Raw genomic sequence first — 70,537 nt, 5'->3', positions numbered from 1 at the left:
CTAACATGCAAAGAGCAACTTGGAGGCTGCGTTATCCATCTCAGCTACTGCCAAGCTACAGGGGATGACTATTAAGTATCTGCACTGCAAGTCACTGTGAGCTGATGAATCTGTGCCAAGAGCTGCTGGCACACTGCAGAAAATACTCTTTAGGAAGAGTTTGCCAAAGACAAGAAAGACCCCCACAGGAGCTCTTCACAAAGCAGCCCAGCTTACAGCAGAGCTGCTGGCAGGCCATCACACAGCCAAATGACAATGGTGGCACAAATGAGGGAGAGAGAAGGTTGGGTATGAAAGACAGGGCTCACCACGTATTTATCTGCCTAATTTACATGCTAAATACAAATTCAAGAGTTAAAAAAAGAAAAAAAGTAATATAAATCCAGTCAGAGCATAGCAGAGCTTATTTTTTTTGTTTGTTCTACCTTATTTGCTTGCTTTGAGGAGGAAGGAGTAACATCAGAGAACTGAAAGATCTGCAACATCCTGGATCTCAGCATAGGAGCAATTCTGCCTATTTTATCTGATCTAAAAGAATGCTCACATCCTTTTAATCAAATGGAGTATCAATATTCATAACAGATATAATTTACAAAAACCCTCAAAACCCAAAAAACGTCTAAAAGTTGGAAAGCATTTCATATTCAAAAGTCTTTTGGAAGACTAAGCATGCTTTTTAACTTAAGATGCATTTAGAAAAGAAAGCTGAACAATGAAAACGTTGCTCAAAGAAATGGTCATTATTTGGACAGCAAAAAATAAATTCTGTTGCTATAATGTCCATTCATTTTTCTTAAAAAATTCGTAACACTTTCTCCCAGGTGGGAACACAGGAAGGGACAGAAAAATGATCGGAAAGGCATGCTTACCATCTGGTCTTCACTAATACAAAGCACATGAGTACTGATATCATTTCATGTGTTCCTGGGGCTTTTAATTGTCAATGCAGTTTTACACACGGGCTTCTAAACACTTCTCTCCCCAGGCTGAAGGTAAAGAAAAGCATTTCCAGAAGGGGCAGTTGGGTAATATTTTAAAGGTCTTGCAGGAAAACTCAATTGGACATGTCTTAGCATTGTGCAGATATCCATGCCTTCTAGATTACTTTTTCTAGCAAGGTTACAATGATATTTTACTCACAGAAATGAGCCATTTTTGTAGATAGATATCACCTGTATCTTTAGGACAGAACTTTAGTCAGTTCACTGTTCTAGTGCTTGTAAAGTGTTTTACTGTGGTTTTTTGTTCTTTGTGTGGGGTTTTTTTTTTTGGTGTTTTGTTGGGTTTTTTTTTTAAACTCTGCTTGAAATTTTAACTGGCTTAATGTCATTTGGAATCTAACTTTTGCAATAGCATTTACAGAGTAGGGCACTAACTGCAACCATGCCAAGTTGTTGCTTGGTAGTCACAATACTCCTATACTCACAGAGAGGAGAATGAAACATACAAATATTAAACCCTTGCATTGCAGTAATAAATCAGCACTAAATCAGCAATTGCAGTTTGTAACATTTTAACACTAAGCTGTCCTGCCTTTGCATTTTGACATTTTGTCTCTGTATCTTCCAGTTTGGCTTAAGAACAATATGTTTAAAATCTACACCTGGCAGCAATTTTTAATGGGCATCTACTTCTTTGGGGTAGGGTGACAAGCCCCCTAAAAACAAAGACTGAAAAAAAATGTGTGCTGATACGATCATGGCCATCTTGAGACTCAGCAGTGACGTGTGCGGCTTTCTCAGTGCAGCGGATTTTTTTCCAGTAACTCTGTGTACTGAAGGAATTCATCATGGAATATTTAACAAGTGTTAACATTCACGTGGAGCGGACCAGCTTTTGATGGTGTCCCCTCTCTTCACCATTTGTCCTCACTCCTAACACCATTCATCCCACCAAACACTTATTCTATTGGCCTATTTGTTTCCTGGAAGCAGAGCAAAGTATCTTTAACCAGCACCAAAACCTTGAATAAATAATTCTTCAGCTGAAGGAATGAAACACATTCTTATCACATCATATGAAAACAAAAGATAGGAGTAAGCTGTGATAAAACTGAAGTAACAACATTAAATACTAATATTAATTATCATTAATATTGATTATCATTACTGCTATTATTATTAGGATTGTGGTGCAGCCTCTAGACTGTACCAACACCAGGCACTGCTTTCCCACTGAACAAAAATGTGGGTAATTTCTGCCCTGAGGAGTTTACCTTAGAATTAAATATTTTTCCTGGGGGCCTGAAATGCCATTAGTTACACATTTGGTTAATGGCAAGTGCAGTGGGACCTAATTTAATTGCAGCCTTTTAGATATGTGTAATATAAATTTTAAATAATGTAATAATTGTAATAATAATTCTGACAGGAGACAGTGCAAAACCATTTTTCTGTGTCTATAGGCTAGCAGTCCTTTTGTAAATTAGAGACTTTGGAACATGGAAAATGAGATGAAGTGATAATTGAAGGAAGCAATAAAACATGAATATGCTAAAATAGGGGATGAACCCATAGGCTCTGTCTTTTGTAAAAGGAAAATATAGTTTCTCCAGAGCTTTTTTTTTTTTACCTTGGGAAGAAATGCATATTTTAAACTATTGCTTGAGATGTCCTGAGGAGACAAGGCTACAGTAGTACAAAAGGACTGGAGTGCCAAAAGGACACAGACCTTTCCCAGCTCTGCTGGCTGCTTCTCAGAGGCAGCTCCGGATGGGCAGAGCCACTGTGGCAGCGGCTCAAAGCGGCTTTCACGGATGAGGGACACAAAAAGTTTTTTGAAGTGAGGAGGGCTTGAGAGGGAGCACTGTGGTTACCAGGTATGTGGTATCTGGGGCATGCTCACATTCACAACCTTCCTATTTATATATATATATATATATATATATATATATATATATATTTTTTTTTTTATTTTATTTTTTTTTTTAACCACCTTGCAAAGATGCTGGTGTAAGGTGTCAGAAAGAAAATATGGCCATGGTGGGGTTGACTTCCAGCATGGCCAGGCTCATGCCCACCCTTCACCATGTACTGCTGTGCTGAGATAGCACAGCCACTGAAAACAAAGCAGTGGAGGAGCCTGCTGAGAAAAAGAGACAATCTGTGGGTTGTGCCATTACAGATGCCATTACATGCCCGACTGTGTTTGGATTCACTGTGTGGGGCAGTTTAGATGCATCCCAAATCTAAACTATTGTCTTCCATGACTTCCAGATGACTACATGCCATCTAGAGGAAACACCCGAGTTAAAAGAGCATGTTAAGAATATCCTGAAAGGGGTGACGTGATTCGGCAACAGAATGCACACCGTTATTTAATGTTGCTTACTGTTGAAAAGCCTCAGAGACAGCAAAGGGAAGCCTAACCTAAGGAGCAGAATAAACACCACAGCAGACAAAGGGATTAATGATGGGTTAGCATAACACTGGATGGCATTTTTTGGGTTACTCACACAGCCTACTGGGGCCTTGATTGAGAACAACTACTCTGAAAAAAAAGAAATCCTGGCATTACTGTGGAAAGCTCAGTGGACGTCACTGTTAAACAAAATGCTAGTGGGAAATTAAAAATCAGTCTGGAAATACTGTAATTCCCAAAGGTTGGTTATTTGAGACAGCACGAGTGCTTTGTTCAGTTCTGGGAACTCAGCTGCAAAATAGATACAGAAGACACAGAGATCATCTGGAGACAGGCAATGCAGATGATTAGAGGCTGAGAGAGAAAATTTTGTATCTGGGTGGCATGAAGAAAGAACATGATAGAGATTTATAGAAAATAATGAATGGCACAAAGAAGATAAATCCTGCATTTCTAGGCACCTTTTTTTCATAATTTAAGAACAAGAGTTCATCCAGTGAAATTAAAAAGATATAAATTTGAAAGTGATGAAAGGAAATACCAGCTAATAAAGTGAAAGCATTCACTGTTACATGAGATTAAATTTGGAGAAAGGACTAGATTGTGTAAAACGTGTAAAGGGATAAAAATGTTAATATTTCAATGCATAAGCCTGTCATAAAGCCAGAGGGACAGGGAAAAAAAATCATTAACAGAAACTCATCTTTAGGCAAATTATTGAATTTCTTGAAGCTTCTTGTGAAGCATTTACTGCTGATGGTTAAAGGGAGAAGCTATGACAACAAATGATACTAGTTTTCATTTGAAATGCAGATTCATTTTTTTATCCAGGAAGGACTAATGTCTCACAGCCACAGCCACCCATTTGTGCACGAGTGAACATCCTCTCCAGCTGCACACTTGGGTGTTTCTTTTTCCACAGTTTGCTGAGGACAACATTGCTGGGAAACTGCAAAATTCTCTTTTTTAACTCATTTGCATTAAACTCATTCCCTCCAGGTACTGTGACAAATGTAGATCTGTATTTGTATGATCCACGATCTAACTAATCCTGCAAACCACCCTTCCATTTGAAAATCTCTCGATTATTGGTGCTAGTAGTGTCCTCTGTGGTTCATACTCAGCCCAGCTATGGGATAGATTGAATATGTGACCCATTAGTGTTTCTTCAAATAGATGCAAACTTACTAGGTGAAAACCAACAGAAGCTAGGTTCTTCAGAGGCAGAATGTTTCCATTTTTAAAAATATGTTACAATCCCCAGTCAACGAAATATTCACTTCAAGCCTTGCAGTCATTAGTAACATGAAACTCCCAGCTGGAGACATTGAGGTTTTTTTTCCCCTATAATAATATAGATTCACCCATTTTAGATGTATATTTTTCATATTCAGTACAACAACATGCTAAATGTGCCTGGCAAAAAGAGTAGGGACTTCATATATCTTGGGGAAGATGACAATGTGACAAGAACACTCATATCCCAAGATGTTCAGCCAACTGAAAACTACTTCTACCTCACAGAGATTTACTTATAAATAAATCTGAATTATGCTTAAATTTGATAGTGAATTATGATGCAATACAGAGCTCTACTACACCTGTGACATTCTTAGTTTCAGCCAGGACAGGGTTAATTTTTTTCAGTAGCCTGGAGGGTGGCATGGCCAGACCCTAATATTATTTGGTTCCACCTCACATCATTGCCAGGGCCTGGGGGAAGGGAATCTCTTTTGCTTCCAAGAAGGGTGTCCTTTTCCAGCTGGGTGAGAAAGCTGATCAGGAAGAGCTGGTCAGTATTTACTGTGGTTTTCCATGTAAATAGTTTCATTGTCTCATAACTTTCATTATTAATATTGTTGCTGTTACTGTTTTCTTTTCTCATTGCTGTTTCCGGTAAATTGTTCTTACCTCAATCCATGATCTTTGACTTCTGTGCTTTCATTTGGAGGCAGGGGAAGGGGGAGTGAGAGGCAGCGTGGCTTCAGGGAATACTAAATTGGAGAATACATTCCTAAACCACGACACCTTCTCACTCTTTCATAAGCTACGTCATCCAAACAAATCCTCAGGCTCCATCTCTCTGTTTAGTACATGGGAATCAGTTTTTTCAATGCTTATTTGTGTGTTAGACCGGTCTGTATTGTTCAAGTAGATTCACCAAATTATACTACACTTCAACAGATTCAAAATGTGCCCATCTTTTCTTGCCTCACATAAAAAACCCAATTGCTGTTCACAGATGGAGTCTGTACAGCAATTTGGTACCAGCAATGGCTGTTCCCCTTCACATTGCTCATCCCCGTCACAAAACGATGGCACAGCTGAAGCAAAGGCAGAAAACTGTAACAATTGCATTTCAATAGTCTTTTGCCATCAACACTATCTATATAGTGTTTTGTTCTTTGTAGTCTTTCAGGGTCAGGATGAATGTTCATTAAAATGTTGATGAACCATTTCATACCCCACCCCTGCCCCAAGCAACAATAAGGAAGAAAACAGAAACCTAATGGTAGCTCAGCTTTCTCTGGGGTGTGGTTCTGTGCCTATCAGTGGCATTATTAGTGTGAGTGCTAGCATTCACATGTTAGGTCACAGGTTGGACTCGATGATCTCAAAGCTCCTTTCAATCCTTGTTGATTCTGTGATTTTGTAAAGTTTGAAAAAATCAAACCAAGAAAACCATACTAAGAAAATAAAACCCTGCAGCTTCTTGGTCTAAAGCCCCACAAAATGAAAAGCCAAAGGAAGACACTACAGCTTTTCCTTTCAATTTCCTCTTTACTTTGAATATATTATTTTCTTGTTTGTTGGTTAACTGCACACAAAGGAATTAATGATGCATATAGTAAGAAGGCCACTGCAGGCAGAATAGGTTGAATTAATGTTCCTGCATCACTAAGATCTGTAAGCCTCAATAGTACCTTCAATATCTGAATTAATGATTTACCAGTAATTAATGATTACTGTCCTAAAACCAGTTTTGCGTATAATAAATATAAATCCTATGTCGAATGTTGCTTGCCTTGTAGAAAAAATGCAAAACCCAAACCTTAAATTATTTTATAGTCAAAGTCAATTGGAAAGCCAAAGTGAAAAATTAAAACAGAATAAAATTTTTGAAGAGAAAGTAGCTCCAGGATTTCAAGGGAACTTGAGTGAAAGGGAAACAATTCAGAAAGACTCCAGGATTTCAAGGGAACTTGAGTGAAAGGGAAAGACAATTCAGAAGGCTTTCATCGGGGACAAAAAGATTTCAAATATTATTTATCATTGAAAAAAGTCAACTGGTGCAATCTACATTTAATTTGGAGTTTTGCTTCACTCCAAATTACCTGATACGCAGAAAAGAGAAAATCTGTTATTATTTGTATAATCAAAAGTCTAAGACTGCTTCACTCTTCTACAGGTTATGGTGAGAGTTTAGTACAGATCAGTCATAGAGAAGTTTTACTTTCCAACTCATCTTCAGTAACTAGGGTTGTATTTAGAATATTGTAAATCACAGTGGAGGCATGTAATGTGGAAGGAAGAAGAGAGTAGCTGTTTGAAATAGAACCACATGCAAACAGCCAAATATCTCCTAGAACTTGTGCTATTGCCACTGACAGCTATTCGATTCCATGCTGGTTTTATTGCTGGTGGCAATAAAATTTGGGTAAACCTGGTAGAAGGCAAAGGTGATAACTCTTTTGCCAAACAAAACCTATTTTGAAATTGATACAGCTGTTGACAATAAACAGGGAATGGAGTGCTTCCTTTAGGTTGGTCAAAAATAAGGAATCTACACTTAAGGAACATGTGGACATTTGCTTTTGTTTTGAATCTAGTGTTTTTTCCCCTGCGGAATCTCCGGAACTGCTGGTAGGGAATGACATTCCATATTGCACCCAAACTGTTGCATTGTAAACATGAAACAGTTTAATGTAGAAAATAGAATGCTTTAATCTATACAAAACAATGTCTGAGCCTATTTGAGAAAAAAAAATCCAACAAACTACAACAACAGCAAGTTCGGAAAACTATTTATTGTAGGATGCCTCATCTTAAAACATAATTTGGTATCTGACATTTTACTTATGGGTTTGATGTTTCACTGGTGGGTTGGAGAAACAAGGCTATTTTTTATGACTTCATGCATGGCACTTTCAGTTTAGGTGGATGATAAGCTTTGATTATTTGCACTGCTTTGCAAGTTTGAGGGAACATTTCAATCATCAGTGGGAAGGTTTCACTGATGTGCATGACAACCAAAGTGAAGGGATGCCCATAGGGTAAAGGAATGGTGAAACAGACCCCTGTACAGTTTTATACTGAAGAGTAAAAGAACACATTATTTAATACCTATCAGTTCCTACACTTGAATTCTCCCCGCCTGTAGTCACATTGATTTTGCCTGTATCAATACTGGGTAAAACTGTGGCATATGTCCTACCCAGCTCCAGCTGGAAACACACTGGGCTCTCAGCAAGCAACACATTTCCCCATTTTTGCTCTAGGGATAGTTGGCATTGACAATACACTTCCTAAGCTTCCAAAGAGCCTAGCTGGTGGCAGAAAAACATGTTGGTCCCAATACACCACTCTTATTATTTTGGCCTTATATGCCAGGTGCATCTCAAAAGAGAAAGAAGTAAGAAACAGGAGGGACAATATTCCATAGACATAATCAATTTTTCGAACTGCATTTCCACCACTTTTGCCATCATGTACTCACTTTTTGAAAAATGTATAATCAAATTACTGTTTAATTGAAAGGAATTAAAACTAATAAAAACAGGCATTACATAAAGTACCTTGACATAAAGTACCTAAAAGGCTTAGAGAATTCTATTTTTCCTTTTTAGGGCACTCTTATCCAAGATAGGATAGTCTATATATATATATTCCTAGTAAGAATAAATCCTGATTAATTTATAAATATATATTTTAAAAAATCAGTCTACAGGGTTATAGAGTATTATAAGGATTTAGAATACTGTGAATCTGGAAATATGATTCAGCATTATTTAAAGGGAAATTCCACAGTTCGGTAAGAAAGGAAGAAATTGCTTTCAGGAGATGCATTTTAACATTTTAAAGGACTGTTCCTATCATTGCAAGCAGCTTAGAGGATTGAAATACTGGAAGTAGCTCCAGTGGAGATTAATTGACAGCATGCAGGTGAATGGGTCAATTACACAAACAATCTGATTTAATCACAGGGGTTTGCAGCTTTGTCGCTTTGACAGAGTAATAAAGAAGTTTATCATATCCTGTAGGTGCCATCAGACACTTTGGCCTGCTACAAGTATGTTATAATCACACTTGAAAGATTTTCTATGAGCATATTAGTGTACAGAGGGGTTACAATGACAGGTTTTTTCTGCAAGGGATAATCAAAGCTAATATCTTTTTCTCTGCTTTCTCCCTTTGCCCATGAACACATCAATAACAGATTTAAATATTTCAAGGTCAGTAGAGTTCAGCTGACTTTGGAGAAAAATGTGATAATGCTGCAGGCTGTCATACTTGTAAGAATTTTTATATTGTTCAAGTGTTTGCTTAGTTACTCCTGAGCCCAGGAGGCTGGATATGTAGTGAAGATGGAATGCCATAGGGCATTACAAATCTCTTGGCAGATAATACAGTGTTTTGTGCAGAATTTGTGTCAAGCATTTCATAGGTATCTGTGTGGCTGTTTTCTTGACGAGGTGGTGAAGTGGCATTTCAGGAACATCCTTAGTGAATGCTACTGAACTGCACTTGTACATATCCATCTGTGCACTTTTTACAGGCATCATTGCAAATCAGGATGATACATACGCTTCCTGAAATTGCCCATCCAAGCAAGATAACCAAAAGATAATAATTTGCTAGTTTTCCTCTCCACACCTGCAGTATTATGGCTACAAAATGAAACATACAGCATCTTATTCAAAATACATGTTGAAAACCAAGTCCTCTATTACAATAAAAACTGGCAGAATCTGGAAATGTTTCTAGCAATGAGCAGCTGGTGTGATCAGCTGTAAAATTTTCTAGAAGCAGTACTGAAAATGTTATTTTTTTTTTTCTCTGTAAGCAGCATTAGTCTTTGCCTGACTAGCCTCTAGTAAGGCTACACAGGGTGTTGTTGCCACCTAGAGTCAGTTCATCAAAACAGAAGTTCTGCATGTCTGTTTTTCCTCTCCACTTAAAGAAGAAGCAATCCTCCAACATACCCAGATATTTCCTATCACCCTGCCACTTGGCCCTGTTTTTTTTCCAGAACAAAAAAAAAAGCCACCCAGAAAATCCCCAAATTCAAAACCTAAAAATCATAGAGATGCGTTTCCTACAAGTTGCCTACCTCTATGTGGATTTGTGGAGAATGCAAGGCTGCCTGTAGCCTTACTTTCATCAGGGTCTGCAGAGAGAACACTTGCACCTGTCAGTGATCTTGACCTTTGAAGATGGAAGCACAGCTCTGGCCTCTTCAATTAACCTGGACTAAAACTAAACCAACTAACTCAGGAGTGACAAGTGCATGGGATGGTGTGCCAAGGCTAAATGTGGAGCTGCTGGGCTGCTTTGCTGGTGTACATTCAGGAGCTAGGACCCCCATCCTATCATCCCATCCCTCTCCCCTTCTTTTTCTTCAAACCAAACAGCTCACATATCATTGCTTTTGGTCACACAGAGATACACAGGGTCAGGAATGAAATGAAACGTGGACAGAAAACATGAAAATAAAGTCCAGGTGAAGGTTCAACAACAGGTGCACATTCACAACTCTTATGTACATAGAGTATCCACTTTTACACTGGACAATAAAAATTTTACTTCTGAAACAAAATCAGTTTATTCACTTCTTTATTTTATTCCATTTTATTCCCAGAATAGCTGGAAAACAGAAACTAAATAAAATTTTGATGAAGATCCCAGTATTACTCTCACTGCTCTCTCTTGCTTTAGTCTTCTTATTTTGAATAATCTTTACAAGAAAAAGAGCTCCAAACATGAGCTTTGTGCTTGACCAGACATTTCACAAAGATAACTCCTTGACTCAAAACCTTAGAAAGGTAAAATATCAGGACAGATAAGTAATGAAGGTGAAGTTGTGGTGGAAAAAGTTAGGAAGTCACCTCAGGAGAAATTAGCATTTTCCAAATGTGTGGGAAAAACATTACAGATCTGTATTGAGAAGCTGTAGATAAAAGTAGAAATCCAAGCGCTTATGAAAAATATTAGTTCCATCAATTTCATCAGGCTGAATATGCTTTTCAGAGCAGATTTAGAATTCTGCCAGCTGGGATCACTTTTAATTGACATTTATCACTCAGAGCCATCAAGAATAATTTATAATATAAATATTCTTCTTCCACCACCAGTAAGAAATATCTCAGTCATGGCATATGAAGCTACGTACTGAAATATTTGCGATATTTTTAAATTCATGTAATTCTGCTTTTTTTGCTGAGGGAAGTTGACATTTTCACCAACCACTGTAGACAAACACTTTGTTCTCTCCTGGAAATAGGGCCAGGCTTCCTATGACTTGTAATTCCCCATGTTCATTTAAGAAAACCACTAACACTGACTAGCTAACTATTGCTCAATCTTTCAACGAATAGCAATAAAACTCTTCCTGGAAAAAAAGAAAAAAAAGTATTTAGTTTTCTTTCTCCCTTCATCCCCCCTCAAACTGCCCATTCCCTTTCTGGAAGTAAACAAATTAGAATTTTTAGTCTAGGATACAGTTTATGGAATAATCTGTAAGGAGAGATCATCACAAACAACACATCCATTGCTTGTTAGGGTGGCTTTGTCATTTTGAACGCTTGTGAGACATGGGTTTCTCTTCTGCTTTTGAAACACACAGAGTAAAAAATTGTAACACCCAGACCAGTTCAGAGGGTAAGGAGGGAGCACAAGGAGCTTTTCAGTATTCCTCCTAGGCATACACAATGACAGATCACAACCTTTATTTCACTGATCTGTTTTTACTACTCTGCTCAGGGCCAGCATGGAGCATTACGAAGGGAGGATTTTTTACTGACATAATTGGCACAACTCCCTGAGGTAACCAAGCCTCCCCAGAAAGAAATAGAGTTCTTGTCCTTGTCATGAACACCATAATTTTAAAGTCAATGGCAATGAGATTAGTTAAATGAGGTGTTTTACAATACGAGTGCAGTGACCCACAGATATGACAAAGCCGTTTCAGACTTTAATTGGAAAGAATCTTAAGTCTTGTGAGAAATGTACTTCTTAGAAGGGCAGAACTGTAGGCATGGCTGGTACTGAAAACCACTCAGCTTGTAATTCTGTATTGAAAGCTGCCACACCAATTTATTGGAAGACTTGGAATTTTCCAAATTATAGAGTACTGTATGGAGAAAACCAGCTGCTATCCTCCAGAGACCACCAAAGCAAAATTTTTCAAAACTTGTATTTCAGTAGTTTGTAAAATTTAAATTAAAATAAGTATAATTACTTTACAGTTCATTTTATAAGCCTTCATTACCAAAACTGAGACCTCATGGAGTAGTTTGTTTGGCTGGTTTGCTGAAGAAAATTGACCTTTGGCTCAGGTGTGCTCTCTAGAGTGTGTTTAATCTGCCTCATAGGAAATATTCAAGAAGCATCTGTTCTTTCTCAAAAATGCATGAACAAGTAAACCAAAATTCAAATAAATATAAAGTGTAGATCTCATTACATTTTAAATTGTCCTAAGGAGAAATTACTCACAAATGTTTATATCTATACCTTGAACTTGCCTGAGAAACAAATACTTTCATCAAACAATAAGGCTTTTTTTCTATTGAGAAGCTCAGCATGAATAAGAGCAGCAACCTCTGCATGTTCAAATCTCAAAGTAAAAGAAGGGAAAAAGGGACAGAGTGAGAGGGGATTTAATTTATAAAATGTTGGAGAAGAGAAAGATGATAATTGCAGCTTTGAAAGAGATAGAATTGGATGTGTAAAGCAAACTTAGTCTCCAAAGAATATTTATATAAGTCCTCCTACCAAATCCTGACCCGTCACTCCTTCCCAGAGAAGAGCATCAAGGAATGAAGTCTAAGCAATGGCCACTTCCTTCTGAGCTTCTTTACCTTCTCAGGCTGTTAGTGAGGCAGACTTGTGCAGAAATGAAACATAATCCTCATAATACCCATACCTCATAATAGTACCCATTTCCCTGATTTTAATGTGATTTAAAAATCTGTGTTTTTATAAACTCAAGTGCTTTCTTAATAAGATAATGCTTTGAGTCTGTCTCTGTCAACATTTGTACAACCAACTAGCTATTCCTAATAACTTCTGAATCCACTGGGCAATTTCATCTGAGATTAACAGAGGAAGAGTGGTTTCAAAAACATGGAGTTCCTACCAGTTTTGTGGAAATAAGTGGCTAAGGAGGGGAAAAGAATGTGTTAATGCTCCCTGTGGAAGTGTGAGAGAGAAGCTCACCCTTTATTAAATGGGTGATTATCTCACTAAGCAGCAGACATTAGCTGTGATTCTCATGGGACTATTTGCCATTTATTGGCTGCTCCTCCCAGCAGAGGGATTGCTGTAGTCAGAAGAAAAGCAGATTTTCAGAAGCAGTCCAAAGCTGGCACCAGGTGTAAGGCTGGCACCTTTTTATGCTCTGCAGTGGTCATTTGCTTTGTGGATATTCAGAGAACATGACCATAGTAACAACGAGGAATTTGATTACAGGGAATAAGGCTTAGTTTTGCAACTCATTTGCTGGAGTAGGTTTTTCTCCAGTTCCTTATTGATAATGAGCAGAGATGATCAAAAGTGTCAGACTTGGCCAATGACATTGTCAGGATCCCAAGGGCATCACCAGCCCTGCTTGTGCTCCAACTGCCCTGGGGCTCCCCCAGCTCTGACCAGGGGCCAGAACCCCATTTCAACTCTTCCAGGGCTCTACCCCACCATGACTGGGGACCAGGACCCTGAACTGTGGCTCTCTGCCCCAGAAATGTCGCAGCAGGACCAGTCTCTAGCTCCCCACAGCTTTGTCCTGCCTGGCTACAGGCCCATTTCCATCCCCATGGAGATGCTGGATGCCTGGGGCCAGGGCTGGAGCTGCCTGGGGCTGAGGCTGCCACTCCTCAGGCTACCCTGCTGCTGCCACCCTGGGATTTCTCCCCACCCTCCCCTTGTTGCACTGTGACAGCCACTCTATAAAACTAGCAGTGCTTTTCTCTGAACCATGTCATGGGATCACTTCCCACCTGTACCACTCTGTCTGGCGTTCAGCTCCCTAGAGGAAAGGAGACACCAGAAGAACAACCTTACAGGGTTCCTGAAAGCCTTCTCCAATGCATTCTGCAAGCTAGAGAGCAAGAAAGGAGCCAGTGTAAAGGAGAGAGAAGGAGGTCAAAAGACAAGAAAATTGGATAAATTGGTATCAAGGCTCTCCTGGTGATCTCTTGGCCACTTTTGGTGGGTGTCTGGTTAGGCTGTGGTGTCTCAGGAAGTTTCTGACCTCAGCTGGTCACCTATTCAACTAAAACTGATAGGGATCAAGAAGAAGATGCCTTGGCCACCTCCTAGTAAACTGAATTAGCCACAGACACCTCAGTTATGTGAATATTCAGTCTGGTGCCTATGGTGTGGGCACATCACTATTTCTGACAAGTCAGTGACAGACCAGCCTGTGATAATACGTGAGCAACTTGCACTAGGAGCTCCTTAAATCACCTCAGCATGAACCCCCAGAGCCTGAGAGTCAGGGCTCCCAGGACATAGGCCACTTTAGTATCTTCACATATTTGTCACTCCTTCCTCTTCTAAAAGGCCGTCAAGTTGTCTCTGCCCACTGTGCAATCTAGTTCTATTAGAGGAGTTATATTTGTCACAGTTCTAGTGAAAACTTTCCATTTTTCATTTCTCCATTTCTCACTGCTCATCCTCCCACGACATGTCGTCACCTGTTTCCTCAGCCTCCCCCTCAAGAAACAGTGGTTCCCCTTTCCCTCCCTTATGTACATCAGCAGGGTTGCAATAGTTTTGCTGATGACAGCTTGTGAGCAGAGCCCTAGGCTGAAGGAATTAGGGAGTCTGTAGGAGCTGAGTGTCTGGGAGAGTGTCCTACTATTTTGAAGAAAGAGGTTCCCAGAGACTTTATGGAAACTTTCATGAGTATGAGTGTGCTCCCTTGTCTAGAAGTCCTTGTCCCTCACCTCCAGGCAAGCTAGGCTCCATTCTAGGCTACCTCCCATGAAGCTGCTGTTCCAGTGGCAACTACACACATTGTATATCACAGTCTTCGTTGTCTGCTGTTGCTCTCCATTTTGCCGGGTCTTGTTTTCTTCTATGAGTGTGGACCTCTGAGGCAGAAGAGACTTTTCTTTGAAAGCTGAAACAGGATAAAGGAACAGCTGTCAGTATATAGAATAAATGTAACCAAAAGGAATGAACACACTTCAACCCCAGCAGCGTTTATAGTAAAAGGTCTCTTGTTTCCAAGTCCCCATTTCTGACTCCTGTGGAATGCTTCTGCTCAGGGCGGTTGAATGAAAATGTTTGCAAGAATGACCATCTAAGCTAAAAAGAGAAGATCCAAAAAATCTACCAGAGGGTAAAGCAATGTAGCAATATATTCCAGCATCCCTTGTACTTTTGCCTCTATGGATGTCAATGACAAGGAGTAAGAGAGAAACCAAAGACTCACCATGGGATCACAGCAAGTCCAAACCAGTGGTGCTGGGTGCCATAAAAGGAGATCTGCCAGAGGACGAGTTTTGCCTGTCTCCTTTGCTTAGGCATTTGAATGGCTCCTCACTCATGGATCTGTGCCTAGAGCTGGGTATGGAGCCCATCAAACCCCTTCCAAAGTAAATCAGCAATGGCTGTTTACAGAACGAGAGGGCAAGGAGTTCTCAGTTTGCTCCACTGACCACTGTGGATCTTTTCCGTGCATAGGTAACTGTTGGAGTCTGGAATACAGAGTGTGTGCTCTTGTTTCTGATACTTAGTTATAAGATCCAGAAAAACACTGAATTTCATATAATATGAAATTCATGAGCATGTTTTCATGGTGATACATAAAAACAAATGTTAAAGTTAGATGGAAAAAGCTAAAAGTGTGTGTAGATTAGAAAGTTTTTTTAAATCACTGGATGAAAAAGTTAGAGAACAAGAGACAAGATGGAGGATTTAGGGTGTTGTCTCTTGTCCCTTCTTCTTTCTTCTTCATGTTCTTCTCCTAGAGTTTTTTGGGTAGCAGTAAGTGATTGGACAGAAAATGCCACAGTGCATCACAGAGGTGATGGGTCATTGGGTCATTAAGAAAAATAATATACGTGTCTATTGTTAATTGGGTAAAAATAGGTATAAAGATAAAAGAACTGTGTATTTCGGGGCCATTTTGTGCATCAGACACGAAGTGTGCCACAAGGCCTTGTTTGTACCATCAGAAGAAAGAAATGTACCAGATTGCAAAGATTAACCTTGTGTAGCCAGCCTGGAGAGACCTGTTAAGTTTTGTGATCACCTGTTAATAAACACGAGAAACAAGATTCTAAAGAGCTCTGGAGTTTTCTTCAAATCATAAGAACTGAGATAAGCAGGGCTCCCCACAAGGGAGGATCCCAAAAGAATTCAGTCCAAAGGAGGCTGAGAATCCAAGAATAAAAAGAAAAATACAGAAGAGATGCAGCAGAAACACAGAAACAGAAAAAGGATTTTTTAGAGAAAAGTTACAGTAACGGCAATGCGCATCCAGTGTAATTAGCCCAGCATCCTGGTCCTTTAGGCCATGACACCTGAACCAAAAGATTTCAGGGTAACACACAGATGCACTGACAATCTCTTTAGGATCATCACTCAACAGACCTGTCTCCAGGCCGATCCCAAGCTGCTGAGGTGGGGGAAGGCTCTGTGAGTGGCAGTCTTATCTGGGGGAGGGACAGAAATGATCTCGTATCTTGAGGCCACATTCACTTTTGCAGTGAGTTTTTAGGAAGATACAGTAGTAGAGGTCCCCTGATGCTCTGTCAGGCATACTTTCATGTGATTTTGTGATACCAAAAAGAACTGCATGGTGATTAGACTACTGGGTGCAATATCTGCTTGCTGGATGATGTGGAAAATCTGAGTAGGCTTTTGGAAGAGCCTTGAGAGAGTCTCTAGACACATTGCATGGAGCAAAAACCTCAAGAAGGGAGGAGACAGTTTTGGGGGTGAAATGGGTGCAGTTAGATGGTAATTTGGAGGCCAGGAGCGCCATAGTAGCTTCATCTGAAATTATTCCAATACCATAAGCAGAGTTGAACTGGGAGAAGCAGAGACAAGCTGCCAATGACTGGCTAGGAATTAGCTGAAAACAAACAATTTGAACTTGTCAGAAAAAGGGGAAACTTTCATTATGCATGAGTCAGATTCAGGTAAACTAAAATAAAACCAGTGGTGGCACCAAAAAAGATACTAGGAGATTTTTTTAAGATTGAAGGATGGGAGAATCTGACAAGTGATAAAACATGATTCAGGATGTCTCATATCCAGAGCACGAAGTCAGGAAAACTTTATCCTCCACTGAATAACAGTAATTTGGTGAAACTTTAAAAAGGGAGAATGAAGAATAATCAAACAAGAAGAATCTTGTAGATACAAGAAGTACCTAATAACAAGAGAAAAAGAAAAGATGCATTTTTTATGAAAGCTAGAGGTCTAACAAACAAGATGACTTTAAACAACAGAAACATCATGGGAAGAAGGCAATTGATCAGATGCTTTAGAACTGGGGTACAAAGCATAAAAAAAGAGGCAGAGGAAGCAGAAGCACTAGAGAGGTGGTAACATATATTAGAGAAACCTTTGTGCCAAAGCAAAGTAACATGCTAATTTTGTTTACAAGCAGCTCAAAACCTATATAGCCTGACATTCCTGGCCTAAGTCAGAAATATGCCATATCATATCAGTATTAAATCAAACATCTGTATCTATTACATGCTGAGGAATATCAGAGTTGCTGACAGCAAGAAATGCAACAATAGCAGCAGGTATCAATTTCCTACTTGTATATTGGATAAATGTCACACAGGCGATTGGTGCTGCATAAAATGAAAATATTGTTTCTGTATGAAAGAGCATACAAAAGAAGAAGGTACTCTTACATTAGCCCAGAGCAACATGCAGAACCTGGTTCAAAATGCCCCTGCTCAACATACTTGGGGAACAAAACAAACAAACAAAACAAAAAAAAACAAACAAAAAAAACCCCAAAGCAAAACACCAAAACAAAAAACCCACCAAAAAACCGGACCAAACCAAATAAAAAAGCCCCCAAAAACCCCTAACAAACCAACCAAACAAACCAAACCCTCAAAACACCAAAAAACCCCCACCCAAACTACAATAGAATTATGTAAGAACAAGGAACTTTGTTAAAAATAAACTTAACTGAAAACTATAAAGTTTGCCTGGTGGCTATTTAAACATAGCATGTAGGAGTACATTTTCTCTCTCTTCTGTGTATGGACAAAGACTTTGGAAAAGAAAAGCTGACACAGTTAACAGCAGGATAAAGGAATTTATTAGAAGCAGAAGACTTTCTTCACAAAATAGAAGTTGTGTCCAAGAATGGAAAAATAGGAAGGATCATAAACTCTGGCAAGTTAAATGAAAACCACAACAAGGTTATCCATATAGAAACCCAGCAACAATTTCTGAAGATATAAAGGTCCATCAGTAAGGAGTCTGCAAGAAATTAAGGCACCATGGGACAACAGAAAAAGCCTTCATGTGAATAATCTATTAGAAAAGAAGGGTAAATGGCCATCATCCACATTTGAGGGAGATCTCTAGTGATGTTTGAGGGGGTTTTGTCCTTAGGCTCCTGCATTTAACCTAGTTATACATGAACTGGAAAAGAGGGCATATGGTGAGAAGACAATTTGGTGAAGGCACAAAGTTATTACACATAGGAGGGGCGAGTTGCCTTAACTCTTTGCAGGCCAGAGGAGTATTCTGTCGAGGTGTCAGTGAATGCCTGCACTAGTCCCATGTTCTTGGAAAGGCCTAGAGAAAGTCAAATGATCATGAGAGGCAGCAAAGGAGAGAAGAAAGGAAGGTCAGTGTCAAAAGGTCAGGAATGTGCAGATAGGGAACCAGAGGAGGATGAATCCCACCCTGAAGGCATCTGAGAAGCCAGCTTGTCACTGATGCTGTGCTGGGAGACTTCAGATGAAAAGGGAATGGATATGAGCACTGTGGTCACCAGGATTCTTTACCAGGCTTCCTCTTTCTTCTGCTGGGGATGGTGGGGAAAGTTGATCAGGAAATCCCATGACTCAGTCGGACCATGGATGGGGAAGGTATCCAAGAAAAACCAAACAAGAGGTCTGGAAGGGGCCACAGTTGGTGTGTGTACATGGCTGGGCCCCTGGATGGCACAGGACATCCTGTAAAGCTTGCTGTCAGCACAGGCTGCTCCCAGGAGGAGCTCTTGACTTGCATTCCCCATGGGCCATGGAATCAGCTAGGAGTACAAGGTGACTTACTGGGATCCTTCTTACAGTGTAAGAGGTCCCATAGAATGTGTCTAGGGAAGTCGTACAGGCAAGAGAAAAGAGAGGAGAACCAGGAGGGGTAAATATTTCCACAGCATGATTTGGGGGCAGACATGCTGAACTTCAGACCTCTAGGAAAACAATACCCAGCTGGGTATAGCAAGGAGATGCAAGATTCAAGAAGGACATCTGCAATGAAGGGACTATATGTGGGCTACTGTTGCAGGACTGAGTAGAAATGTCAGAAGCAATAATCTGCTTTTTACCTTCTGTAGAAGGCAGCATGGATGACTCCACATGTAGGGCAAGCAACGTAGAGTACACTGAAATGTAAGAAGATTTCTGTCCAAGATGTCCCCAAGTCTGGTAAGACAAGCACCATCTACAAAACTGATGGAAAAAGAGGATCCAGGGCCCTGTTAAAAATGAGATTTCAGTGTGCATGTCCAGTGATGCTGTTTGAATGCAGCACCTTAGGCTGCTTGGCTACCTGACAGCTCACTGCCTGCTGCTGCAGACAAGATGTTGGACTAGGTGCCGCTTCAGTACAGCCTTATCCCAGTTCTTACAGTCTTGTGTATAGACTTGAGATAATCTCTTGCTTCCTTCTTGCTTAAAGGCAATTCCTAAACTGCCAGGCCAACAGTATCTAAAGAGGTTTCTGATTTTGGATGCCTCCATTTTGGAACTGTTCTTTGGGTCACACTTCAGTTTCTACATGAGTATGCTTAGTTCCTACTTTGACAAACAGGGCTGGCACATCTCAAATGGCTCACTCCAAAGTCCAGGCATTTCAGAGGACTGGCTGTTTGTGTATAATTAATTGGGTGTTATTTATTGAGCTGGCAGCAGCAGACAATCTGTAGTACAAAGCTCTGTGCTCCCCGCCAGGTCACAGTTCCAGTGTTTTGGTTTCTCAGTATTGCTGGATCGTCACTGTTTAAATAGCAAAGGCAGTCCCTGACCCAGCATCTGCCATAAAGGGGCAGAGAAGAGGACTTGTCCTTAAGATTTCATCACTCCAGTTTGTGAGTAATCTACATACCTCTCATTAGCTGCAGCCTGGGAAGTCTCAGTTGCTTTTACCTGCTGGTGTGGGCAGCATCAAGATCAAATCATGACAGAAAAATAAATGCTGTGGCTGCAGCTCTGCTGGGCCCCTAAAGATACATGACTGCTCTGCTTTTGTGGCTGTGGATTCTTCTGTTCCTTCAAATTACATTGCAATGTTACTCACAGTATATTATTTTAAAAACAGTTGTCTGCTAAAACATATAGCAAAAGACTTCCAGTTTTGCTATCTGAAGTAGACAATTTTTATTGCTGCAAGGAGATTAATAATAATAAATAAACAACCCCCTTCACCAGAGGCTTCACAACAAACCTGAAGCACATGGAGCATGTCCCACCCCTTAAATGCAGTGGAACAAATGATATTTGATAATCATATCCCAAATACAGAAAAGTCTGTGCCTTGACAAAAATGCTAAATGTTGTTTTGACACTTTTGTCTTAACCTTTAAACCTTCATTGTGGAGACCTCTGTATTTCTTTTAGAGACTTAAGGTTTTCTTTTCTCTTAAATTCCTGATGAATGCTCACACCTGGGGGAAAACAGGTGTAATAAGCATTCCTATGTATTTTGCAGCCACACATTGGAGTGAGAAACCAGGAAACCAGGAAAACTCTGCTACACAAGTATCTGAGGGATGTAGTACCTACTACCCTGGTTCAAGGAAACAGGATTCAATTCCTTGAACGGCATTTTCAAGGCTCTATCAACACTGAAAAAAAATATACTCTTGACTTTTTAACCTTATCCTATGAATCCATCCCACATCCTTGTGCTTCTAGCCTCATTTCCCATAGAGAATGAAATTTCTGTGAATGTGCCATCTGGCTGTCTATCAGCCAGTATGTTCTGAACCTGCTTTCTATCAAACTGACAGAGGGATCGAGGCTCAAAGAGAATTAAGTGCCTATAAAATTCATGAAAATCAGCAGCTGGGTCAAAGATGAAGATCCAAATGAGTGCCCTTGCTAAGGGAAAGGTAGGCAGAAGGCAGCAGTTTTACGCACTGCTTGCTAACGTCAGTCATCACGTGTGTGGTTCTGGACTCACCAGAGCAGATGCTGCTCCTTCCTCAGTGAGATCAAGGACTCATGATTGCTGCAGAGTGGTGCAGGCAAGGGAAGGAGAGCAAAAGGCAACAGGACTCACTGTACAAAAGCAGGTCTCATTAGGTACACAGAACAACGCATTTCATGATAAACTTCCACTTATTCACATAACTGTGCAGCTCCTGCAGTTGCTGAGGGCCCTCAAAGATGTGGATCTGCTTCTCATGGAGAAAGCTGACAGGCAATCACTACCTCTTCACTCCCACACCCAGACCCGAGCCACAGAGCTCCCATTGCTTCCACTGCTCAGTGAAACTCAAAGCAGGTTCCAGGGCTCTGGAGACAATAGACTTGATCTTTGAAACCATGGAAAGGATATTAAAAGTTAGGATGGAAAGTACAGACCAGTTCAAAGTTTCCCTAAAGAAAAAAATCCCTACCAGGGAAAAATTTAGAAACCAAATTATTTCTCCTTCCCTAGCAAAGGGAGTTTCAGCTTTTGTTTTTTATATCTTGCTCTCCTGCTTCACGCAGTGTGCTGTGGAACAGCAGCTGAGCTTGCAAATACTTCTGGAGGAAAAGGGCTGTTTTGCTTGAAGTTATGCCTGTCCTGGAGGGAAAACCCATGTGTTTTTAAGAGTTCTGTATTTTCACTAACTGAGGAAGAATGTTGTTTAACATCACCTTGGCGAGTGTGTGTGGCATCTACGTTTCCCAGTGCTGAAGCCTGGCCCTTTATGCTTGCCTTTTGGTGCACTTCTGCAAAATTGTGGGCAAAATTGTGACCCCAGCCCCAGGCTTGCCACAGCCCCCCCAGCTGCTGCTGTCCAGGCCACCAGGGGAAGGACTGCTGTGGGCTGACCCACAGCCAGGGCAGGAGCTTGCTGTGGTTTGCTCTTGGGGGTTTCCTCATGATGAGAAGGGAGACAGAGTAAGGTTGTGCCTCTTGATGGGTTTATGGAGGATAAACACGTAGTTCTGCAGGCCCTTGGGTGAAAGCTGAGTGCCCTTCTTGGAGATGGACTTGATGTGTGATTGACTCATGGGGGCAGAAAAGTCATAATTTTAGTGAAGAACAGATGTGGAATACATTAAGTGGAGCCCTCTTCTCTCTAAGACTTCCTTCAGCAGCCCCTTCCTCCCACTTCTATCTTCTCAAGGACTCCATTATTTCACATGAGAAAGAAGTGATTTTCTCTCACTCTCAAGAGATCCACTGGGTTTTATATTTCACTTGTACTTTCTATGTAATAGATTGACGTCCTGGTCCTTGAAACCAGAAAACATAAAGAAAAAAATAAAGCTTAGAACCTGTTATATTTACCATTATGGTCAATGAAAATAGAAGGAAAACCTTTAAAAATAAGTGGGCTACTCCATCAGTGAGGCCCCCAGTGAAATTGCTGTCTGACTTTCTTCACAGAACAGACTGGAGTTTCCAAAAGTGTTACCCACCCACAGCATTTACCCATCTGAGTAGGACTTTTGCATGATGAGGACTTGTCAAACTGACTTCTCATAAAGTGTTCTAGAGGTGATTTGGATTTAGGGTGCCCAGACTGTAGTGGCTTCCAGAACCCTGGTTTTCAAAAGGGGCTGACCATACATTCACCACCCATCAAATCTCAAATCCCTCAGTCCGAAATACGTTCTCTTCATCATGATCTCAGTAGCCCAAAGACAGCAGCCACAAGTGTTTTCCAAAAATAACATCAGCAACTTTCAGTTTCAGGATTTGTAAATGCTTCTGTGATCAACCTCGGACTTCCTCAAAAATTCTCCAGGGGTAAACAGCTCTCACAGATCACAGGGAAAGGATTTCCCCTCCCCCTTCCAGATATCTAGAGGGGATGTCCAAATGGTTCCTCTTCTGGGAGTTTCCTTGACCTTTTTCCATGATGAAACTTTCCAGCATATAATTTGTAAAATTATGTCACTCCAGATGCCTTTGTTTGTCTTGAAAATGACAAAATATGCTAAGAAGAGATGATGTTCTACATCATGTGTGCCTACCTGCAGAGTTAAATGTGTAACTCTACTGAAATACAGTTTGTTTTGCTCAGCCATGCTGACAATTCCTGATTAGCCCTTGGCCCTAAAACAAAATGTTTCTGTGGTACTGTGACCTGAGGTCTTAAATGTGGTTTCAGAAATGTCACATCATAAGGCCAACCTCTGCACAGGCACTGTGCTGTTAGCTGCAGAGAGAAGGTTGAGAGGGGATTTTGAGCTGGCAAGCCCTTTCCCCTGACATTTTGTCACTCGAGAGAGATTCGCTCAGTGCTGATTTTGATGGTCTTCACAGCAACCCACCGTGCCCCTTGGTCAAACTTAACTCTGTTCAGATCAATACAGAGGGGGAGAAAAAGGAAAAAAGGAACATGAGCTGCTACCACTGCAAGGGCTTGCATAAATGGGAATGACCTCACAGGTTTAAGGGGAGGAGCCTTGGTTTATACATGTAGGGATTTTCCCTATGACCAAAACCTCAAGATAAGTCTGGGGGATTCCCCAGTCTGCCTTCAGAAATATCACTCTAGAAGCAGTCACAGCTTCACTCTGCTCTCACAGTCCATCCTGCAGAGAGGCACGCTGTTGCTGCTCTGTGATCTGAGGCAGCAAAAGCCATGTCCTTGGGAGTCTGTGCTCTGCTCATCCTCCTGTGCAATGGTAAGTGGGCAGCTCTGCAATTTTCCTTCTGCTCTTTCATGTTTGTCTTGTGGGGATATGTTTTGGGAAGACAGGAAGGATTGTGTAGGCGATCTTTTTCAAAGGTGATGTGTACCTGTGCTTTGCAGTTTGGTGCCTGATCAGTGGGACTTCCGTGATGATCCCAGATGTTGCTGTGAAGTGTGCTGAGGAAGCTCTGCTGCCCTGTAAAGCTCTTCAGGACTCCTCAGTCTCCTACCAGACAGCGTCTTGGTATAAAGTAAGAAAAAAGCCTAAGTTACTTGAATAGTCTGCTTTGCTTTCCTACTTGGTAATGGCTTGTCTTGTACAAAATGGGTTGTTTTCTGCAGGGGCATCCTCCCAATAGTGCAGCAGAGAGAAAGCAGCACTGCAAACCTTTGAGCTGACCGTGGAGAACAGGCCTTTTCCATGTCATTGGAGATAGGCTATTTGAGAATGATCCCCTGAATTGCTCTTGGCAATCTTTTGTATCTATTTATTGTTGGCTTCTGTGGATCAAAATTCAGGTGATGACCCATGTAAAACTGGCCAAATACTACTCCAAAGAGGAGTCTTCCAGGATTATCTTCAGAGCAAAAAACAGAATTTAAGCCTTGCAAAATCAATCAACATCTCCAAACAGGAGGTGATTTTGTTCTTTGAAATAGAAGACCTAAAAAAGTACATGCTATTCTTCAGGAAGATTTGACTAATGGAGTGGGCATGAGGGCAGGGTGTGAGCAGAAGGCAGATGGAGAGCTAGAAATTCTGAGTTATCTCTTTCCAGTCAAGAAGTAAAAATACATCTTGATTGCTTTGATTCAGTTTCTCTCTCCAGAGCAGGAGAGCCCTGCTGACCACCTGTGTAGAAGGGGTTACAGGAATCATTCAGCTAATGAGCAGAAAAGTCCTGTTCAACATTATCAAGATGAAATTTCTTAGAGAGGTAGAATTGTCCAGCAGCAGAAGAGGTGCCTGTTGACCAGCTGTATGGCACTGTGTATTTGCATCTCAGCACAGAGCTTCAGCTTATGGTGTGAGCCAAATCAATGGGAAAACAATTTTGGTTTTGTTCTCCTCCATTCCCTACTCCCAGCCATGCTCCTGCTGCTTATCATGGGCCAGTCCTGGTGGTTTTGTTACCTGTTAAGTCAACTCTCTGTTGCTTGTTATAATAGTGGAAAATCAATCTGTGAATAAAGATTTTGTGGGTTACAGGGTTGAATTACTTTCCCATGTGATGGTAGAGCAATGGAAGGGAAGAGGAGAAAAATCTCTATTTATGGGTGTTGAAAACTGTTACTTTATCTCTGCCAGAACCTAAAGCCACAGCCTTGGCTTCCTCAGCAGTTTGGTCAGATACAGTTTGAAGCTCATTTCCTACAGTAAACCAACAAACAGTGCTTGTTATTAGATACAGCTTCTGAGGTTGAAACTTGCAATCTGAATTTCATTGCTGATACAACAGTGAGCATCTGTCTACAGACTAGATGACAACTGTACCTCAAAAGAGCTGTTTTGAACATCTGACTGCCAACCCAGCAAGAGCAGCATCTTTTTCCAAACTCTTGAAGAAAGCACAGGTGGTAGACAGAGAGGAGAGAATAATGCTTTTGGTTGAACTTTACTATGGGATATGGAATATGAGTCAACTTATCCTTTTTCGTTTTCTGCCTCAAAAGGTGGATAAGGATCTATGTTTTCCATCCAGACACATGCTAATTATTGAAGGCTCCCTTTCTCCCACAGTGTCCAGGAAGGGCAGAGAGCTCATGGAAGGCAAACCATGTTGTCTGAGTTGAGCAGAAGTGGTAGGGGGTGGGGGAGGAATAAACAGAGGCTGGCTGGATCCCAGAAAAGTCTTCCCCATAGCAGTGTTGGAAGTCAACAAAACCAAAAACAGGCTGAAGTGTGGGAATACTCCAGAAGCATGTGCTTCCCCAAGTTCAGTGGGAGCTGGGAGGGACAAGCAGGAAACAACAGCCAAAACCCATTCTCTGATGGAGAAGTATAAGGAAACCCTATTAAACCAAATTCTGTGTTGCCTCATAACTCTCTGTAGTTCCACCTGGGCACAAAATCTCTGCATGTGTACAGGAGGGTGATATTTGATGATGTCTTTTGTGGGGGCCCTCTCTGGTGCTGCTTCCTCTTGCAGCAGTCATGCTATCACAGTCTAGACTGCCACTGCAGGTTCCCTGCATGTCCCCTGCCCTGTCCCTACAATCTCCACACCCTCCATGGTCTCTGCTCATCCTGCTTCACCTTCACTCGGAAAAAGACTGGTTTTCCAATTTTCAGCATAACAGAACCTCACACTTATTTTCTCTGCTGACACAAAAAGTAACAAAAGTCTAGCTATTGTCAGTTCTTGCCACAGTCCTCAGGGGCTGATGGCACCAACCATGGTACTGCAGTCTTCTGTTTGCTTGTCCCATGAGAGAGGTGGGAAGCAGGGACAGGCAGGCGGTGATGCCAGCCCAAGGCACAGTTGTAGCCATATTTGGAAAAGCAGAGCATCAGGTCTAAAAACCCTGACTCTCCATGGGGAAAAGCAATCTAGGCTCAGTGTTTTATGCTGAACAAGTAATACTTCTACTTGTGGGGCTAGTTTATGGCAACCCCATGAAAATCTTTCTCCTCCCCTCTCTGCCCTTTGGCTCTGTGCTGCTGTCCCCTCTCAACACTGCAAAGGAGGGTGTGGGAATGGTGGAGTGTGACTACCCAACACAGGTAATTACTCTGTTATTTAAAAACAACTACTGAAGGATTAATCAATAAACACCACATATAACCCCAAAGGACTAATTAAAAGGTAATTCCAGCAAATTGTATGAAATTTCAGGCTGTAAAGTTCAAGCAGCTGTTGGGCGAAATCTTTTGTATGAGGTCACTTTGAACTGTGAAGTAAATGCAAACAATTAACCTTTGCTTCTGTTGCTTAAAAAAAATGGTGGTGGCAATGTTATGGTGCTGCTCGTGCAGCTGTTTGCGCAGGGTGAATGTTCTGTGAGCAAACCCCTCCTTCCCACTGGCACCTCTGTGTGCTCAGACCAATTGAGGACCAGTTTGTTACAATCTGTTAAAAAACAGGTTGTAATTTAAAAGTATTTTCTGTATAGGAAAGTGATTGTCTAATGGAGTTAATATTCTGGTGTCAAAATTCAACTGGGTGTAAAAACAATGGTTTGCATTCAATTCCTTTGCTTTTGTTAATGTCTCATACTGCAAAAACAAAACAAAAACCATGGATGTGTTTGACCAGCTGTGCATCCAGGATCATGGGAGCTAATTACTCTCACATAAGTCACCTGTGTAAGTAGTTCTGTGCAGAATCAGGATCACAGTCAGTCAGCTCAGACAAAATGATTTTTACTTAAAAATATATGAAGTAGGCTGGCTGAGAAAAATGGGGAGACAGTAGAGCACCAAGTCCTCTTCCAGCCTGGTACAGCTCTCATTCCATTCACTATTCACTATTCACTATTGAGCTGATGTATTTCTGTTCTCTGGCTGGATGAATTATGAGAAATAGGTAGAATAATTAGACCCCCAAAATTTAGGTGCTCTTTGGGAAATATTTCTTTTTCAGAGAACTGAAAACAAGGTGGAAGAAGGAGGAGGAAGACTTCGCTCAGTTCTAGCTGGCTAGGTTTTAGCTATTTATATTTATAGTTTTTAGGAGTGCTGGGCAGCCTGCATGCCATGAACCCATATATGAGCAGCATGGAAGTTTGCCAGCTGAGAACTGAAAACTGGGTCTTTTTTGCCTAAGCACCCAGGCACTGGGAATTGTCTATGGAAATGCTGGTTTGAATCTCTCCAGCCCACCTACAAGACAAGACTCTGGGTAATGAAACTTTACTTACCTTTCTGCCTCGTAGGGCTATTGAAAACTGAACAGTTTCTCCTTGTGCAGTACATTGAAAATGAGAACCACTTCATAAACCCCCATAATTATCACTTTATATCCAGTTTGAAAATCAAGTTTAAAGAAACACAAATGAAGTCCCAGTGGATATTACACTATTTTCTTCATGTAATAGCCAGAAGAGTCTTAATCTAAAACAAACCTTGAGGAAGAGGAAAGAAGGCTGTGCTTCAGTGGAGAAAAATCTGTTAACTTTACAGCACTTCCCTGAAAAAATAAAAAAAAATTGTGGCAGAATAAGAGGGGGAAGTCATATTACAAAATAAGAATAAATATTTTAGACATATAATATTGACTGCACCTTCCTTCAAAGGAAACTACTGTTTCTAAAAGTGCATAGCTGTGATATATTAGCATAGGTAAATATTTGCTAAATTACTTGAGCCAGATTTCTAACCTAGGCAAAGAAATGCAGTCCAATGCTCCTCAGACATCTATTCATCCCCAAGTAGCTTCATCACATTGATGATATCGATGATTTAGACAGGAAGGGAGCAATGGAAATGATTTCTTGACCAAAACAATTCTTTTGTCTCATATGAGCTAAGGCTGGATGTCCTTAGCTAAAAAAAAAGAAAAAAATCAAGCCAATCCAAACCAACTAAATGATAAAGAGTCTGTGTGAGTTAAAGGGCTTTTCCAGATGGCTCATGTGTCATACATAGCTCCTTCACTATGTTCACTATGTTCACTAGTTGCTTTGGGGTTGGGTTTTGGATTTTCTTTCATCATCTCCCCCCCTGCCCCGCTTTTTACAGCACACTCAGAGTTCACTCACATGTGCCCACAATTTATGACTGTTATTTTCAAATTTAACTTTGGTACTTCTACATGACACTGTATAGGAACCATATGGATGCACCTTTAGCATTAATCAGATGTGGAAGTGTTTTTCTGCTGAAAAATACACCTATTAAGCAGTTTCAGCTCAGTTGTGTTTCATTATATGTTGGCTATTGGGCATTGCCAGAATCCTATATATTTTGCTTCAGAAAATAAATTCCTTCTGGCCATATGTAGATTTTTAGCTCTCTATAACATTCAGAAATTTCAACTTGGCCACTATGCCTGTTATAGTTTTAAACAAAACCATTTTTACAATTATCTTACCTTCACTAGAAAATAATCTGATGTGGATATATTCCACCTTTGAACTGACATCAGTTTTGGACCTCAACCATTTTCACTGAAATAAAAATTTTCTTTTATGGGAAAAGTGGTTTATATTGGCTCTTTGATTTACCTAGAAGACAGTGTGCCACCTTAGTGTGGGAAAAGTTTGATGAGAAAAGGTATTTAATGAGAGCAGAGAACATGAGTTTACATGAGAGCTGCTGACTCTCACATGTTCATGATAAAATTAAACATGAATTGATTATTTGGGTGTACAGCATGGGTGAATTGCCATTTTTTAGGGTACTACCATGTAATGCTGTAGCAGTTTTCAAAACAATAGCTAAAACCTAGCCAGCTAGAACTGAGCAAAGTCTTCCTCCTCCTTTTTCCACCTTGTGTTTAGTTCTCTGAAAAAGAAATATTTGCTGAAGAGCACTTGAATTTTGAGGGCCTAACTATTCTACCTATTTCTCATAATTCATCCAGTCAGCTCAGTGGTATTTTCAATCAAATGTATCCCATTTTAATAGCCACTGTATCACCACCACTATTCTTCTCAAAAAAGCTCTGGGCTAGGAGAAACTTAATAGGAATCAGTCAATTGCTTAGAGATTATACGTGGGAAAATAACAACTTCTTTAGCCCATGTGATTCCAAGATTTTGGGGACTAGAATAACTTTCAATTAAACTCACTAAAAACTGACAACTAGAGCTGGCTCCCCTAGGCTGTGTCCAGTCCTGAATAGTCTAGTTTAGTCTCAAAGGATGGAGATTCCACACCCTCTCTGGGCAGCCCATTCCAGTGTTCAACCACCCCTACAATAAAAAAGGGGTTTCTTCTGCTTAAGCGGAATTACCTGAATTTCAGTCCATGCCCATTGCTTCTTTTCTTGTCCCTGAAGACTGAACACTGAAAAGAGTCTGGCTTCAGCTGGGCTTCTCTATTCCCCTGTTAACCAGGTTGAGTCAATAGTGGTAAGATGATTCTGAGCCTGGTCTCCTCCAGGCTGGAGTATCTCTTCCACCTTCTGCTCATATCAGGTGCTCCAAGATATTATCCATCTTGTGCCACTTACTGGACTCCCTCAGACATGACCGTGTTTGTCTTGCCCTGGGAGCCCAGCACTGAACCCAGAACTCCAGGGTGTCTCAGCAGGGACTCAACAGAGGGGAAGGACCACCTCACTTCAGCACCTGCTGGAGATATTCTGCCAGGCAGGGGATTCCTGAAAGTCTGCCACAGACGTTGCTGAAGGAAAATGGATATGTAACATGAAACATAAACTCACATTTCTTCTGTTTTTTAATTTTCTCATGGGTAGTTTCATGCAGATAGGCAGAATTATGTTGCCAGCAAGTCCCTGTTCCCCAGCAAAATTCTGTGGGAATTAAACCCCAGCAGACTGCATGGTAACAAGGCCCTTTTTATGAAATAGTTTTAGTAGAATTTTCTACCTATCCCCACACAAGCCTTTTGAATTTTGGTAAAGCCATTAGCAGCAAACATGGGAGCAGGAAAAGACCTCCTCCCTTTTCTCCTCCATTTGGAGGTGGGGAGCAGGGGAAGCTGGCACGCTGCAGTTTGCTCAGCAGTGAGATGTAAGGAAAATGAGACACAAATGAAATGTGGGAAGAAAAGATTTTTTTCACTGATTAAAGAAGAGGATGGTCCCTACACAAGTGGATTGATGTCTCTAGCAGCGCTTGCTTTGATCCCTCTAAGCTTGTGTGGAATTAATTAGGTAAAATCCCCAGCATTTACCTTGGGCTGTGGTATCACCTGGAGGACACTTGGCATGAATTAGCACTGGTTTATCATAGAAGCTTGAGCTGGAAAATGATCTGTCCAGTGAGAGTCTGCCAAATAATTCACAGGAGGGAGCAAGCAAAGTGGCATTTTTGTAATTTTAATTAGGTTCAGGGTGGGAAAGAGGTCGTCTTGAATAGAGCAAGAGGCAGAACAATAACCTTGCTGAACATCTCATGGATTTCCTTTTATACAGCTGGGATATGAGGATGCACTCTGCAAATTTGCTCAGATATTTTCTTGCTATGTAGAGAATTTAAAAAGGGAGGGGGTGGGGTTTTTTTATGATTTTTTTTTTTTTTTTAATAAGCTAACAGGAGATAAGATTGCTGTGGAAAAGGCTTGGTTCAGGCATCAGAGAAAAGGTTGCTTTGACCTCTGAGTAGGGGTGGATGCACTGCCTGCAGAGGCTGGAAAAATGCCACCAGATGTCTCTGCAGCCTAAATAATGTTGGGATGCTGCTGGGCACACAGCAGCCCTGCAGACTGCCTTGCCTGCCCTTGCCCTTCGGTAAAGAGGAGATATAATGGAGGAAAGCATACAAACCCCAAATTAAACCCATATTAAACATATGACCCTTTCCTCCTCTCTAGATGCAAGGTTCACAACCCTCATCCAGGTCACCAGTGGTTTCTCTGCAAGTGAGGGAGCCAGATTAGTCCAGAAAGTAACTTTTTCTGCTTATTTTGGGGAAAAGCATGTTGTTAGTGCAATTTCATGACACTGCTTTGCCTTACACAGAGCATGTCTAAGGCAAAATTCTGACAGTATTGTCTGCAGGGTCACCATCATGGTGCTTGCAACAGCAACCAAGCACCTTAAAAAGCTTTGGAGGGAATAATCAATCCTATCCCTGACTGTTCTCATGAAATAGGGAAGTTAAATCATTTACCCAAAATCACACTTGGAATATGTGCATGGTCAGGCATGGGATGAATGGACTTAATTGAGTTCTCCCTTACAGGAGCAGTGCTGATTGCAATTGCATACGGAAAGATCAAAGTGTTTTCTCATTTCCAGATCTCAGCCACAAGAATCACACCACCATTTACCACCCAAGACAGCAATTATTTATGCTGCCAGTAAATGAAAGGCAAAAACAAAGCAAAAAATCCCCAAACAAATCTAATTTTTTTTTTTGTGTGTGTAGCTCAGACCTCCTGTCTACAATTTAGGGCAATGCAAAGGGCAGCCAGGCTGGTTCCTTTTATTGCCCTGCGGGCAGTTTTAAATTTCACTGAGGAAGGGGGTGGTAAGGGAAGGGAGAGTGGCAAAAATTAGATCTGAGGGAGGTCAACTATATCCACTTAACTGCTATTGACCTAGTTGTAACCAGAGCTGAGCCCAGCCTGGGTATTGGAATTCCTCTGGCCACATCTCTGACAATGTGCAAGGCCTGAAAATACCTAAATGCCTGTAGCACAGTGAAGTCCCTACAGCCTGAAAACCACTATACATACTGCTTGCCTTGTAGCTGCTTGGGGCTGAGTGCAGTCAGAAAGAGAAGCTGGGGTAAATTTACTGGGGGATTAAGGGGAAGATTCTTTCCTCTTTCTGGGTAAAGTGTGGAAAGCCCCAGGAAATTACTGCTCTGTGTTTCAGTTGATGCACTAAAATACCCAAAACCTTTCTGAGAAAGAATCTTTACAATTAAGGAAATTTTGCGCTTTAGTCTCACTCCTCAGTTTCTGAAAAGTTCCCCAAATTGCAGCTTGTTTTACACCATTTTAGGCTGCAAAAATAGCGATATATAAGGGAGCAGCAGATCCATATTTCTCTCCAGACTCTTGAGTGTGCTTTTCTCCTGCAAACACATGAAAGGGAAACCAGATACTCCCAGCCTCAGTATGAGAAAGTTGTGTTTTAATAACTTACAGTGTAACTGTTATACCCCAATGCAGTAGCTATGCTGATAGAAAGTAAGCACCAACATATGACCCAAAAATACGTCTATTAAAATAAAATAATAATACTAGAAAAGCCTTGGCTTACATTTGTTATAAGTTTGGCTGAAATGCTGAGACTTGGACTTATGAGCTGGCTCTGGTCTGGCTCTGCTGGTCCACAGAAAGATTGAATTAATTACTTGGGAAACCTTTATGGAGGGCATGCTGCCTCGAATCCCAGGCAGCAACTTCGATGAATAAGAATGGACACAGGCTAATTCAAACCCTTCTTCCATCTTTCAAATCAACTTAGTGATTTCTCTCTTCTTTGTGGTTCCCAGCCAGTTGTCATTTTCAGTGCATCCTATCGCCCCGCAGTATGAACTGTTCTGGGAATACACTTCATTCCTCCAGCAGCCTCTCAGCAATGCCAAGGAATGCAGCTCTTCTGGTTACAATTAAGAAATTCAACACACAAATGCTCCCCAAGTGCACCAGAACCTGCCTGTGACCTTCATGCAACTGAATCTGAAGGAGTCGAAGCAATTTTTTGTTCTTTGGTTCCAGTCATGAGTGGAAAGGAGGGAAGAGGGGTGGGGGGAAGCCTCCATTCCTCTAGAGAGGCAGCATGGTTTCAGGGGTCAACTACACAGAAACTGGCACAGGAAAGTGCATTTTCCAGGGCTGCATTCCCACTGGGAACTCTAGGCTGCAGAGCTGCTGGGAGGATGCCAGCCTGTGCTTGGCAGAGCCCTTGTGCAGTGGCACACTTGCTGGGTTTGCAGGTTTAATTGTCACCACTGCAGAAGGTGTGCTGGCAGGGCAAGCACAAGCAGAACTGGAGCTTTCCTTTCTGCTGCCATGCTCTCCTGGACACCTGTGGTTCCCAGAGCCACCACTAAGCACCTGGGTAGGGCTGCCTCTTGCTGCCTCTGCTCCATCCCCATGGTCTGTCTTTTGGTCTGAACCCTTCTGCATAGGCCCACTGAGAGCAGACTCCACCCCTGCCTTCTGTCATGTTGCTGTTCCAGGTGAGGCAGCTTAAGAAGTTATTACAGAGTAGTTCTATAATTCCTATTTATATATAGAGTCTATTTAAGCAAAACCCCATATACTTTTGGATTGCAACCATGAACACATTAAAAGGATTTGAGGTTGTGCTCCCCCCTGCCTCTCTTTAGCCTCTGCATTTTCAGCCATAAGCTGGCTTTAAAATTTTCTTTACCCTAAAATTGAGGATGACACTGTTGCCCAAGAAGAGAAATATATTTGTGTTTTTCAGATGGCTGGAGACAGCAAAGGAATAGCATGGGAAGTCCTTGATGTGGAACCTCATTATCCACAAGAAGCTGGGGGGTCCTTGGAGCTCTCTAACGACACCTCCTTTTCACTGAGGATCAAAAATGCCACCAGCCAAAACAGCGGGACATACAGGTGCACTTCGGGGGGGCAGAACGGAGAACGCAATCTGAGCAGCACAGTCACATTAAAAGTAACAGGTACAGTGGAGAGCTTTGGCTGTCCCATGCTCTGCGTGGCATGTCAGGAAGGTAACAGTTTTAAAATATTTTACAAACACCGGAGCAATGTAACACTTTGCTTTACATTTTAGGTTGCCCTGGAATAGAAGAGGACAAACTAAGTAAATACAAAGGCGAGCTCTTGATGCTGACTTGCCTTGGGATTTTTTACTTGCTGCTCATCTTCTTTACTTGTGTAAGTAATTCTTTTTCTCATAAGCAAAGTGACAATACCAACAAAAATACCCCCACTCATTTTCTCTGCTAGCACTGCTTTAACACAGCTGGTCTGAGGTTGGTGTCCATACTTAATTTATGATTAAATTCAGGTACATGAGGATGGAGTTCCAGAGAGAAAGAACTGCACCCTAATCTAACTCAAACTATCAGTTATTTTCCTGCACTTTCACTGCTTGTTTCTACTTCCAGTTACTCTGTGTAAAGTACTTATCAGTTTAAGGGCACAGTAACAGGTCCTCTGGTTTAGTACCTGGGAACAGCATTTGTCCAAGATGGAGGCACAGACCCCTGGGAGTCCTTCCCCACCTATGGAATTGCTTCGTGTGGTGGCATGATGGACCTGTGCAAGTCCACCTGGTTTTTGCCTCAGTTTCCACACTGGTAAATTGGTGACAACCTCATTTTAGACAAGCATTTTTGTGAAGTCACATCTTTCCCGTTAAACAGACATTTTAAAATACATGGAAGAAAAACCTCATTGGGGAGTTTATCCATACCTTTACTGATGGCTGGTAATTCTGGGAAAGGAGGGGAGAGGAGGTACTTGGGAAGCTCACTCCACAGAAGAAAAGCTATGCTTTGGGTGCAGTGGCAGTGAAGTTCCCCCTTCATGCAGAGGTCTGTACCTCCTGTCTCAGAAGCAGTGAGAATCTTGGGTGCCAGTTCAGTGCATCACTAACTGCTTTGTAATAAAAACCAAACCAAAACTAGCCCCAGGATTTTGTGAGGTCAGATTTAACTTTTGCTGCCTGTTTCATATTTGCCTTCTTGTTTTGCTCCTCAGCAGATGAATCATAACTGTTGATCAGAGTGTATCTAATTAGCAGTGCTAAATGTAGCTTTCCATGTATCTTCAGGGAGCAATTAAATTTATGCCTGTCTCTTTTTTAGATTGACAATTCTGCCAGTAATTTGTGCCATTCAGACTAAAATTTGACGAGATAAATCTTGTAGGAATTTGTTAGGATGGAAGAATGAAAGCAGGGATATCACTCAGAAGAGACAGATGCCCCATGTTCTTCTCTGTGTCCTGAAAGAATTTCAGATCTCTACAGAAATCTCTCCTCCCCTTACATAAAAAAAGTAACAGTTTTAGTGGTGCAGTTAGAAAAAGCAGAGCTGTGTAGTGAAGATAATCACTCTGGTGGAATTATGCGTATCTTACTTTTGGGTGAGGCCCTGTCTCAGGTATCAACCTAGCTTTCATCAAAATTTAATATCTACCTGATCTCACAAATGAGGTTCATTATTTAAAATGCCTGTTAAGTTCTTACAGGTGCCTTGTCCTGTTCTTTAGTGAAGAATGTGCCTTATCTCCACTAAACTCAACAGTGACATTCGCTTTAGAACTGGTTGGCAGGACTGGGACTTTACATTGACAACTTGATGAAAATATTTCAGGCACTGGCTTGCATTGAAGGCAGGTGGAAGCACACTTGCAATAGTTTGATGCAAGGCCTGTTGAGATGAAAATGTGAATCAAACATAAATTTCCTTTTTTGACTGAGGCTTTTGTCCTAGACAGTTCACTGATTTAGCAAGAAATAGCAGCTTTTATTGGTATTGGGTGCTTCCAGTGACAAAAAAAAAAAATGGGAAAGGTGTAGAGAGCTGTGGTTAGCAAAGAGAAAAAGGAAAACCTTCAAAAGTTTTTTTTAATAAATTACCTTTCACAGGAATTCTCAGTTTCAAGCTTTCCTTTGTGTTTTTTTTTTTAGACATGTCTAAGAAAAGAGAGTATATCTCCCAATTACCAAAAAACCAGACCAGATATGAAGCACATGCTCACCCTCATGAACATACATGAAATAACAACTTTCCAGCATTTAAACACCGACAACACTTGCAAAAATGAGCTTACTTCAAGTTTTGTCTAAGTTGACATTGATGGCACTGTGGACTCATCAGGAAACACAAGCTGGACGGCTGAGTGGTATGGAGAGGAAATAAATTATAATATATTGTCTCTTCAGAGCAGCCTGAAAGTACAGGTACCTTGTCAGTGATCTGCTTGTGCTGAACAAGCCTTCAACAAGCACTGTTATGCACTATGGTAACTTTTGAGAGTTCGTCAGCTAAGAAATACCTTTACAGCTACACAACATGTTACAATGTTGTTATGAGGTCGGTATCAACTTTATTTCACTCTGCTGTGAAGCTCTCTTTTTCTGAGTAAGAATATGCTTCTAACATGAAGACTGAATTATAGGGAGTCCTTGGCTGTGCAAAGCCAGTGGATGAAGCTCTTCCCTGGACTGATATCTGTCCAAAGCAAACACAGCAGGTGCTGTGGTATGAAAAGATAAGTGTGCAGGGCTATCTCTGCTCTAAGCCCGATCCTGGGTGGAGTTCTTTTACTACAAATGAGATGTAACTCATCATGTGATGTTCAAGTAGGCTGAAGATGTAACTTCAGGCTCTGCACTGGATGGATCAAAGCAATATCCACTCTTAAATCTTAGAGTGACCAACAGGCTGAGAAAGATTTTCTCAAAATCTTTCTGGACTGAGTGAACTTTTTATTTCAGCAGGAGAAAAAGGGGTGTATTTTCTGATTAATCTATAGGAACCTTCAATGAGACTGTTAATCTTAAATAAGACGGAAGATTGTGATATTAAGGACATGAAAAGATGACTTTTTGTGTGGTTTACAAATCATGGAGCCAAATATATGTAACACTTATTCAGTCAAGTTACATGAGGGAGGACCAAAGCCATGGCTTGGAAGAAATCAACCAACCTCTTCTTTGGGATGTACTAAGTTAACTATGAGCTACAGGAATGGAAGATGGGACATATGAGCTTTTGGTGTTGGCAGCATACGTATGTGGAAAAAGGACGTGAGAAAAGCTGAACTGAGGCACACAATAAAGGGGAGAGAAGATTAGTCCTTTTGGACCAAAACGATCTTAGGCTCTGAATCCAAGGAACCTCTCTCTCTATTGGATTGCTATTGCAGAAGGTGAAGGAAGAGGCGTCTAGAGTGACTGTGGTTGCTTATGCCATAATGTCAGAATTTGAGCCCAAACATCAGAACTTGCATAACCTGAAGAATACCATCTTAAAAAAATACTTCAAGAACTGACCGGCAACATTAGAATTTTTCATGCAGTTTGGAATTCCAACCTGTTGACAAAACAATCTTTCTGCAATCCTTTAACTAATTTTGAAGAGTTGATGGGAAGAAAGCTGTACATCACTCAGCACTGGCTTTGTGAGCAGGGTAGATGTCTGTATTGCTGGAGTCCAAGAGGCTCCTGACCAGGATGACTTGTAGTTACAAGGGATATGAAAATTACTTAGAACATAGTAAAGAAATGCCACATCAACTTTTTCTTTTCTGTAGTTTTTTAATTTAAATGTGTGTAGGATACTTGAAATAAAAATTCAGAGATAACCTACAGTTTGTTTTTTTTGTGTCACATTATGGCAAATAAACCCAGAAAAATTCCGTATAAATTACATTTTATTTTACAATGAGCATAATTACATCAACTAAGATAGAGATGTGATTCAGCCTCTTCTGCAGGAAAAAGCATGTATGTGTGTATAACTGATTAAGCAATGGATAATTTTATGCACTTCTAAGGACCTAACACCATTTAATTTTCATCAAAATTTCACTTTCTGTCCAAAGTACATTATAAAACACCTGTTCCCTACCAAAAGGCAAGTCATTAGGGAAAACACAAGGGTGTTTCAGTCTGCCCACAATCACTTTTAAACAAGGCCAACCATCCTGGATGACATGTATGTTTAGGAGACAAAAAATATGAACTGAAGGCATATGTATTTCTCCATTTGGTCAGGAAGGCTTAATACTCAACAGTCATAGTTTGTTGAGGTTTATTATCATAGAATGCTAAGATCTTGGAATGGATCTTAAAGATCATCTAGTCCCAGCGCCCCCACCATGGGCAGGAGCAACTCCCCTACACCAGGTTGCCCAAGGCCTTACGCAGCCTGAATACTGAATACTTCCAGGGATGGGGCATCCACAACCTCCCTGGGCAACCCATTCCAGGGTCTCACCATCCTCACAGTAAAATTGTTATTCCTAATCTCTAGCCTAATTTTCCCCTCTTTCAGTTTGTACCCATTAGTCCTGTCTTATCACTACAGTTCCTGATAAAGAGTCTCTCTCTGGCTTCCCTGAAGGCCCCCTTCAGATCAGTATCTGGGTTGCTATGAGGTATCAGCAAAACCTTCTCTTCTCCAGGCTAAACATCCCTAATTTTCTTAGCCCTTGTAGGGGAGGAGCTCCAGTCCTCTTGTCAACTTTGCAGCCCTCCTCTGGACTTGCTCCAGTGGTTCCATGTCCTTCTTGGAACCCCTTAGCTGGGATGCAGCACTCCAGGTCGGGTTTCACCAGAGCAGAGCAGAATAGAGGGGCAGAATCCCCTCTCTCCCTCTGCTGGCCACTTTCTTTTTGATGGAGCCCAGGATTCCATTGGCTCTGAGCACCCACTGTGCTCAGATGTGCAATGGATGGTCAAAAAACCATCTGAGTTTTTTTTTAAGTATCACCCCCAAGTCTTTCTCTGCAGGGCTGCTTTCAATCACTTCTCTTCCCATCCTGTGGGTTCTTCTGAGATTGCCACGATCCGGGTGCAGGGCCTTGCACTTTGCTTTGCTGAACTCGCACGGGCCTACCTCTCAAGCCTGTCCATGTCCTTCTGGATAGTATTCCTTCCCTCCAGCATGTCTAACACACCACATCTCTGGCTGTTGTCAGCAAACTTTCTGAGGGTTCATGCTCTATTCCACTGTCCATATCACCAACTAAGATGTTGAAGAGCATAGGCCCCAGTACTGACCACTGAGGGACACCACTTGTCACTGGACAAGGAACAGTTGACCACAACTCTCTGTGTGTGGCCATCCAGACAGTTTTTTATCCATTGAGTGGTCCATCCATCAAATCCTTGTCTGTCCAATTTGGAGATGAGGATGTTGTGTGGGACAGTGTCAAATACTTTGCATAAGTCCAGGTAGACAATGTCAGTTGCTCTCCCCCTGTCCACCAACACTGTAGCTCCATCACAGAAAATCATCAAATTTGTCAGGCACAATTTTCCCTTTGTAAAGCCATGCTGGCTGTTATCTATCACCTCTTTGTTTTCCATGTGCTTTAGCATCTTTTCTAGGAGAATCTGCTTCATGATCTTGCCTGGCACAGAGGTAAGACCGACTGGTCTGTAGTTCCCTGGTGTTCTGCTTTTCCTTTTGTATTGGTTTTGCACAGTCCAGTTTTTGGTAGCAGGGGGGCCACAGAGATGGTTCCTGTGGGACGGTGCTGGAAGCTTCCATCATGTCCAGCAGAGCCAATCCTTCATGGCTCTGAAAACAGCCATGCTGCTAGCCAAAAGTGGGCCAATGAGAGAGGTTGGTAATGCCTCTGTGATGACATATTTAAGAAAATCAAAACAAAGTAATGAGTTTTGCTTCTAGTCAGAGAAGAGGAGGAGGTCAGAACATGTGAGACACCAAAATCATTGACTAAGGAGGGGCAGGAGGTGCTCCAGGTGCTGGAGCCGAGATTCCTCTGCAGGCCGTGGTGATGACCATGGTGCAGCAGCTGTGCCCCTGCAGCCCATGGGGATCCATGGGGAATGCAGAGATCCACCTGCAGCCCATGGGGATCCACAGGGGATCCAGAGATCCACCCACAGCCCATGGGGATCCACGGGGGATGCAGAGATCCACCTGCAGCCCATGGGGATCCACGGGGGATCCAGAGATCCACCTGCAGCCCATGGGGATCCACGGGGGATCCAGAGATCCACCCGCAGCCCATGGGGATCCACGGGGGATCCAGAGATCCACCCACAGCACATGGGGAGGTGCCCACGCTGGAGCGAGTGGATGCCTGGAGGAGGCTGTGATCCAGTGGAAGACCCAGTGGAGAGAGGAGGCCCCTGCTTCCAGGCTGGAGAAGCCTGTCCTTGGAGGACTGGACCCCGTGGGAAGAGAGACCCACATGGCAGCAGTTTTGGGAGGACTGTGTGCCCGTGGGAGGGACTCACATTTGCAGCAGATGCAGTTTGGCTGCTGCTTGTGAGAGTGGACCCAGGCTGGAGAAGTTCACACAGTTCACAGAAAACTGTCTCCTGTGGGAGGGACCCCACGGCCTCACAGGGGAAGGACTCCTCTCCTGGAGCAGCAGAAGAAAATCTCAGCGAGGAACTGACCAAAATCCCCATGCCTTGTCTCCCTGCACTGTCAGTGGGAAGGAGGGAGGGGCTGGGGGGAAAACGGTGTTTTAAGGGCTTATTTTACTTCTCATTATCCTCTTCTGATTCTGTTAGTAATGAAATTCACTTTGCAATTTAAGGCGAGCCTGTTTTGTCCCCTGAAGTGTTTCTCTCAGTTGTTATCTCACTCATGAAGCCTTTGTTATTGTTTTTTCCCTCTCTGCTGCCTAGGTGTAGCAGGGGAGCATGAGCAAGTGACTCTCATGGGTGCCCGGTGTTAAGCCAGTGTCAAACTCTGACACCTTTTTAAAAATGGGGGTTATATTTCTCTTTTTCCAGTCATTGAGGGTTTTACCTGATTGCCACAATTTCTCAAAAATGTTGGCTTAGAAACTTTGCCAGCTCCCTCAGGACCTGTAGATGATTCTTGTTGAGTCCCATAGACTTGTGCAGTCAAATTCCTTAGATGGCCTCAAACCTGAGAGGGCTCAGGGTCTTCATTTTCCCAGTCCCTGTGTCTGTCTTTCTTGACTTGGGTGGTGTGGGTGGAACACTTGCTGTTAAAAAATAAGGCATAGAAGTCACTGATAACCTCAGCCTTCTCTTTGTCCATGTAGCCAGGTCTCCCGTTTCCTTCTGAAGAGGGCTCACATAATCCCTGGTTTTCTTTTGCTTGCAAAAGAAACTATATCTATAGAAGCCCTTTGTGTTATCCTTGAATGTCTGGCCCAGTTTAATTCTAACTGGGCCTTGCCTTCCCTAGCCTTGTCCCTAGCTTGCTGCAAAATGTCCCTGTATTCCTCCCAGATCACCCATCCTTGTTTCCCCTTCCCGAAAGCTTTGTTCTTCTCCCTGACCTCCATCCGTGAAGGCCTCTAGGCATTTTTTCCTGATTTCCCTCTTGTTGGACTCCATTGATCCTGAGCTTGGAGGAAGTGATCCTTGAAATTCAGCCAGCATTCTTGGGCCCCTCTGCTTTCCAGGACTCTATGGAGTAGGTCCTTGAAGAGGCCAAAGGTCTGCTCTTCTGATGTGCAGGGCAGTGATTTTGCTGCATGTCCTTCTCACTGCCCTGAGGATCTTTATCTCCACCATCTTGTCAGCACTTACAGTGCCTTGGAGCACTGCATTCCCCACCAGCTCCTCCTTGCTGGTGAGCACAGCGTCCAGCATGGCACCTCTCCTTGTTGGTTCTTCAATCACTTGTGTAAGGAAGTTGTCTTTGACACATTTGAGGAACCTCTGAGATTTCTTTTGCCCTGTCATGCTGTCCCTCCAACAAAAACTGAGGAGGTTGAAATCCACCACAAGGAGCAGGTACTAAGAGTGTGCAGGCACCTGTCTGCCTATAGAGGGTTTCATCCTCAGCATTCTCCTGACTGGGTGGTCTGTAGCAGACTCCCATTACAATATCCCCTGTCCCTGCCCTCCCCCTTAATCTTCACCCACCAGCTCTCAGCAAGCTCCTCATCCTTTCCCAGGAAGGGTTTCAGACTCCTCAGCTGGTCACTGACATAAGGGCTACCTTCCCTTCTCGTCTCCCTAGCCTGTCCTTCCCAAAAAGCCTGAAACCCTCCATTCCAAAGCTCTAGTCACTGGAGCCATCCCACCATGATGCTGATGCTGTCATCCCCAAGCAGGTGTGTGCAAATCTTTAGCTCTTCTTGTTTGTTCCCCATACTCCAGGTGTTTGTGTAGAGGCATTTGAGCTAGGCCCTGGATAAAGCCAACTTGCTAGCTGGAGTATCTGGGATGCCTCTGCATTATCTTCTTATATTTTTAAAATATCTTTAAATATTTTTTTTAGGCACACAGAGGAGAGGAAGAATGGGAAAATTCACTTGAAATAAGTTGATAATTAGGCAGCAGCAGAAGTGGAAACAGTTTTAAAATTATTTCTTCAGAAGGATAAATAAGATCAGATAGAATGGAATGAAAAAAATGGGATTTTGTGCAAACAACTATGCCCATTATTTTTTTCCTGAGCCAAACTGTCTGCAATACAGAAGATTGGGCCTGAGGCATCAACACTGTGAGTCAAATTTCAGGCTTAAAAGTTTCAGGCTGGTTGATTCTAAGGATTTTCTGTAGGCCCAGCTGTGTAGTAGAAGTGATCATGTTCAAGGCCACTTGAATGTGTTAAATTGTTTAGAAGAAGTAGAGCAGAGAGAAAGTCTTATGCCAAGATGCTTCACTGAATCACAAAACTGGAGAGAAACAGGCAACTTCCTAAAGCAATGAAGGCTCCTGGACATCTGGGGTGTAAAAGAGAAAGTTTTGTGGCACTTTAGGACAAAAGCAGATTAACTGGAATTATTACGAATTAGAAAGAAGAATTTAAGTTTGTATACTACAATGGCTCCAGCACTAACTGGAACAACATTTTTAAAAAATCATGTATTGCCTGACAATCTTGCAGAATGAGGTACACATGTTCTTTAGCATAGTATCTCCAAAGAGAGTGCTTTCCTTGCAATATGGATCTGTGCAACTAAGTAACCTGATTCAAAAATACTGCCCCAGCTACCCCAGCATAGTGGAGATGAGCACATGCACATGTTCTTTAGACTTTAACAGTCCATTATTGAAAGAAACATGCTTCTGTATTGCACAATCTAAAGCCTGTTTTGATTTCAAAGGATAATTGCTCTGTTGGACAAAAAGATTTGTTTCATTTTCTACAACTCTTCTTATTATCTATGTCCCCAGTTTTGTAAAATAATGTAATAGGTTAATTGTGAGCCTGAACTGCTCTTGACAGTACTTTCCTACAATACTTTTTAGACTGAGCAATCCAATTTATAAATCCATGAGGCGGAAAACCCATACTCTCTGTTTTATGAATAAAAGTTGGACATCTGGAAAACAGAAATCTCCTGCAAAAGTCTAGATCAGAATGAGAGAGATGAGTTTTCCTGACTCTCCTGTGTGTGCCTTAATTACAGGAGCTTTCTTGTTTTTATTTTTTGTGGGTTTTGTACCTTTTCCATTGATTTTTCCCCCCTTGTGGCCTGCATTTTTCCACTGTTTTATCCAACAGTGAACTCATCTGTGTTCAAAGATATCAACAAGCATTGTATATAAAATTACTCGTACAGAGTGGGTTTGTACATTTGTGATTAAGAAATGTACAGGGAAACACTGTGTGTTGGGAAAATTACCCCAAAGAGAAATTGCAGGAGTCACACACTGGAGCTAAATGAATATCCAAAGTGGCAATGAGGGAAAGCTAAAGGACATAATCCACAAAACGCTGAGTGTATGAATTACAGCCCTTAGCTAAGCCTGATTTGTGAGGCTAGCACTTACACAGCAGATAACCCAGGCTGACAGTGACCTTGACAGCACAGCAACAGTAATGTTTTCTGTAAAGGCTGGACAGCTTTCAGCCCGTTTCTCCTGAGTGGGAGCTACAAGCACGCTTGTGTGCAGCAACGTGGACCACAGTAATCCTCTGTATGTGCCCGTCGATGATACAAACAGAATATGCCTCTTTGGGCATGACAAATGCCTCCGTCCCTTCTTTCTTCTGCACTTGATAAGAGCCATTTGAGAAGCATAAAGAGCTTTTCCCTAGAGCATGAGTCCCCTTTCTTCCCTCTTTCAGTGTAGAGCTGAGCAGCGATGCAGTGCAGAGGGGATCTGGTTCCAAGTCTACCGAGCAACTGCAAGTATTTTGTGATCTTCTCAACCAATACATCTGCCTTTTGGGAACTGCAATTGATTTTCTTCATTTCTCCATGTGAAGACAATGCTTCTACACTATGTTACAACTACACAGATAGGTAAATTGTAAGTGCTTTCCCTGCAGCTCTTCTTTAAGTAAATGTTAGTGAAACTCTGGTTGGTAGTCTTTTGTGGAACAAATTGCTGGGTGGACTAAAAAGTTACAAGTAAAAGCAATATGAAAGTTTTTGGTTGATAGTTCTCTCTTCCCTTTGCTGCCAAGACCTGTGTTTGCAGTACTCTGCTTTTCTCTGGCTACAGCTGATATTCTGCATCAAGCTGTGAGGAGTGCTGTTAACTCTCTGGAGCAGTGACGCAAATCCTGAAAAATCCACCGAGGGAACGGGCGGTGTCAAGACCAACAGATTGCTGCAAGGAGTGGAGTGTCCTTTGAAGGCTACATCTTATGTCCCACCCTTTGATGAGCCTTCATTTGACTTTGATGGAAAAAGTGCCCTTGTAGCTGAGTTTCAAGTGCATCTGTTATATTGCCAGCAGACAGTCTGGGCTGACTCTAAAGTGTTTGCTCTGTTACAAAACAAAAACAAAACAAAGCAAACAACTCCAAAAACAAAGCCACAAACCAATCCCATTGACAGATTAAAGTAAAGGGGAAACAACTGAGAGAAGAGACATTCTAGGGGGAACACAGCTTCCACAAGTCCCGCACAAACTTGGGCTTTGCTCCCTGCAGAGTCTTTCAGTTGCTTCTGTGAAGGGAATAAGAACAACCTTAGTAGTTGGGGTTTGCTATGTGTTTGCTTTAAAAAATACTTGCACTGTGAGCCTTAGTTTCCATATCTGTAAATGGGAGCAATTTGGTTCCAGTGTTGCCCTGTGTGAGAGGCAGGGAAATTGACAATGTTTGCAACTTTTCTGCTTGGAGCTGAAAGGAACTTTTTGCCCTAACTGTCCTTCAGGGTAGAGAACAGCAGGCTTGAGCTGGATATTACTGTTAAGGGAAAAAGGCCCTGCTCACAAGAGAAACTGGATTAATAAGAATTAGTAAGAAGAAAAATTCAGAAGTCTCTGTAAATGTTGGGGTCTAGACCAAGCACCTGTAACACAAATGTGTGACTGTTCCCACCCACTCCCTTTTGCTATTTTTGTCCCATCTGAATTCCAGCTCTGCCAATTCATTCTCACATCTGTTCTCAGACTTGGTATCAACACCGACTTAATCACATTCCTTCCATCTACTGAGATGGAAATGTAGGGCTATGTAGAAGCCAGGACAAGTTAACCCCTTCCCTTCATCAGCACCAGATAGCACACCTCTCTTGACATGTACTTGCTGGTGTTTGGATGGGCAGCAGAACTGATGGGGCTGTCAGTTCTCCAAGTGGGAGAGTGTGCTGAGCACATTACTGCCAAAATAGCCTGGCTGGCACACACAGAGAGGTCTGGAGGGGCAGCAGTGTCTGGGGCTCTGTGAACAGGAGCACAGCCAGCAGATCAAGCAGGTTCACCTCCTCAGCTCAGCCTCTCAGACCACACTGAACTCCATCACCCAGTTCCAGACCCCCAGAACTGCCCCCAAGGCAGTCAGGGCTACAGTGTTGGTCCTGCGAGGAGAGGCTGAGCAACTGGGGCTTGCTCAGCCTGGAGAAGAGATGGGTTTGGAGAGGCCTTAAAAGCTGTGCCCCAGTAAATATGAGGCAGGTATCAAGAAGAAGGAGCCAGGCCTTTTACAGTAGTGCATGGTGGGAAGGTGAAAGGGAATGAGCATAAATGTAATGAGAGTAGTTCAGACAGGAATATTATTTTCCCCTTTGAGGACAGCCAAGCAGTGAAACAGGTGTTTCACAGAGGCTGTTGAGTCTGCATCCTTCAAGGTTTTCAAAATTTAACTGAGCAAAGCAACTTGGTCTGATCCCAAAAGTTACCTTGCTTTGAGCAGGAGGTTGGAGTAGAGACTTCCTGAGGTCCCTTCATACCTCAGCTATCCTATAAATCTATACTTTTCATGTCAGAGAACATTTATTTATTACTACTCTTCATTTTCATTACACTATGAATGGACCACCCCAAGACATCTGCTCTCTCCCAGTAATAACCAAAAGTCTCTCAGTCAAAATTTTTAGAACACAGTATGAAAAGTAACTGTGGGATAAAAGAAAAAAAAACAAACTATGGACAATTATGCCTCAAAAATTAGAATTCCAGTAAAAAGGCAACAAACTTGATTATTTAAACTTTACTTCTTCACCCAAGGGCAAACACACAAGATACATGGGATGCTATCAGAGGCATTTCTCTGTGTTCTGGCTTTCCTCAATATGAAATAGATCTGATGGTGGCCCTTGCAGGAATTCACAGTCTCCAGTACATCTTGTATTTGAATTTTCAAAGTGTTCATAAAATGTGAGACATTTAATAAAGACTGTTTTTGTCTTCATCACATCCCTGAGTCACAGAACTCTGTGACAGCACATGCACACTTGGGGGCTCAAGGAAGCAAGCACACGGTCTCATGTTTTTTTGTTCTGTGCAGCACTTAACCATACTGGGTTTTACATGTGGATAAAAACAAACAAAATAAATTCCTAACCTGTGTCACACTGTAGAAAAAGAGCCAGCCTCATGTTTACATCAGCCTTTATCATTGCAGACATCAGGTCTTGGGAACTGCTGCCTTGTGGAGCAGTTCAGAAGGAGGTTCACTGCTCAGGGAGCTGCAAATCCACTTTTCTGGCTGGGGGAAGCATCTTCCCCTTCTCCCTACTCTTTCACTCAGATCCCATCCTTGGGCTTGCAACTGTGCCCTTAAATTGCCAAAAGCTGAGATTCCAAATCAGATGCTGGGACCTTTGTGCTAGGGTGAAAAACACTGGTCCTGAGGCCACATCTTTTAGCTAAACTCTTTTAAACATGCATTTTGCACGACCTGTTACCCAGAAACTCCTTATTGCTGTCTTTTTTCCTAGGGATAGTAGCAGGCCTATATTAAGGACTATGAAGTGCCTTAATATTACAGTAAGTGCCCAGGATAAACAGCTGATCTGTGTGGGACTTTTGGGAGGACACCTGGTGCCCAAGAAGAAATGAGAGATTTGTACACAGTAGGAGTTCTTTTGTTAAGTGCATAGTGCAGTGTCTACAGGCAAATCGGGTTGCCAGGCCCTCTGTCCTACTTACTACATAAATACAGTCAAGTGGATTAAGATCCAGGCCATTGTCACTGGTTGACTGCCTTTTACTTAAAAGGACTAGTTAAAGTGTTCCTTCCCTTGGGAAACAAAAATAAACTACTCTCCCGTGCTACTTCCCCCAAAACGTGTCCAACATCAGTAAAACAAGACAAGCAACTCTCCTACAGCTCCTAAATAACCTAACTTGGCAAAGTTTGTAATGACCCTAGAATAAGAGATTCTCCCCTCAGTTCATGCTTCTTGTCACCTAAGTAGGTGTCAAATCTCCTGGGTTTGTCTTCAGACAGCTTCTTTCTATTTCACTCCATCTTAAGAGCTCTAAGTGTCTCTGGCAAATTGTGCTGGTACATTTCTATTAACATTAGCAAAAGGGGGAAAGAAAAGCCAGCTCGGCTGACAACAACTATCGGTGTATGAAGATTAATCTTTATATAGCATGCAGAACATGGATCTGTTCTACATCTTCCAGAACAGCCTGTACTTTGTTTCTGCTCCTTCTCAACAACAGCCTTCATGCAAAATAGAATTAAAATTAAAATCACTGTATTTTAGCATTGCTATGTTCACACTGCTATTCTCTCAGGCTTCATAATTCATGTTGTAGTTAGCAATCTACTTCTCTTTCTGCTAGCAGCACAGGGGACAAGTGAAGCTACTCACTACAAATTCTAGGAAAGACAAAATACAGCTTTGTTCCACTGTCCTGGGATGACATCCACTTCAAAGAAATAGTCACAGGTTACCTAATTAGCATCTTGTAGTGTAGAAAGAAAAGCTTTTGCCATATTAAATAGCAACACATAACCAAAGACATGGGAGGCCTACCCTGACATAAACACAATGGCATGGCAAGCGTTAAAACTTTGTGTATGGTAAATTAGAGCTTTGAAAAACATCTCAGTTGGGAGCAATTTTGGAAATTTTTGAAACATGAATTACTGACTTTTTTCCTCCTCCCCCCTTTAAACGGTCTGGGAGGATTGGTCGCCTTGGAGAAAAAAAAATAAAGTGCCGACACTTGACATACTCAATCCATCCATAAACGTAAACACTCTTGAACTGCAGTGAGTTTTTCTTATACTAAAGAGCATGTGGAAGCAATTACCTGAATGTAGATGTGATAAAGAATGGATGAAATGCAAACCAAATGATGCCTTATTACTTAATATAAAGAGACTGTTCTGCGAGATCAAAGTTGTGCAGCACAAAATGTAATGGGCTTCACTGGAAGGATAGGCTTCAGAGATTTGTTTAAAACACAGATGCATTTTGATGAAATGCTAAGTAGACAAAATTAGGGTAAGTTTAAAGAGTTTCCCAGTACCTGCTCTATGATCTTCAATAACATCTTTACTCTCCTCCCACTTTTTGCTGCTCTGTGCCATTCCCAGATGCTGTGAGGCTAGCAATGAGAAACTTCCCTGGCTTCATCGTGGCTGGGGATGAGAACTACTCTATCCAGAGATGTGGAAGAAATGTCACCATCAGCATCCCCTGCGGACATGGGAAAGGCTTTCTCTGTACATTTTCATCAACCCCTTGCACTGCAGCCTCCCTGTGCCTCAGCCATCACTCTGTGCCCGGTTGCTACCTCAGCACATATTTCTCCTTTGAGTCAATATGCTCAGGAAGGGCAGTGAGATAACCTTTCCCAGAGACAAAAATACTGAAGCAGAACAGAAGTATCAAAACTAATTTCTAAATGTTTTCCTACCGCAGGCCATATATTAAAATACAATTCCCATCAAGATCCTGCTTTGTACTTCACCATCTTCTCTAGTGTTAGATTTACTTCTCTATTTCTTTTTAATGATTTGTATTTTTAAGAAGCTGCATGCAACAAAGAGAAGGCATGTTGGGAAAGTGGGGTTGTGGTTTCTGTATGATTCCACAATAACATCTGAACTGGTTCTCCTGCCTTGCCTTGTCTTCCCTCCCACGTGCCCCCACACTCCCCCTGCCCAGGAGCTGCTGCTTATTGCTTTTGCCCAAATGTTGCTTCTGATCATGTAGATTTGATCATCTTTGTCTGAAGTCTGTAGAGTAGCTCAATGATTGACAGTGATGGGTCCCCCACAACATAAATCAATGAGCAATAAAGTTAAGTATCCAAGTCAAGGGTAGAGAAAGGGAGCTGACATTGAACTGTAATCATTAATTAAAAAGGAGGAAAAAAACCAGGAGCACATTTAACTAGGAACATTGGGTCTTGAGTTACTGAAAGGAATAAAAAAATAATGCAAGTATGAAAGGGCATGTACAGAGTTAATGCTGCCTATCTCCCACAGCATTAGGTCTTTAAAAGAAATCATATATGTTAAACTCCCAAAGAGACTATTTTCTTTTGTTTTTCAATTACATGTGATAATGGGGAACATTTTGTGAATGACTCTGATGCTTATGCCTCCAATAAAACCCAGGATACTGTACCTCATTCATGCTTATTTAACGACCTCGTAAAGAAAAGACCCAGCAGCACCTTAACAAAATTATGATTGAACGGGACATTTTCCCTTCTCACCAGCTGAAGAATTGTTAAGTATTGCTATTGAAAACTCATTGTTATGCACTATTTTTGCAGTGGCCACAGTGTTCAAAGCAGCTTAGGAAGCAAATATAAAACACACTTGCCACCACAGAGAACACAGGGTTTACAGTGGCTTTGATCATACAAGCACTAATCCTTTCATTTTAGAGGGGTTATTCACAGGCATAAATATTAAAATAATACCAAGTATTGCCACTGTCAGATCATAATTAGATGTGAACATGACACATTGCAAGACAAAAGAAAGGTGAAAAAATGTAATGATTGAGTACAGCTCACCTGGGTGCTGTAGCAGCTTTCCTGGTTTCCCTTTTCCGTCCTTTCCATCTTGCTTGGAGTCAGAAACCAGAGGCCTGGAGACAGCCAGGAAAAACAGGGTGGGGACTGGTATCAGTGTTAAACTGGCAGCAGCATGGAGTAATGGCAGCGTGGCTAAAGCACCCATTGGCTCGGAGAGTCACTTTCTTACAGCAGAAATTCATCTTGCAAAGATGACCTTAATCATCTTACTTACACTGTTTAATCATTCCTTTCCACCACTATTTTTACCCCCCCCCCCAACTAGACAAATAAAGGATTTGAAGCTGCTCCTTTGCTTACACATCAGCAAGTTGTCATCGCTGCAGTGGGAATGGGTTCAGGCCAACATCTCCAGCTCAAGAGCAAGGCTGAGCTGGCAGCACCTCGTTAGCTCATTAGCCTCATTACCTGTGGCTAACAGTCAAGTCACAATAATTTGCTGTTATGTGGATCATATGGTTTGGAGCTCATTTTGTGCCCTGCAGAGCACTGCTGGTCCATCGTTTCAGTCACTGCTCAGTTTTAAAAACAAAACCTGGTGACGATGGGGAGGATGCACCACCACCTCTATTACTGCTGGCACACAGGCTTATTCTGGGAGATCTGCCTCATTCAAAACACACTGCATGGTCTTGTGCTAGTGTAGTCTGGTTTCTTCCTTCCTACAGGGCTGTATGAAAGTGAATCACTGTCCTTAAAGGTTTTTATTTTTTAATTTTTTGAAAATTATTTTTTTTTTAGTTTAGTTTGTTATTTTCTTTAGACTTGAGGGCTTTTTCTGGGTTAATATTTGCACTGTGAGATTTTTGTTACTCTTCTGGGTTTGAGCTGTCAATGATTTTAGTGAAAGGGAAAGGTTTTAGTTGTGGAGATTGGCTTCACTTTAGGATGCTGGTTACAAGCTTAGTGGGTTTGTAACTACAGATACTGCAGGGCAGGACATCTCTGTCATTTAAAAAGCCCAAATACACAGAGTCAGTTTTGTTATGCCATTCCCCTTAAATTTCCAATTAAGTAAATGTGTCTTCCTGTGGGATTAATTCACTGCTCCAAATCCACAGAGCCTGCTCCATGCATGCAGCACCTGGTAACTGCTTTGATTTGACACAGATGTAACCATGAGCAGAACCCATCCTCAGCCTCCAAATCTGTTGTGAAAATAAGGTGTTTAATTACCTGGATGAGAAACTGAAAAGCTTCTAATGACAGCAGCTGAAAGACTTTTCATTTGCATAATGTACCAGGTGACCCTGAGTATGTCCATTTTAGGTGGCTGAATTCATTGACCTGAGAGACAGATTTCAGGTTTTTTCACCTGACAACACCCAGTGCTTCCTGGTAGGGGAGACCCTTGTGGTCTGACAGACAGTTTCCATGTGAGAAGGTAATGGCTGTACTGACAGACTGGCAGGCAAAGGGAGGTCTGTCTGCCCTGGAGAGGAGCACTCTGGCTAGTAGCAGACCCACTCCTCCAGTCCACATTTTACATCAATTAGAAATTAGCTGCCTCAAGCTCTGGAGCCCCCAACACAAGAAGGATGTGGACTTGCAGGAGTGAGTGCAGAGGAGACCATGAAGATTACCGGGGACTGAAGCACCTCTCCTATGAAGACAGGCTGAGACAGTCAAGATTGTTCAGCCTGGAGAAGAGAAGGCTCCAGGGAGGGCTGGCTGGTCAGAGAAGCCTTACAGTGCCTAAAGGGGGACTGCCAAAAGAGCTGGAGAAGGATTTTTATAAGGGCATACAGGGATAGAACAAGAGGATTTTGCTGTAAACTGAACATGGCTGGGTTTATATTACATACTAGGATCAAACTATTTACTGTGAGGGTGGTGAGGCACTGAACAGGTTGTCCAGAGAAGCTGCGGCTGTCCCATCCCTGGAAGTGTTCAAGGCCAGGCTGGATGGGTCTTTGAGTAACCTGGTCTAGTGGAAGGTGTCCCTGCCTAAAGGCAGATGGCTGGAACAGATGATCTTTTAGGCCTGTTCCAACCCAAATCATTCTATGCTTCTCTGTTTCTATGAAATCTGTGTGCTTGCCATGTCCCCTGTGGACTGATGGTGCTTCAAGAACCTCAAGAGTGATCCTGGTGGCCTTGCTGATGTCTGTGCTTAATTACTGGGTTTGGATCTGAGAGGATGCTGGGAGGGATGTGTGAGGATGGGAGGCAACCAGGGCTGGGCATCAGTCCAGAAACCAGATTTGGAGCCTCTGCTCCCCGCTAAATAAAAAGCATCAGGTTGTGAAGGCAGCTGGAGAAGGTGCTCCATCACTCGCTGACATGGGGTGCTTTTTTCTGCTCTCAAGACAACTCTGATGCCTGGCAACTGCTGTCAAGTCAAATATTAGACCCACTTCTGCAAGCAACTGCTTGTCAATCCCACGTGCCCCAAGAGGAGCTGCAGTATCTGTTCTCCACAGCTGTGGATATGCAATTGTATTGTGAAGAGGCAATCTTTTGTCACTCGGAAATTCACCATTTCATTTCCTTTTAAAGCCTTTTCAGGGGTTTTAATTTCCTTTTAAAGCATTTTCAGGGAAGGTTTTTTTTCCCCCTTGTGTATTGAGTGCTTTCCTTAAAGTAAAATAAAACAAAATAGGTTCATATCCAAAGAGATGTGAGAAGCAGTTTTGGGGAAAACTAATGCTGAACAAAAGTCTCAGCTAAAAACATGAATATGTGACAGAAGGCTGTGATGGCACACGTACTGTCTCAACAGTGTGTGGGGTGCCCAGGGGGTACCCGAGGCTCCAGAACCACTCTGTGTGTCCTTTCAGGCCACTTCATTGTTCTCTTCTGCTTTTTATGGCCACATCACAGCTTCAGAGAGCAGACCTCACCCGCTTTTTAACTTGACCTGCGCAGCCTAATTGCGTGAGGACACAGCCCAGTCTGCAACATCACAGCTACTTCCATGGTGAATTGGATTTGTCAGTCTCTGGGCTGTGGTCTTATAATGTGCTATATTATTAAGTTTCTTTGCTTTAAGTTGCCAGCTAATGGAATAACCTCTTTGTCTTTATTAGAAAGAGTCCACAGCTTTATTAAGTTACATAATTCACAACCAATAGTGTAATCAATAAAACATTAACAAACATGTAACCTTAGACAAACCTCACATATTGATTTATTTAAACATTCTCACAAAGCCTGTCTTTGGCTGAAAAAAAATTCAGTCCCAGTGGCAAGCCCCAAAAACATTTAGTGCATTAAGGTGTGGGCACTGGAGGACAAATTGAATTGGCTTCCTTGGAAATAAAGCTGGCTCTCCCCTGGTCTTTGTGCATCTACCTCAGAATCACTATTTTTTGCAATTTGGAAGGAAGCTCCAATCTTCCCTTTTATGCCTCATCTGTGCAAGGAAAATACTGTGTGTTGCAAAATACAGTGATTACTGCATAGTTAAAAATGAACGAAGAGAAATAATCTCTTATTGAATGGACAAAAATGGATACTGCAAATCCTGTATTACCTGATGGTGATTAACCCTGGGGATTCTCAGGTAGACTGTAAGTAGCTGACATAGTATCAAGCTTGACCTAGCGCTGCGTCTGCATTAGGTAGGAAGTTATGTTTAACATCAGGTAAGAGACTCATTTTTCTAGCACAAAACTTAATGTAAATATATTTTACAACTGTAAAAAAAAAGTATCTGACGCCTCTTGAGTGCAGTTGGATGATACTGATATACCTGCAGTTATGCTTTTGATACAATCAGGAGAGGTAGTATTGTATTATCCCTACCTCTCTATTCTCAAGACTATGTGAAAAAAAAAGAACCCAAATCATCAGACACTTTCTTGCAGGGAATCTGTGTGCGTTATCACACTACAGAATTGCACCAATGATAATTTCACAGGTAATTTAGGACTAAGCTGGAGGAAGTAGCAGAAAAAGCATCTCAGGGATGCACCAGCAAGGATATAGAACAGATGTGCATCTGCTCCATCTTTAGTTTCAATGATTCAGTGAAGACTTACATATAGTTTCTGGAACAATTAAGTGCTTAATCTTTTTGTAACCTATATCCTTGGGCGGTACATTTATGTAAGGAAATTTTTTGGACTTTGCTTTCCTTTAAAAACAGAATCATCTACTCATTTTGCAAGACTCTGAAAGGTTTCCTTGTCAAAAGGGATGTAGGTGAGATGGAGGAATAAAGCTTCTCAGCAAATGTTGGGGACTAGTGTGCAGAGTTCCCATGTCCCCTTTGGAGACTTTATCATTTAACAGCCACAACTCTCCTTTATTAGATCACTATAAAACAAGTGCCTGGAGGGAGTTAGAAATGAATTGAATTTTGTAGATTTAAATGATTGTGTGGGACCTTTTTGGCTTAATATATACCCTGGAGAGGTTTGCTACTAGAACTTGGGAACTTTATAATAAGAATAATTCCTTAGCTAGAGATCTTTATCTGGTTACATTAATGATTCACTGGGGGGTTATGCTGGAAAATGAAGGGAAATTTTTTAAAAAGGCTATTAGATCAAATGTTCTTATAGAGACATGCACAGAGATGGTCAACAAAGATTTATAGGCTGGTGAGATAAGGAATTTATTGCCTTTGTGCTACATGCACAGGGCAACAGGCCATTTCAGGAGGTCCCTCCTGCGCTCCTGCTCAGGATTGTCTTCAGCTCACAATCAGCACTAAACAAGGTAAGGTTTTGCAGGCCACACCCTGCTTATGCACTGCAAAACACACACATAGCAAGGGAATTCACGTAAGTAGTGGGTATAGCTTCCTTAGCTTCAAAGATATGCGCCAGACTCTGCATCCAGACCTATATTTTACATCCCTGCCTTTATCCCAGAGGTTTTGCAATGCTATTCCTCATCTCCAGCTCTGCTACATCAGTCCCAGCATGGACTATTTATAGTCACCATAGCTCCTGCTGGATTTAGTGGATGCTCAAGGTCTCTAAATAGCAACTGTGTGGTCTCCAAGGATGTGCCATTTGGAGAATGCAGACTCTGCTTGTTCTTTGCCCATGCAAAACATTTACCGCGTTTCTGCCATTTACAGCTGCCACTGCAATGGGCTTTGAAGACCTGTTTCCTATATCATGTGGTTTTACCTGTGGAGACAACTCACCAGTTTTAATGGTAATATCAGGGAATTGAAGAAACAACTACAATCTCCATGGCTGAAGCTAAGCATCCAAAAATAGCAAGCTATTAGGAACACGCGGAGTGGCATTTTAGGGCTGAGGAGGGTGATTTTTTTAATCCAGCAAGGGTGAATTCCCATTGACAGTCAATGGAAAGGAAAACTGAACAACACTGTAGCCTTTGCAAATCCAGGCAAAAATGGAAACAAATGCAGGTCACAGGGACATGCACTTATATTGTGCTATCAAGTCGCCATCATGATTTGATAAGAAATTGTTGGTAATGGTGAAATATATGATCATAGCCAGTGTCTGGAGCTTGAATGTGACAGTGGGGAAAGAGGAAGCATGCTGGCTTTTGCTTGACAGGAGTTGCAAACAGAGTGGTAGCCACCAGAGATGTCTGAGAAGCCCTGTTTGGCTCATTCACTAACAGCATCTGTTCCTACACTTGTAGAAGAACTTGTAAAAGGTATTGTCCCAAGTGCCATACACCAAGCACCCTTTGGTCCTGTCTTTGCTGTTATTACCTCATCCCCATGTCCATGATAGGTGAATGGTAATTCCATTGGGCACTTTCTCTCTCCTGGGCAAAAATCTTCCAAGACAGCTGTAAAGTTGGATGTAAGAACCCCAGGGAGGCCTGCAGAGGAGAAGAGCCCAAGGCTAAACTCTGCTGAAATAGATATGAGGAAAAGAAAATCTGTACTTCTGCTCTGTAACTCACTAGGAATTGAGGAAATCCCATACCTCTTGGGATCAAGTCTCCTGAGGGTGATTTTGGGATAATCCTGGACAAAGAGCCCTCCACGCTTAACATTTTTATGAAGGCAGAATAAGAGCACGGTGAGGAGCGTAACATGCACTTAGTATAGATCTGAAAAAAAAAAATGTCAAAGGAAATTAATTTAAATTCCTCTAAATGCAATTAGAAGTGACAAGATTTCTCATGGTGAGAGACTGCGTTAAAGCAAAAGCTAAAAGTTCCCATCCAGTTCATAAAGCCTTAGGTAGCTATTGGTAATATGAATTAAATTAATCAAAATGGGTAAAAGCTAATGATCCTCTTGGGAACAAAATTAGCTCCTTAATGAAAGAAATGGAGTTCAGAAATTATAATAGAATATTAGCAGATGTGCCCTTTGGAAATTATAAATTTGCGAAATCCCCTTATGTAGATATTAGTTTGAGTCAAATTATCACTAAATCTGACCCTGGAGATGTGATGAGAATACACACACCAGGATCTGTTCAGGAGGGTCTGGAATCCTCTGTCAGCAGTTCTGCTGGGCTGGGTTGGGTGCCACAAAGCACTTTCTCAAATCAGCAACAGGGAACACTCAAACCCCCAAACTTCTACCTCTTATCTGCCAAGCTCTTGCTAAGGAGTCCTATTGCCTCTTGTGGTCTCTGGGCTGCTGAGAGAATCACTGGGTTGGAAAAGATGTTCAAGATCAATGAGTCCAACACATGCCCTAACACCTCAACAAAACCATGGCACCAAGTGCCACATCCAATCATTTTTTAAACACATCCAGGGATGGTGATTCCACCACCTCCCTGGGCAGACCATTCCAGTATTTATCACTCTTTCAGTGAAAAACTTTTTCCTAATATCCAACCTAAATTTTCCTTGGCACAGCTTGAGACTGTGTCCTCTCTCAGAAAGAGACTTACACCAACCTGCCTACAACCACAGGTCAGGAAGTTGTAGAGAGTGATAAGGTCACCTCTGAGTCTCCTTTTTTCCAAGCTAAACAGCCCCAGCTCCGTCAGCTGTTCCTCACAGGGCTCGTGTTCCAAGCCCCTCACCAGCCTCGTTGCCTCCTCTGGACACGCTCAAGCATCTCAACATCCCCTAACCTGAGGGGCCCAGAACTGGACACAGCACTCCAGGTGCAGCCTAACCAGTGCCAAGTGCAGGGGAAGAATGACCTCCCTGCTCCTGCTGGCCACAACATTCCTGATACAGGCCAGGAGCCATTGGCCGTCTTGGCCACCAGGGCACACTGCTGGCTCATGTCCAGCTGGCTGTCACCAGCACCCCCAGGTCCCTTTCTGCCTGGGCCCTGTCCAGCCACACCAGCCCCAGCCTGTAGCGCTTCAGGGGGTGGTTGTGGCCAAAATGCAGGACTTGGCACTTGGACCTATTAAACTTCACCCCATTGGACTCTGCCCATCCATCCAACCATTGCTGGTCTCTCTGCAGAGCCCTCTTCCCTTCCAGCAGATCAACACACACTCCCAGCTTAGTGTCATCTGCAAATTTACTAATGGAAGACTCAATACCCTCATCCATGTCATCAATAAAAATATTGGACAGAACAGGCCCCAGCACAGACCCCTGAGGGACACCACTGGTGCCTGGCCACCAGCTGGGTGCAGCACTGTTCACCACCACTCTCTGGGCCCAGCCATCCAGCCAGCTCCTAACCCAGCACAGAGTGCTCCTGTCCAAGCCGTGGGCTGCCAGCAGTTCCAGGAGTGTGCTGTGGGATACAGTGTCAAAGGCCTTGCTGAAGTCCAAATACACAACATCCACAGCCTTTCCTGCATCCACCAGGTGGGTCACCTGGTCATAAAAGGAGATCAGGTTGGTCAGAAGCAACCTTCCCCTCCTAAACCCACCCATGCTGGCTGGGTCTGATACCCTGGCCATCCTGTAAGTGCTGCATGATGTCACTCAGTATAAACTGCTGCATTACCTTACCAGGTACTGAGGTCAGGCTAACTGGCCTGTAATTATCAGGATCCTCCTTCCTACCCTTTTTGTGAATGGGCATCACACTGGCCAGCTTCCAGTCATCTGGAACCTCCCCAGTGAGCCAGGACTGTTGGTAAATGATGGAGAGTGACTTCTCAAGCTCATCTTCTGGCTCCCTCATCACCCTGGGATGGATCCCATCTGGTCCCATAGATTTATGATCATCCAAGCAGCTCAGCAGGTCTCTGACTGCCTCCTCCTGGATAACAGGGGGATCATTCTGTTCCCTGACACCATCTACCAGCCCAGGAGGACAGTTGTCCCGAGGACAAGCCATCTTCCCACTAAAGACTGAGCACAGAAGGCATTAAGTACTTCCACTTCCTCCTCGTCTGCAGTTACTAAGTTCCCTCCTGCATCCAATAGAGAACAAAAGCTGGTCTTACCCTTCCTTTTACCATTAATATATTTGTAAAAATATATTTGTATTATCCTTTACAAAAATTGCCAAATTAAGTTCAAATTGAACTTTGGCCTCCCTAATTTTTTTCTTACATGCCCTAGCAACCCCCTTAAATACTTCCTGAGAGACCTGACCCCCCTTCCAAAGATGATACATCCTCTTTTTTTTTCTAAGTTCCTTTGAAACCTTGTTGCACATTCAGGCTGGACATTTGCCTCATCAACTCATCTTTCAGCACACAGGGGCAGTCTGTTCTTGTGCCCTCAAGATCAATGTTTTGAAGCACACCCACCATTCCTGGACTCCTTTGTCTTAAGGGCTGCTTCCCAAGGAAATCTCTGAATAAGTCTCCTAAATAGGCCCTCCAGAAATCCAGTGTAAAAGTCTTATTGATGTTCCTCCTGATTTCACCAAATATCGAGAAGTCTATAATTTCATGATCACTGTGCCCCAAGAGGCCTCCAGCCACATCTCGCACCAGCCCATCCCTATTTGCAAACAACAGGTCTAACATAGCTCCTCCCCTGGTGGGCTCACTCACCTCCACACACTCTAAGAACTTCCTGGACTGCCTCTTTTCTGCTGTGTAAAGTTCCCAGCAGATGTCTGGTGGGTTGAAGTCACCTACAAGAACAAGGGCTGGTGATCCTTGAAAACACCCTCCTGCTGCTTATAGAATAAGTTGTCCACCTCTTTTTCCTGGTTGTGTGGATGATAACAGACTCCCAGTTCCTATTGGGAACTGTTCCTACAGTTCCTACAGTCAGCCTTGCTGGCCTTTGCCTTAATTCTTACCCATAGGCATTCAGCTTCATCATCATTAGTTTTAATATCCATGACATCGAAAGCCTCTCTAATATAAAGGGCCACCCCTCCACCTCTTCTCCCTTTCCTGTCTATTCTGAAGAGCTTGTAGCCATCCAGAGCAGCGCTCCAGCCACGTGAGCCATCCCACCACATTTGGTACATCTGGTTGTGATGGTGACTACATCATAACTCTGCTGCTGTACCACGGCCTCCAGCTCTTCTTGTTTGTCACCCATGCTGTGTGCATTGGTGTACATGCACCTCAGCTGGGCTTCTGATTTCACCCCTAACTCAGGCTTACCACCCTTGGGCCTGCTTCCAGACAGCCCAGCTTCATCTCCTTCCTCCTTCAAACATAGTTTAAAGCCTTCTCAATGAGTTCTGCCAGTTCATAAGCTAAAATTCTTCTACCCTTAACAGAGAGATAATTAGCCAACAGAAGAGATTTTTAGGAAGACTCACATTTCAGCAGGACAGAGGTGGTCCTTGTCCCTGTGGTCATCCCAGGCATTAGATGTTCTGCTCTGGATGTAGGTCACCACCTTGTAACCAAAACATGAAGAACAGTTTATCACTGTGAATTAGCATGTAGTGAGGAACAAGAGACCCATCAGAGATCCAAGACATGTCAAAGTCACAGAAAGCAAACAAAATCCCAGCAAACAAACAAAAATATGATGAATTGCTCGTGTTGAGACTACAAAGAATTTATTACATGTTTTTATGACTCTTTCCAGCCAAGAACTTTTCTCATCCATTTATGGAAAACATAAAAGCCACTGGGAGTTAAATAGGATAAAAACTAGATTTAAATCATCATTGCACATGCTGCTCACATCAGCATACAGCTGTTTTTCAGCACTGGAGTCCTTGAAACTTTTAAACCATTTAGAACAGCATGTGATTGGTATGAAAAATAACACAGGCTTTCTTTTTATAAAAAGAAATCACGCTCCAGGGTGCTGGATGCAGGGACTCCAGAAGCCAAGAAAGATGTTTGAAGTGCTTATTGGCATTCCAGGATCCAGAAAACTCTTCCTGCCTCACGCTATCTCGTAGCAATCCTGATGCATCTGTCCTGGGAACAGAACAAGGAAGACATTCCCTCTGGTGCAGATGGCTAATGTACAGTACAAAGCATGCTTGAGCCCCAGTGTGAGAATGTAATGCACATAGTTTAGAGGATGAGCTCTTCCTTTTATTTTTGTATTTATAGCACAAGTGGCGGCACTGTGAACTTCCTCATACCGTCCTGCCAAAATTGATTCAGCTCTGCTCCGGCTGTTAGGAGTTTGCATGCTCCACTCAGTAAGCCACTAATCATGAAAAGATCTTGGACAAGGGCAAATGCAACAGCCTTCTGGAAAGTAACTCCTTCCTCCATCCCAGAAGAAAACAGTTCCCAGTTTGTGCAAATAAGAAGACAAACCAAAAACATTAGATGGGGACAGGAAGAAAAGGAGAAGGGAAGAAGAAGTACCACTGAAATTTGAGAACATATGACTGAGGGAGAGAGAGACTCAGCTGAAGGTGGTGGAACTGGGATGGTGCTTGGGAATCATACAATTTTAGTATCAGACACAGAAATGTAGAATTCTTGGATGCTCAGTATGAAAGGGCTTTGCAAAAATGGATCTGCAACATTCTTACCACCTTTCAGATAAGTAAACTGAAAGAGAAAGAAAATAGAGTGATTTTAGCCAAGTTTTAAAGAACAAGAGCTCTGATTTTCACAGATCTTTCAAGTTCCAGAAGTTGACTTTATTCTGAATTGCAATGAAACCCCCAGAGTCTGAAATTCTCTGCAAAGGGGAACTTAAAAAAACTACTTCAATGCATTTCAAGTTGATTGACAGGTGTTGTTGTAATGGAAACTGAAACATTCTGTTTTGACTTTTTAAAGTTAATATTATGTTATAGCAAAAAAGCTAATGCAAAGTAAGAAAAAGAAAAATCAGGGCAGAGAATTGTTTCAAAGTAAAAAATAGGTTGGGATGTTTAAACCTTATACTGTCAGCACCTTTTCCCAGTGATTTTCTTCTAGGAATCTACTGAAAGCAATTCTCTTTTGCAAACTGTTTGGATTTCTCATGGCAATGCAGACTTTCTGCAATTTTTCTGACCAGCTGTGCCAAGAACCAAACACTGGCAGCTCACTTCACCATCTAAGGACACATTTTAAATGTAAGAATTCTGTAATGCAAGTACCATTTTGTACCATCAGCAACACGATATTTTTTTCCACAGGGTATTGAAACTGCCATACTAGGTCTGACCTGAAATGTATTCACTGATAGCTCTGAGTTGCCTGGGCTGGCTTTGAAGCTGCCTTTAGCTGGCACCTGCAATGTTCAGTGGTAATGAGTACCAGAGTTTAAGAGCTTATATATGTTGTGACAACACCCATTTTTGTTTATTTCAGTCTTGCTACTTCATAGCTTTCATTGGGTACCTCATGGGTCTGGAATTGACCAAAATAATGAATCACCGTTTCCCATTTGCTTGCTAGACATCACAACCTAGTCTGAAGACATCTTTCATAGTCTCCCTCAAAAGTTGTCTCCTATTTTATTATTCTGAGTAATTTTATCTTTTTTGCAGAATTTGTCACTTTGAGATTCACCAGCTTTACTGAAAAATCACAGAAATACACAGAGCAAGAACAAGAACTTTACTGCTGGATAACTCCCCCCCTGTCCTATATCCCTGGTCATATGGGCTCCATGAGAACCTCCTTTCCTTAAAGTCTTGTGGTGAGCGGTCTTTCAAAAGCATTGTCAAACATAAGTTCAGTACTTACCAGCTGGATCACATTTTATAGGTAGTTGTGATGCCTTGAGAGGCTACCTAGAGCAGAAGCCAGACAGTGTTAAAGGAATAAAGTAGGTATTTATTAAAAAGGCCTTTAAAGGATACACCTTGAACAGTGCAAGAACCTGGCCAAGGCTACACCCAAGATGGACAATGGATCCACAAAAAAGTGGATCCACAAAAGTGTTTTCACACTTTTATAAGTTTTGGTCCATTTAAATACTGGGGTTAATTGTCCAATTACAGCTTCAGGTTATGAAGCCCCATCTTCCCATATTGTCCTCCTCAATTCACTGTTTATACTTTTTGGGCCTGAAGCTGAAATGGTGTCCCTGGTTCTCAGTCTGGAAAAGGATTGTTTTATCTAATTAAGAGAACTTGCTAACACTTTATATGAAGTTCATATGAAGTTTATATGAAGTTAATGCAGTACAGAATCTGGAAAATATGAAAGCTGAAACTTAAGGCATCAGTTGTCAGCTCCTCCAAGTCTCCAAGTAAGTCTACAAAATATGTACAGTTCTTTCTGAAGAACATGTATGTATTTTTGTGTCTAATAATTCTGTTTACGATTGTTTCTACAAGTTTGACTGTGGTATTATTGATCTGTAGTTCCCAGTGAAGCCTGCAGCCATTACTAAAGGCTGGTGACACATTTGTCACTGTACATTATTCTGCAGAAAAAGTGGTAAGTTACACGTGACAATTAGTAGTTGAACAATTTCATATCTGACTTCCTTTATAACTCTTCAGTGACCTCTGCCTTGTTCTTGTGATTTGTCCAGCAATCTCCTCCATTGACACTTCTGTTTTAGATAGTTTCTTAGGCTACTCAACACCAAATAGAGCTCTGGTGTGAGACCCTGTCTCACAGGTTGTGAGTAGTGAGCCCAATAATTTATTTCCTTTTGCCATAATGACCTTGTCTATCTTAAATCCTTCTTTTGCTTCTTGTTCATCTGCTGGTTTCATTGATTCTTTTTCTGTATCAAAGGTGGTTGCTTTTCTTATTGCTGATTCTGCTGCCATTTTTATCACTGGTACCTTCTACATTTTTGTAAAAGATCTCCTGGAAATCTCTTATTCCTGCTAAATTTAGTTTTACACTTACCATTTATCTTACAAAAATGTATCTTTTTTAGTTTTCTCATTTTAATCATCTTTTTTGTCTCTAATAGTTCTTTTACTAGTAACCAGAGTGGCTTTCTGAATGGTTGTTTTGGTATTTCGTATGGCATCTCTGGTCTTCTTGCTGTCTGCAAGAGCAGCACAGAACTTTTTCCTTTTACTTTACTGTGTGTGCGTAGCTTCAGCATTAAAGCCCTTCTGATGACAAATACTGAAACTTATTGTTGATATTTAGCACAGACATTAATCAAGGGTTATTTTGTGACTAGTGCCACCTGAGGAGTATAAAACATGAATAGATATTGAATCAGTTTAATTTCTTAGTCAATTGTTGACATTTTTATTTCACCACTGTAAGCTGAAAAAGGGTAAATGCAATAAATCCCTGATGAAACACATTGCACTCTTCTATTCAGGGGACTTATTCTCTAATCCACAGGACTTTTTAACCCCCTAACTTGCTTTTCCTATTCCAGAACTTGTGAATTCTAGATTATTTTTTCTAGCTTTCTTACAGATTTCCCATCTGTCCATCATCAAACAAACCCATATATTCAGTAACAATAACAGTGTTTTCTCACTTCAGAGACATAATTAGTGTGAGGAGATGTACAGCAAAGCAAGCTGTGGAGACACCAGCTCAGTGCATGTTGTACGTGAGAAAGTTTTTCATCACCCCATCATGTGATTCTTTCTTTGGAGATTTCCAAACCTCAACCCCTTTAGCTACATATTCTGTGAAAATGGAGTCTCCTTGATGAGATGGAAGACCTGATACCTGTGAAAATGGAGTCATGTCTACTATTAAGGATTGCCTACAATTTGCTGCATTTGGGAAGGTACATAATTTTTGTTGAAATGAACAAACTTGCCCTGGAGACCAGTGAAACACTGTAGACACATTCCTACATAATAGGAAGGGTTGAGCTTGCTGAAATTCAAGATTTGGAGTCCCTTGGAAGTTATCTAGCTCTGGCACAGGGCTAAAAGGAACAGCTACAGAGTCATTTACATGGGGAAATTCTTGATGTCTGTTCTTATTAGAAAGAACACTGTACAATTTTATTTATATATATATATATATATATTATATATAATATATATTAGCAAAATGTGTTTTTAAAAGGGTCAGTAACTTACAGATACAAAGAGAATAATTTACTAAAAAAATGTGCTGCTGTGTTCATCTGGAGACCCTCTAGGAATAATAATAATAAAAAAAAATCAAGGATAACAAGCACGCTAAATACTAATAGTCACAATCATAAAAAATTACATGCATAATTAAAATATCCATTTCAAGGCACTCTTATGTTTGCTAATAAAAGTCTCATTATGAATACCAAAATACAATTTTCCACATAAAAAAACAAGCAAGAAAACAAATGACATCTTAGCTCTATTTTCAGTGACCTGGCAAGATTCTGAAACATTTGACCTCCATATCCTTTAAATGAATGTACGTAAATGATTTAGATAAGGATGTCAGATGGGAGATATCAATGTCTGTTGATAGTGACAAAACTGGAGAGAGAAAAGGCGAATAATGACCAATGTAACTGGGTTCGGGATGAAGCAGCTCTTTCAGGCAACTGTGCCAGTAAATAAAAAACAATTTAAATTAGAAAAATGTTACATAATAAATCTAGAGGCAGTGAGAGTACATTTTAAGCAGAGGAGTAATTCAGAGTGATCTGGCCAGGAAAGGAATTTTCTCCAGGGATTACTTTAGCAAAGCCCTCCAAGCCATCCATCTGGAGTTCAACTCCAGCACAATAGACAAGGGGAAACTGGATGAATCTGAGAAGAGACTATAAATCAGGATAAGGGATAACATTTCTGCATGAGGTAGGGCAGTTCTTCATTTGAAACACTGTGCTTGGTCACCTTTTCAACACACAAATAAAGGACATTACTGTACCCTGGAACAGGTACAGCCTCAGCCAGCCAGATTGATGGCAGATTTTTGGAAGATGACTTATAAAGTAAAGGATCTGCCCAGGGAGGAGCAAGTTCTTTCCAGCAACTAAATGAAATCACCCAAATGATCAAAGTTCAGAGCTGTCCTAGCTGCGCAGGGGCAAGCACAACCTGTGACCAGAGCTGAGGACCTTTTGCTCCAGGCACTGTGCGTCACGCTGCAAAGCAGCTTTGGTGTCTCACCAGGCCCTGGAAATCTGAGTCTGTAAATCCCCCAGAGAGAACTGTTTGTGCTCCTCTGAAATCCTTGAGAAACTATGCCCCTTGAGTATCTCAGCTTGGGGTTCACCAGGCAATCCCAGAAGCTGAGAAAAAAAAGGAGACCAGATACCCAGAGCATGCTCAGTCTTTTCTTTTCTCTCGAGTTTTTTACACAACAGCCCCAGTCGGACAATCAGACACCACCATCTTCCTCCAGATGCATGATCAGATTGATGATTTTGAGGTGTGTGTGACAGTGGCACAGCCTGATGTTGGGATGTACAGGGGATACAAGCTCCAAGCTGCTACGAGCTAATTGCTCATCTCCTTTAGCTCAGGCAGCAGAGGTCTCCACTAGGCAGCCAGGGTGCAGCCGAGCGTTATACTTTCAGCATATGGACTATTTAAATTCCTAGCAAAAAGAGCAGTTCAAACCACTTGGTGCTCGGGTAGGATTTCTGCCATCTGGTACCCTGTATCTTCTGCTGGCAGCAGCTGAGGTTGGATGCAGCTCTAGGATAGCAATTTTAGTTTCATTTCCATACAAATAGCTTGTGACTGGTGAGTTCAGGGGCAGGCCCATCAGAAAGCCTTTGCCTTGCAAACATTTCTTCTGCCTATCACTGCATATTGAGAATCCAAAGGAAATACGTGACCCTCTCAAGAACATTGCTGATGCATCCACAATGTGGACCTGGAAGGGATGAGCCAAAGATCTCGATGATTATTTTGTTCATTCTTGCTGAAGACTGAACGAGGGATGATAAAAATGCCTTCTTCTCCTCACAGCCAGTGAGAGCTGACTGGATGTTACTGACCTGGTCACTGGTGGTGTTCAGGGTTCAGAAACAGACTCAGACTTCAGCTCGTCTTGTAATGACTGCCAAGAAACAGGCCTTTAATGTCACCATAAAATCACACATGAAACATCATAGCTGACTCTTCTCTAACAAGCAGTAGAAATCCCTATTTCATAATAGAAGCTTCTGCCTTCTCTAAAGCCCCTGAACCTGGTCCAAAGCCACCCTCAGACAGAGAACTCTGCTTGTCAGGAACTCGAGCCCCAGCACATGTGCTCAGCAGACAACACATTCATGTTTTTTAGGGTCCTTCTTGAGCAAAACATTTTAATTCTTCAGGGCTACAGGAAAAAGGTAAGCTTACCCTCCCAATGCCAGTGAGTCTAACCTGATACTCAAATGATTTGCACAGGTAAAATTGAACTTATAATTCTTCCTTTATTTAGCCTGAAAAGTACATATATTGTTCCCTCTTCCCTCATGCAGAAAGGATCTCTATATAAAGACCAATATTATTTGCTGCATAAAAGCAGCATTTCCCAGGAATTATGTTGAGGATGCCAGGTGACCATGTGTTTCTCACACAAAAGAGGGCAGTGTTATGCTCTGCTCTGCTTTACAAGCACCGTGTATCCTCCTTCAGACACATCAATGAAACACATTCTTGAGTGATGTTTATCTAAAAGCTGCATCCACTCTGTGGATGGCTACATATACTTCTGGGGGAAATTCTGATTTTATATCTCTCATCAATCGAATGTGGTGCACTATTCTTATGGAATATTCACACTTATGCCACACTTAAATTCATCCGGACTCAAAATGCAGATTGTTACAATGTCTAACATTGACTAGATAAGTGCTGAACCCAATTATCAGGCTCATTTTGTATCAGTACCTCATTCTGGATGTCCAATGTCATCCATTAAATGACAGGATAGATTCTTCTTCTATCAGGGAGACAGTGAAAAACTAATTTCTGGAGTCTGTTTTTACCACAGGACTTGCTAGAAGGCCAATGTGACAAAGCACACATTATTTAACAATTAATAGTTGCTTTAGCTGTTCAGAAACCAGAGATGGCATTTATCCCACTGTCTAAAACTTTATCCACCCTAAAGTGATTTTTTAAGTCAGAGTCAGCTGGTTAGGCTGGCAAAATTCCCCCAGTGTGGGGGCAACCTGTGGGGAGTGGGCCACAGCACTCTAAGGTGGGTATTTAACACAAGAAGGACGTGTGCCCACATCAGGATGAGCAGCTTCTCTCCAGGGACCAGACGGTCACTTTTTGGTCTTGATGCCTGACTCATGGATTGAGTTTGACAGAGTTTGAGTGGGTGCAGTAAATCCCACTCCCAACTGCTAACATCCTACAGAACTTTCCCCTCTGCTTTTTATTTCAGAGGTCAAGGCCACTGTCAGGGAACATCTCTGCACTACAGCCAAGGAACCCCAGCCTGTTGAAGGCATTTTCAGTGTGGGTGGACACAGAGGATTGCTGGGTGAGATGTCTGTAACATTCTCACAGTGAAAGATGCACCAACAAGCATCTCCCTGCTTCTGTTAATATCTTTCACTTATCCTAATATCTATACAGTTATCAAAAGCTCCAGGGGCTTGTATTTTTTATTAACAGACATGAGAGAAAGGAGACTTTGTTCAAGAGCTAAAACATCCAGGTAAGTTCTGAGGAACCTTTGATGTTGACGCCTGCAAGAAGTTTTCCACCAGACGTATCTGAACAACAAAATTGACACAGATAATATTGCCAAAAGTAGAGAGGTGGGAAGAAAATAGGGCTCTGAAAACAACAACTTTCATGATTCTTTACACGTAAACCCTAAGCAAGTGGCAAAAAGCACAGAAATTATTTTTTTCCCTCCATCTTTTACATCCATATAAAGGCATGGCATTAAGCTGGCACCAAAACAACCACAGATATATCTGCATCGCTTACCTGCAGCAAGATATCAGTGGATCTCTAGTAAGAAAGCAGTAAGGTCTGAACCTTCTATTAACCATCCACTAGGCTTTTCTGTTTACATTTTCAACTTCTGCTGCCTTTCCACTGAGGTATAGCAATGTCACTTCTATAATTCTCTGAGGAGATGTGAGATAAATACACAGCTTATTTAAGCAGGCTTACTATCCACTTGGGGCAGATGAAAGTTTCCTACCAGCTGGAAGGTGTTTGCTGTAACTCCCGTCCACTCTCTCTCTCTCTTTCTGCCCTTCAGAAGCTGCCAGCACAGGAGAGGGAGGTGCTGAGAGGTTTTTGCAAAGCATCTGGCACAGTTCTTGTGTGACAGTCTGGATCATGGAGAGACCTGTACTTTGGGTGGCAGTTGGAATAAGAGCAGCTGTGTGTCCATATACACCTAATGCATGTCTGTCTACTCATTTCCAACAAATTTCTTGATTTGTGGCTTATACAGATTTAAAAAATCACATTTAGGGTCCCCAGATGCTTTTCTTCTTTTCTGTGATGAGTCTAAACAAAATAAATGAAATTATGCTCAAGCCTCCCCCCCTCTACATCCTTTCATTTGAATTGATGCCTCGTGAAGCTGACCTAGAAGAGAGGCTAGACAGAGCTAAGAACAAAGTAGGTATTTATTGAAAGGCCTTAAAGGATACACCTTGGGCAGTACAAGAGCCTGGCCAGGGCTACACCCACGATGGACCCAAAATGGTCACAAAATGAATGACTGGTAGCGAGGTCCCACACTTTTATAAGTTTTGGTATTGGGGTTAATTGTCCAATCACTGAGTCAGGTTATGAAGTCCAATCCTTCTTGTTTTCTCTCTTCAGTCCACTGTTTATGCTTTCGGGCCTGAAACTTGTAACTACTGTCCTCAGTATCAAGCTAGAAAAGGAATTGTTTTGTCTGCCTACTCTGTGAAGAGAGCTCACTAACACTCAATATGAAGCTCAAAACTACACACCTAGGCAGCACAGAATATGAAAAATATGAAAGCTAAAATCTAAAGCATCAGAATGACCTTTGGTATCTTCCTTCATCTTCAAATATCTTGAAATAATGTGTTATTCTGACATGAATCTTGTTGTATTTGGTGTTTTCTCTTAGAACTCAAGCTACTGGAGAATCTTGGGCTCCATCAAAAATATTTTTGAAGTGGATAAGTGCTTTTGGATAACAGCTTGAAAGCACAACTTGAGTGCAAGCTATGTGATCAGCAGCCAGCTCTCAAAGTGAAGTCACACACAGCTTTTAGCTATTAAGATGCACTTTCCAGCAGTCTCTTAACTTTTGAACACTCGCTTTTGGATCATCTGCTTTGGATCCCCCACGCTTTGAAAGGCTGCTCTGCCCCCTTGCTCCCACCCCAGCATTCAGTGGGCACAGGCAGATCTGTCTCTGGGATTTGCCAAGGGAGCTGCCAGCTCCAAACTCAAGCCACAAGACTGAGACGACATCTGAGGACAAAAGAGAACATTTTTGCTCTGACAATGTCCAGCTAATTCACTGATGCTGGAGCAGCCTGTGAGAGCTGTGGTGTAACCTGGGAATGGTGCTTGTGTTGCTAATAATAAAAGATTTTTTGTTGACTGGATAATGACATGGGTCTGTCAACTCCCACGGGCAAAGTGTTGGGGTGGAGAGCTGCCACTTGGCTTTCTGGAATAATTTGGAAAGGCATCTTCTTATCTGTGGTACATAACAGCCTTCCACAGAAGATATTAAGAAGTTTGTAAGGGAGGAAGTGACAGAAGTCCTGGCTTAAGGAAATCAGGGAATTTGACCCAAGACCAGGGGCAGTTTTGGTCAATAGGCTATCATAGTATCCCTTGTGTAAGAAAGTCTGTGGATATAAACAAAAGTGTTATCAGAGCATTTCTGACAATTAATTTTTCTCTTCTAGATATCAGTATGTTTCTTCCACCCGGATTTAATGGGGAAAAAAAGATCCCAACCTGAGTTGTGGTTTGTTTGCAGCTAGACTCTATGAGTTCAGGTTCCCTATTAAATTCTATATGTTCATAGCCATTTCTGTGGAGCTTTGCTGACTTCAGTCTCCAAGGCCTTCAACCCAACCTCGATTTATTCTGCAGAAGCACACAGCTGGCTTGCTACTTTTCCACAGCTGCTCATTTCTGAAAAATATAGCTGTTCTTCCTGGCCTTGACATCAAGCTTATTACTGGTTTGTGGTGTTAGGTTTGGTGGGTTTGTGGGTTTGTTTTTCTTTTTTTCACTCCTCACGTTTTCTATCTTTTTTCCTTCTCTCTCCCTCTGTCAGAGTGACTGTCACCATCTCAGGGATCTGGCACAAAAGGCTGGAGCAGCATGATGTGTCTGATACAGGCAAGAAGCCAGAACATTTTGTGTAGGTTAACTGTCCTCCTAGGCAGAGAGCATCCCTCAGCTCAGACACATGCCAGCAGCTAGCCATACTTCTGCTCCTCCTCGCCTCCCCAGATATTCCTCCCACCTCCCACT

General features: G+C 42.0%; 2 protein-coding genes and 1 long non-coding RNA gene across 10 annotated transcripts; 1 reads left to right on the top strand and 2 right to left on the bottom strand.

Moving 5' to 3' along the window:
* Positions 1-10,179: 10,179 nt before the first annotated feature.
* Positions 10,180-50,492, bottom strand: LOC111923761 (uncharacterized). 8 transcript variants are annotated; one of them, XR_015273851.1, is made up of 4 exons: positions 50,365-50,492; positions 50,044-50,117; positions 27,716-27,780; positions 10,180-14,698 (listed from the first exon to the last, which is right to left on the bottom strand). It is a non-coding gene; the product is annotated as an uncharacterized LOC111923761 (long non-coding RNA). The 8 variants fall into 8 exon arrangements; XR_015273847.1 differs by lacking the exon at positions 50,365-50,492 and adding an exon at positions 50,279-50,320; XR_002861273.2 differs by lacking the exons at positions 10,180-14,698; positions 27,716-27,780 and adding exons at positions 37,593-39,890; positions 39,931-42,593.
* On the top strand, positions 23,410-37,541 carry CD83 (CD83 molecule). The gene is made up of 5 exons (XM_023919669.2): positions 23,410-23,642; positions 23,771-23,901; positions 33,667-33,883; positions 33,997-34,100; positions 35,863-37,541. The coding sequence occupies exons 1-5, from the start codon at positions 23,600-23,602 to the stop codon at positions 36,019-36,021; spliced, it is 654 nt and encodes a 217-aa protein (XP_023775437.2). The 5' UTR covers positions 23,410-23,599; the 3' UTR covers positions 36,022-37,541.
* A 2,593-nt stretch (positions 50,493-53,085) lies between the features above and the next one.
* LOC147655735 (uncharacterized) lies at positions 53,086-60,312 on the bottom strand. The gene is made up of 4 exons (XM_086842028.1): positions 59,618-60,312; positions 58,890-58,972; positions 55,932-56,058; positions 53,086-55,824 (listed from the first exon to the last, which is right to left on the bottom strand). Exons 1-4 carry the CDS (start codon positions 59,664-59,666, stop codon positions 55,604-55,606), a joined length of 480 nt encoding a protein of 159 aa, XP_086698154.1. The 5' UTR covers positions 59,667-60,312; the 3' UTR covers positions 53,086-55,603.
* Between the last annotated feature and the right edge of the window lie 10,225 nt (positions 60,313-70,537).

Source organism: Cyanistes caeruleus, chromosome 1 (assembly GCF_971803275.1).
Source record: "Cyanistes caeruleus chromosome 1, bCyaCae1.hap1.1, whole genome shotgun sequence".
NCBI lineage: Eukaryota > Metazoa > Chordata > Aves > Passeriformes > Paridae > Cyanistes > Cyanistes caeruleus.
The sequence above is the reverse complement of the archived record's forward strand: the minus strand, read 5'-3'. Positions and strand labels throughout refer to the sequence as shown.

What these genes read in the sequence shown, in the direction of transcription:
- CD83 (XM_023919669.2), top strand. Translation starts at nt 23,600, where the DNA reads ATGTCCTTGGGAGTCTGTGCTCTGCTCATCCTCCTGTGCAATG. An exon ending in AGACAGCGTCTTGGTATAAA is followed by an intron (nt 23,902 to 33,666) that starts GTAAGAAAAAAG and finishes TGTGTTTTTCAG; the next exon opens with ATGGCTGGAGACAGCAAAGG. An exon ending in AGTCACATTAAAAGTAACAG is followed by an intron (nt 33,884 to 33,996) that starts GTACAGTGGAGA and finishes TTTACATTTTAG; the next exon opens with GTTGCCCTGGAATAGAAGAG.
- LOC147655735 (XM_086842028.1), bottom strand. Translation starts at nt 59,666, where the DNA reads ATGCCTGGGATGACCACAGGGACAAGGACCACCTCTGTCCTGCTGAAA. An exon ending in CACCTCTGTCCTGCTGAAAT is followed by an intron (nt 58,973 to 59,617) that starts GTGAGTCTTCCT and finishes TTGTTCTTGTAG; the next exon opens with GTGACTTCAACCCACCAGAC. An exon ending in AGTTCTTAGAGTGTGTGGAG is followed by an intron (nt 56,059 to 58,889) that starts GTGAGTGAGCCC and finishes TTTTTTTTTCAG; the next exon opens with ATCTATACTAAGTGCATGTT.